At 35.6% G+C, this 72,089-nt stretch overlaps 1 protein-coding gene and 1 long non-coding RNA gene across 2 annotated transcripts; both read left to right on the top strand.

Annotated features, from left to right (window-relative positions):
- Positions 1-16,641: 16,641 nt before the first annotated feature.
- Positions 16,642-59,357, top strand: LOC135153106 (uncharacterized). The gene is made up of 14 exons (XM_064115413.1): positions 16,642-16,894; positions 25,187-25,244; positions 27,560-27,616; positions 28,323-28,388; positions 33,238-33,294; positions 34,404-34,563; positions 35,210-36,361; positions 37,034-37,171; positions 37,599-37,946; positions 41,480-41,724; positions 43,285-43,413; positions 47,020-47,212; positions 47,553-47,610; positions 58,931-59,357. Exons 2-14 carry the CDS (start codon positions 25,203-25,205, stop codon positions 59,193-59,195), a joined length of 2,910 nt encoding a protein of 969 aa, XP_063971483.1. The 5' UTR covers positions 16,642-16,894; positions 25,187-25,202; the 3' UTR covers positions 59,196-59,357.
- A 5,423-nt stretch (positions 59,358-64,780) lies between these two features.
- Positions 64,781-70,462, top strand: LOC135158113 (uncharacterized). Its single transcript, XR_010296896.1, has 3 exons — positions 64,781-64,985; positions 69,691-69,747; positions 70,419-70,462. It is a non-coding gene; the product is annotated as an uncharacterized LOC135158113 (long non-coding RNA).
- The last annotated feature ends 1,627 nt before the right edge of the window (positions 70,463-72,089 follow it).

The raw sequence follows: 72,089 nt of genomic DNA, 5'->3' as shown, positions 1-72,089 counted from the left end.
GGTATTGAGCATAACGAAAACAAGTTAAAGAGATAATTCCATTGTCCTCATATTCTTTTATTTATATGGTTGGAAATGTGATGAAATTTCAATTATAACAAATTTTGGATTGTGTTTATTCAACCGTGAAATTTAGCAAAAAATAATGTTGTGACGTCTTTTAGCAATTACCTTTTACATGCCGACTGAATATTTTTCAGGATGAGAATGTGGAATTTGTTCCGATATTCTGGAATGAGAATCATGACACTGGGCTTGTGATTTTAAAAAGTGACGATTTTGTTATCTCGCTGTGCTCACAGGAGCATGACATAAAACACATGTGCAACATTCACTCAGAGGGTAGCTTATACAATAACCCACACGCTCATGCAAAAAGGTCTTTAAGACTCCTACCTGCAAAGCTGGCGGATATATATATACACACACTTTTGTTTTACCTCGCAGGAGTAATGGTGGTTGATTTTTTGACATGATTGCTTAGAAAGCATGAATGCTTGTGAGGAGGAATTAGAGGGACGTAGTAATATGGATTAATGCGTTCCCAAAGGACACAAGTGCACCGAGTGGGAATCGAACCTGGGTCACCGGAATCCGAAATCCCAGCTCTACGGACTAAGCTATCCGAACTATTCTTGTATGATTAAATAGATATATAAGATTTGTATAGGATTATTAAGCTTAGGTTGCATGCTCTATACACACACTACACACATGTAAGGTATCACTTTGTCACTTTAACATTGCATCAGATGCAGAAGTCAAGGCGAGAATCCTTTTAAGAAATACAGGACTTCCAAACTGTATCATCGAGAGGGGTGTTCTAAGATTGCAGATAGATCACTTCTCCTGGATTTACATAAAATTCATCAAGAATTTGTTCTTCAGAGGGAAACAAATGTGTTGCTTGCCATTTGCAGAAAAGCCACTACCAGAAGAGAGAATGCCTATCATTGTGCGTGTACATCTCTTTGACGACATTACTGGGCGAAAAGAGGTATCAATTCTCAAGAACGTCAAAATTTCCAATAGCTCAATAATGATTTTGTTGCATGTTTGATAATCATATTGAAAAAAACAATTTTGACAACTGGAATGCATCTCACATATTTCTTTTCCAGTAGAAATTGAGTGCAATCACATTCCGGTTTAAGACATTATAAAGAATATACGTGTAATAATAGTACCTCCATAACAGTGTGGGGGTATTTGATTATGTTCTATGAAGAACACTGTAGAAGGTTAAGAGCCACCCAGAGACGCTTATAACTGTATAATAGATCCCACAAGTTCCTGATAAAATTGACCAACGCCTACTACAACTGTTTGAAGAGAAAATGTAATAAATGTGTTACAAGAATAATCTAATGAACTGTAAGTAGATCGCTTTCAGATAATAGCCAGTGCATGTTATAATCAGTGTTCTCTAAATGTCACTGAATTAACTTCTTTGAATTTTCCATATGTTGGTCCATTTGTTTATGTCCAGATGTCATATATTAAGAGATTTCAGAATGAATTATTTATTAACCGACATAATCGTGTAAGGGTTTCACGGTACGCCGTGCATTATTTTGTTGGCATGTATTGGTCTTCCAAAGGACCACCGTAAGTCGACATTTGGACAAGTGTGTTCAAGTCGTCTTAAGGAGAATGAGCAAAAGGTGTAAAAAGTTTTATCATACTCTGCCAAGCTTTATATGCCCACTCAATCCAGGTGAGGTGATGGGTACCCGGTAAAAAGAAATTCCTTGAATGCTTGAGCGCCTAGGCAGCTCAGCTAAAGCCGGTGTAATAATAATGGCAGGGCCCGCTGGTAGAACCGTTTTCGAAACTGAAGTGGCTAGACTGGGCAAATATACGTATATTATTATTATTATATCATTATTACATATGAATATTCTGCTTTTACAAAATTTACTCATTCTCCTATATACGACAAGAACACACTTGTCAAAACGTCGAGTGGGGGGGGGGGTCATTTTGAGGACCAACACATGGCCAAAAAAAAGAAAACATGATGTACCCTGAAACACTCTTTTTTTTCTTCGCCATGGGAACATTCATAAGTTACAGTCATGGTTCCTAATCTATTCATATTTATTTCTTTTGAAAGATGGTAATGCATGAAGAGCATGCATTAGGATTTGCCCATATTCACCCTTCTACAGAAGTTCCTATCAATGTGACAGAAGAGGACGTCACAATGACTTGTGTCATCGACGATGATCGTGTTGGAGAGGCAGTGAGTTTGAAAATTGGTTTTGGATCCAATATCCAAATTGAATAATTTAATCCATTCTTCATTTGCCATATTAAAAATATTAATATATAGATGAACACGAAGAGTATAATATTTTCCGCACTATAATTTTGATATTCTAATCACATCCCTACTCTGTAAATGCAAAGGAGCTAATCTGGTCCCTAATCACGCTCTGTACAATGAGCTAATCTGGTCCCTAATCACTCTCTGTAAATGCAAAGGAGCTAATCTTGTTCCTTATCACGCTCTGTAAATGCAAAGGAGCTAATCTGGTCCCTTATCACGCTCTGTAAATCCAAAGGAGCTAATCTGCTCCCTAATCACGCTCCTCTCAGAGTGAGATAAGGAACCAGTCCTGATTTAGTGAGATGTCCGTCTTTCAAGAGTAAATTTTTACCTCTTTTGGAGTGAAAGTGAAAAACAGATGGAAACTTTCACTCCTAAAAGGTGAACATTTACTCTTAAAAGACCGAAATCTCACTCCATCACGACTGGTCCCTCTTCTCAATCTTAGAGGAGCGTAATTAGGGACCAGATTGGCTCCTTTGCATTTACAGAGTAAATTTGACACATTCATCACTTGTTTCTCCATTATTAATTCGAATCACTCGAAGATCAAGCGAACTTAAGAAAATTTGCAAAATATCAATGAAACATTATTCCCCTATGTTAAACATTAAATAAACGTTATTATGATATGAAGCATATAATGTTTTGATGACCTGACATGAAAACATTTAAAAGACATTTTTAAAAAATGTTATTAAAACATCTTATCAAAATGTCCAATCTTGATGTTAAAATGACATGAAAGAAACATTCTTAGGAAAAAATTATATTTTTATAATGTTACATAATTAATGCAAAATAACATTTTAAAAACGTTCTTAAGATGTTATGACAATAAAATCTAATGTTATAAAAAGTCATGAAAATTATGTTGAAAAACGTTTTTCTGATGTTCCCAAAAAATGTTTCGAGAATGTATTAGAAACATAATAATTTTTACGTTTTTGTGATGTCATTTTAACATTTTAAGAGAGACACAATAGCATTTTACTGTCATCATTATAACGTTATATCTTGGATGCAAAAACTGAATTTTAAAATGAAAATAACAAAAAAAATGAAAAAATAGTTTTGTAATATTTTCCAAAGGTGCTAATGAAATGTACAACAAACATCCTTATTTGAAGTTTTTTCATGATATCATACATCAGAAACAAATTATGTTGTTATTATTACGATAGATAACATTAGATATAAAAAAAATACCATATAAAAACAGTAAAACCTAATGATAATAATAGCATGGAAGGTTGTAGAAGTTATTAAACTGTGTTATCAAAATATTTATGCTAAATAGTATTTATTTATTTTTGTTTTCCAAACAGGTTAATGACAAATATTTCTAAACACATTCTTCAAAACGTTTTGATAATAACGATTTTTAAGAAACAAAACATTTTTAAAATGCTATCAGACTATTACATGAATAACATTAAAAGGTCACGAGAAAGTATTTAAAATCGTAGAATAGCCTAAAAAACGGACGTACTGAAGCTTTTCGACATGCAATCATCGGAGTAAAATCGCATGAATGACTAAAACGCGAGAGCAAAACAGTATATAATAGAACCGTAACCAGACAATGGACGCTAAATGGCGAGCCGTGATTGGCTGTCAAGCAAACAAGTTAGGCTTGGTACCAGCTGTTTATTGAACCGAAGCAACTAAAATGACGCAAAGGTTCATACAAACTCCTTCTGGCGGCACGGTTACGGTTCTATTATATATTTTTTGCTTTAGCGTTTTAGTCATTCATGCGATTTTACTCCGATGAGTGCATGTCGAAAAGCTTCAGTATGTCCGTTTTTAGGCCTGTTTTGCGATTTTGCAGTACCAAACACTTGTTTATTCTAAAGATATTATATTCAACACCATTTTATTTTTTTAATGTTTTTCAAACCCCTATTTAATGTAGACAAGAGTTCATGTTAAACAAAACTATTTTCACATTTCTATGATTTATTTTACAGAAATCAAAGAAACATCTTAACAACACATTTCCAATGTTTAAAAAATTGCTTTCAATGTTATCAAAATGTAATGGCGTTAACAACAAACGTTCTAGAAAATTCATCACACAATAATTTTAGAAAATTTCAATTAAGCTTTTTATTTTGACATTTGTTTAGCTTTTTCAAAAATGTTAATAGAATTTATTGTGAGGTTTAATTGCTTTTGATGGAAAGAAAATGTTGTAAATTATTATGTCGAGGAAAACCATCTTTAATGTTTTTATGACATCATGATAACGTTCTTATGATAACAGCCTTAATAATTGTCATCCTTTTTATTTGTACATGACCCAACCTGCAGAAATATAGTTTCACGCGAATAATAAAACTAGTAATTGTGACGATGATACAACTTTGGAATCTAGTTTGTTCCTGGGTTGTTTGAAGAAAAAAAATACGTTATGCCAACGTTGGGAAAACATTATGCCAACTTGGGGAAAACATTACGCCAATGTTGGGAAAACATTATGCCAAAATTGGGAAAACGTTTGGTCATCTGGACATGATTTAGAAGTCATGAATATTCATGAAAACAGTGAATAACCAAAACCTCAACTTATATACAGTGCGTCCCAGAAAAAAAACGAAACCGAGATTTATCGATGATTTATCATAACTTATGTAAAGCTTATAATCTACTTTTTCATTTGAAACTATTTACATTTTTTTTCATTCACGTATGAATGAGCAAAAAAAAAATTCAAAAGGGGATACCAAAAAGTCACTTGGCGGGCTGTATCTGGGTTTCGAAAAGAAAACCACATTTTTTAAAAAGTTCAATATCTGCTCTTTTATTTGATACCTCAATTACAGAAAATTGTAAAGAAATAACAAAGTTCTGGTTACTTGAAATAAGGCTTGAATTTCAATGATTTAATAAATGAAGAGGTTTTACAGGCTAGCGTTCAAACTCACTCGACATTCCGTTTTGTTGACGATCAGCCATGCATTAAGTCTTTTGTTAACCGTGCGATAGCTCCTGTGGTAAACCGGTGAAAACACGTTTATTTAATGAAATTATGGAAATACAAGCATTGTTTCAAGGGAACAAAACTCTTTTACTTTTCGACCATTTTCTGTGAGTAAGGTATCAAATTAAAAAGCAGATATTGGGCCTTTTAGGCATGTGATTTTATTTTTGAAATTCAGATACCCCCGCCAAATGAGTTTTTGATTTCCTTTCTTCAAATTGTTTTTGCTCGCTCATGAGTGGATGAAAAATAATTTAAGTAATTTCAGATGGAAGAGGAGATTCTAAGCCTTACAATGGTAGGTCACTTGTCTATTGTATTTGTGATTAAGTTATGATAAATGATCGATGATAAATCTCGGTTTCGTTTTTTTCTTGGACGCACTGTAGATACAACAATTAAAGTGATCTTGTTTACATACTTTTTTCACCATCAAAAGTTTCACAAAAGTATATAGCATGATGACCATATCATTTTCATAAAAATAAATAATTCATAGGTGAAATTTTAAGGTTGAATATAGAAAATTAATATCAACCGTATTATGCCAAGTATTGAAAAGTCGTCACATAAATAGGAATCAATGGCAAGATTCTAGTGGATAGGTGTAGGATATAGAATGGCAGGTTTAAGAGTACGATAAGAATAGGATAGGATAAGATAATATGGGTTGTGGGATAGAGTTGTAAAGATGAACTTAACCTTGAAATCAAATAATATTTTGAAAACATTCACTTGAAAAATCAATAAGAAACCATATTTGCGACATTTCCTTAACATTATTAAAATAACATTATTTTAGAACTTTAAACGTAAACGGCACTAAAATGTTAAAAAAACCGCTTAAACATATCAAAATGTATGGTTTCAGAAATGATTAAAAAAGATTCAGAACATTTACTTGAAACATCAGAAAGATATCATTGTAATAATTTATTGATATTATTAAAATACATTAGGTAAATGTTTAAAATGTTTTGATGTTGCAGGAAAACGTTAGGAAACTGATTTATAGCAATGAGAAAACCATACATTTTTATATGATTTTAACATTTTCCAACATCATTTTCATGATGTTTGACCAAACATTTTTTTAATTATATTTTGTCTATGTTTTTGCGTTAGCTGGTATAGAATGGCCTTATCATTGGCGAATAAAAGATAGGTAAAAAATGTATTGTGTTTCTGTATCGTATAGATTGTCAAGTATGATGATTTATGGAGAGGCAAAGACAGGATGAGGTCCTTTAATTTGGACCTAATCAATCAACCTGATAGAGTGGTACTGAACCTACAAGTCGGCCAGGAAGGACAACATCTGGAAGAACTACTTTGTTTATTAAAGTTTACATATCAATGCAGATGGCTTCGCCCTATAATACCTCATGACCTAGGTATCAATTGCTTTGAAAGATAGCTAATATTTATGTTCCATCTATGTTCTAGACTTGATAAATGGCCACCAATGACAGTACGTTTAACTTAGTATCAGTGTGGAAGGTATTCTCATCGCAGAGCTCCACAACTAACGGGTGAATTACCATGGTTATCAACTCACTGTAGCAGGTACAAAGATGTATGTTGTAAAAAGTGTCAATTTTTTAATAGATACACGGAAAGAGAGTGTGTGAGAGAGAGGGGAGGGGTAAAGGGGAGGGTTGGGAAGGGATGACTTGTGTATAGAACGAGCTTCGTTGGCCCGGCTTTGGTATCTTTCAATATTTACAGGAAATTATAACTACAGTGCGTATCAAAAAAAGTTTACACTTAGAAAAAAATCCTTTAAAATTAATACATTTGTAATATCCTGACGATTTTCAACATTTTAACATTGGTACAGATCCATTTAAGCAAATGACGATATAACTGTCGAAAAAAATATGTCCGCTTGAGTGAGCACCACTTACTTTTGAAAAGTTAGTGAAAATTGATTTGCGCAGAACTTTGAAATAGTTATGCGAATAAAAGTAGGCCTTAATCATGAAGAACACCTGTAATTTAGCTAGTGAAATTGATTTGAAGATACCTGTTACCTTTTTAACTTGTTTTCTTGCCCAAAACACTTCGAAGAGTGCATTGCGCCCCACCCCACTCCCCCACACACCAAGGCCATCGTGACTATATTTGTTTTACACTGAGCTGTGATTTACATGAAATGGGTTAGGCTTGATTTTTATTTTGTTAATCATTGTCAAGCTTGGGAAAAGTGTGGAGAAACAAATATTAAATGAAAAAATGTAAACCCACGTTAAATGATAAAAACGAAAAAATGCTGATGTCTGAAATAAACATTTGTTCAGATTGAGTTATGTCCTCAGATCCAGCTGGCACAAAAAGGGTAAAGATTGTGCTTACTAAGTGTTAAAATTTCATTTTGTGTGGCAAAATTGTTACAAAATGCTTGAATGCATCCGATTTTATTTCAATTGACTAAAAGTGCAAGGGAAATGTATGAGATATGTTTAGCAGTGTAAGTTTGATTTCGCCCTTTCCCCTTGACACTGCGTGAAAACGATCATTTCAGCGCAAACAGATTTCTACGAGCTTTACAAAAAATGGACAGTGCTCACTCAAGTGTAGCATTCTATCATAACCTTTGCTTTCATTGGATAGATGAGAGCCAAACACAAGAATATATGTGACAAAAATTACCCACATGTATATTTTTTTAATTCCCATGGCTTTTTCAAAGTGTAAACCTTTTTGTTTTCATAAGCCCTGTAGAATTCCATTTAAATACAGTTAAACAATACTCCTTCATGGCTGCTTCCCTCTCGACTTGTTTTTGTAGAACAGCTAGAAGGTGCTGTTGATCAAACAACACATCAAGAAATCCCAGAGTAAGTTTTGATCTTTCATTTTTGCTATTATTATGCCATCGTACCACCTTTATAAGACAAAGACACGCTACATTGTAAAAAAAAAACCCTGATTTTACAGGGGAAAAGGAAAGATTTTGCAGAAAGCAATTACAGAATCATTCTCTAAATTCATAAAACATGATTTTTTCTTCAATTTAACAGAACAGGTCATCACACTCCATACATGCTCAATCACCATTACACCCACACATGCTCAATCATCATCACACCCACACATGCTCAATCATCATCACACCCACACATGATCAATCATCATCACACCCTCACACGCTCAATCATCATCACACCCTCACATGCTCAATCATCATCACACCCACACACGCTCAATCACCATCACACCCACACATGCTCAATCATCATCACACCCACACATGATCAATCATCCTCACACGCTCAATCATCATCACACCCACACACGCTCAATCATCATCACACCATCACACGCTCAATCATCATCACACCCACACACGCTCAATCATCATCACACCCACACATGGCCAATCATCATCACACCCTCACACGCCCAATCATCAAACCCACACATGCTCAATCATCATCACACCCTCACACGCTCAATCATCATCACACCCTCACATGCTCAATCATCATTACACCCCACACACTCTCAATCGTCATCACACCCACACGCGCCCAATCATCATCATCATCATCACACCGCACATGCTGAATCATCATCACACACACATATTGGTGAGCATCATCACACCCCACACTCGGCTCTACACAGGCTATATCAGCATCACACTCATACACACTCAATCATCATCGTACCCGCAAACGCGCTCAATTCATCATTCCACCATCACGCTCACACATGCTCAATCAGCATTACACCCCAGACTCACTCAATAAGCATCACTCCCACACACCATACATACTTCATCACACTAAATCACTCTCAATCATGTTACCCCATACACCGTCTTATTCCACCCACGGTCAATTATCACCACTGCTCATATCTGTTCCTTTGTCATTCCCTCCACACATACACATGATAACATCCCACAGACACTTTTCTGCCCCCTCCCCCAAAAAACTTCATAACTATTTCACTCCCCCCCCCAAAAAAAAAAAAATAGAATAAAATAAAATTATGCAAACAATAAACCCAGTTACGTTTATTTCTTTATCGTTAAGCAATTATTTGTATGGCCCCTCTTGTTTTGGTTTTGCCTTAAAGCAAATTAACGTATTGCTATCCTTTCTCATTAGTCATGACATCACTTGCGGGCAAGAATGCTCTGTACAATGCAGAGCTCGTAGCTTATGTGTTATTGAAAGTCCATAATTACTCGATGCGTTAAACATTTTAAAGTGAGGTAGACAAGTTGAACAAATATCATAATAATGATTAAATGAAATAAACTGATCTCTCTCCCTTTCATCTAAGGACAAAACGAAATCACAAATTTATGTTTTTTGATCGTTTTTTTTTTAAATCAAACCTGAACATAACATTTGATATTATATCTTACATTTGTAGAACAACCGGAAGAGTAGTTACGAATGGAGAGATCACAAAGTTATCTAGGCTTCTACCTGATGGAGAATACAGCGAGTTTTGCGAAGAGTTGGGCTTTGATTATAACTACACACAAAAGATAAAGACCAAACATTTGCAGGACTCGACTGCTGCTTTCAAAGAAGTATTGCAAGAATGGAAAAATAGAGGTGGATTAATGGTGAATCTTGATACAGCTCTAAAGAACTCAGACCTTGGAGGACTCATATGTGAATATAAGAAATGAAATTTTATAGGTCAAGTCCACCCCAGAAAATTGTTGATTTTAATGAATAGAAACAAAAATCACACAAAATTAACGCTGCAAATTTCATCGAAATCGGATTTAAAATAAGAAGGTTATGGCATTTTTTAATTTCGCTTATTTTTTTTTTTACAAAACAGTTAAATACCCAACTCAGCGATATGCAAATGACAGAGTCGATGATGTCCTTCAATCACTATTTCTTTTCTTTTTTTTTGAATTATACAATATTTCATTTTTTTTTTAAAGATTTGACAATAAGGACCGACTTCACTTAACCATAAACTGTTAAAATAATGGTAATTCCCACATGTTCAGGGAGTAATAACATTTTGTTTCACATGACAATGAGGAGAACATTTGATTTTTTTTTCATATTTCATATGATGAAATACAAAAGAAATAGTGAGTGGGTGACGTCATCAGTCTGCCAATTTGCATACCGACAAGGATGTGTATATAACTGTTTTTTCAAATTAAGCGAAACTTTTAAATATCATGACATTCTTGTTTTACATCCGATTTAGACAAAATTGTCAGTGTTTTGCCTTCTCGATTTTCTCCTTTTATTCAAATCAACTTTTTGGTGGGAAGGACTTGTCCTTTAATGGCATGCAAATATCATAGATAGTGTCAACTGAATACGAATATAATTGCATCTAGAGGGAAATCAAGCATCCGACTTTACATGCGAGTTTTCAATCCTGGCGTTATCATGACGTCAACTCGGAAAGTGAGATGATTTTTTCAGACGGATATCCATCAAAACATTATAAACATATCAATTTCAATGTTAACTCACTATCAAATAAATGGCAACTTATAGATTTGCACTATATGAATTATGACTGCTTGCATATGGTTTTGAATAATGAAAACTTCAAAGAATTCATAATCTTTTTTATTCCTTTAAATCGACGATGATATTATTTCTCTTGTTTTCTGATTACATCAAACATGAACTCGATTTTACAGACTAGAAGAGAGATTTGTGGAATAAGTTGCAATATTCCTTTCCTGTACACCTATACATGTATCATAATTGTTAAATGACCCTATTGATCATGTCCATTCTTTACTGGTGATACTCCAGTATGATTGACATTGCATCATTAATGTTCAATAATATTAACTGGCTGTCAGCTCTGGCATAGCTTCACTTTACCTTGTTTTAGCTTAGTAACCATGGTAACAATTGACTATTATATCACTCCAAGAAGGAAATTCTCGAGCTGATTTTGTAGAGGGTTGGGTTCAGCAAGTTAAAAACAATATTTTTAAAACGTTATCTCTATCACTCATTGGATTAGGTTAATGAGTTGTACCCGGCAAAAAAAATATATTTGAAAGTAAGAATTCTGGGTTGCAGAGGCCCTTTCGCCCACCATGTGTAATAGGTAATGCATGAAACGAAGATATTTAATATGCTTAAAGAGATAATTTAACATGAACAGTAGTTGTATGTATAATAGGTAGTGTATGAAACTAAGATATTTAATATGCTTAAAGAGATAATTTAACATGAGCAGTAGCTGTATCATAATAGCAATTCATATCATCTTAATATAACAATATCGATTGAAATTGGTGTTGATGTCACTGGACATGTATGTATTAATTTCATCTAATATTTTATTGGCATAATAGGATGTACATATCATATGTAGAAATTTATGACAATTATACTTCCCTACTTTGACAAAAGGCATCAAGTAAAGAACACGATAATTCCATTTAAAATAAGAAGATGTATTTGTCATTTATATAGACACCAACAATCATGATAGTCAACCATAAATACCTCAGTAGGCTACGGTCTACATGTATATAAAGAAATTTGGACTTTAAAAAATAAATTTGTGAAAGTATACACATCTAGAAATCAGTGAAGATCAATATTTAACTTGCTACCTTGTAGTCAAAGTATGATATCATACCGATATTCATTTATGATAATTTGTATTGGCTATTATGGTAATCACATGTGAAGTATAATAATTCGCGACCATTTGTTTTAGATATAACGAATACTGGTACTGGTATTTCTTAATCATGTTAGTTTGTGGTTGTACCCGCCGCGAACGGTGGTTACTTTTCATGTATATTACTACAATGTATGAATGTGAACGTCCCCGTTATGGAAACGGTGATATGAAAGGAAATTTATGATGTTTATATTTCGAAACATTTTTATTTCCTTTGAGGGAAAATCCATTTTAAAGCATGCAATTAACTGATAATTTAAAGGTCAAGTCAACCTCAGAAAAATATTGATTTGAACAAATAAGGAAAAATCGGATAAGCATAATGTTGAAAATTTCAACAAAATCAGATGAAAAATAAAAAAGTTATGACATTTTAAAGTTTTGCTAATTTTTCACAAAAAAAGTTATATGCTCAATTTAGTCACATGCAAATGAGAGAATCGATGATGTCCCTCACTCACTATTTCCTTTGTTTTTTATTGTTGGAATTATACAATATTTTAATTTTTACAGATTTGACAATAAGGACCAACTTGACTGAACCATAAAATGTTAAACAATAGTAGCTCCAAACGTTCAGGGCAAAATAAACTTTGTTTCACAGGACAATGAGGAGAAAATTAGAATATTTCATATTTCATATGATAAAATACAAAAGAAATAGTGAGTGAGAGATGTCATCACTTCCCTCATTTGCATACCGACTGGGATGTGCATTTAACTAATTTTTAATTCAGCGAAACTTTAGAAATGTTATAACTTTCTCATTTTATATTCGAATTTGATGAAATTTTCAGTATTGTGCTTGTCGGATTTTCTCTTTTTATTCAAATTAACCTTTTGTTGGGATGGACTTGTCCTTTGAGGGGATACTCTTTGTTTATTTCTTTACATGATTATGAAATCACAAATTTTGTAACATAACGGTTTAGAGCGGATTTTAAAACAGAAATAAAGTGGATGCGCTATATATTCAATTTTATTCAAGAATAAATAAATTAAAACGGGTTAATGTTGATTTTAATCTCCATGGCACCTTTTCAAGATGGGAATATCAGATGATACTACGATGTAAGTAATGGTATTTAATTTTTGCGTTAGAGGTTTAGAGAGACTTTAATCCTAATTAGACTCAATGATTTACATGATGGTACTACATCATCATAATTCCCTTTGTTACAATCACTTTTTGTATATTATACTTCCTGTAAATATTTATACTTTCTGTGAATTTACGAGCAGTTCATACAATGATTTAATATGGATATATTTTCACATTGATTTTCAAAATCATTTTATCTATTTCGTTTTCAATTTATTGATTAGTATTAATCAAGATTATAGCTGTTTGCGCAAATAATTGTCTAATACAATGTAAATGAATTAACAAATAGATTTCAATTGAATGAGTGCACAGGTTATTTGTTTCATCGCAGTTGAGCTGAAGGGTCACAATGTCATTTCACCAGGCTTTAAAGTCTTCCTTTTGTATTCATTGAACATAAATAGGGTCACTTAAGAAGTTAATGAAATAAACCCCTTTTGAAAGTTTGATTGGTTGAGATCGCACACGTTATGACATTTGTATTGCCTTGCCCGCAATATAACCTGTGAAACGACAAGGAAAATCACGAAGTCATTACTTTAGGATAATTACTGGCGATGGCTTAAGAAAGGCACATCAAGGCAATACACTTGATTATTTTTGTGTGTGTGTCAGGGTGTGTTTGTGAGTGGTAAACAAGGATTGGGAATGGTTAATGATAAATATATGGTAGCCTATTTTTTTTCTCTCTTATATTGATATTGTACACAGTTTATTTGTACCTATACTGATTATTTGTATGTGTTCCATGTAGGTATCATACATTTGTCTACATGTTCATTAATTACATATACGTCTACTTTTATTGCATCTTTGATGTGGTATTAATGCCAAAAGCTTGGTTGTGGGGTTGATTGGGTTATACACACTCATATTAATATGAGTTTAAATTGTAATTTATCATGTTTATACTATCAGGATGTATAACGTATTTCTACAACTGTTATACTGAGGAATGTTTAAGTTTATTGTACTAATGTATTTTGAACCTTCTTTCAAATATGGAAATAAACAGGATGAATGAATGCTGCTTGAAATATGTTGTGCTTGAAGCTTTGTGAATGTAAAAAAAAGAATAAATGATATGATGAATATGAATAAAGTCCAACTGAATATAACGGGAGAAGACGAGTGAAAGAGAGCTCCCAAGGGTAGTGGGCCTATTGAAACAAACAACTGGAGATATATGCAAGGTGGAGACAGGCAGGGAGGAGGAAAGAAGTGAGGGGTTTCAAAGAAAACAGTAAGAGATCTAAAAACAGAATAGAGAGAGGGATTAAAAATAAAAATAAAATTCTTCGACGTCACTTCCTCACAACATCATTTGTCTAAATAAATATTTTCTCTTTCGTTTTTTGACAAAAGAGAAATAAGTGTGGGACGGAGGGAGAGGGAAGAAGAAATATGACAGAGAGAGGGGGAAAGAGCTCATAGCGATGATAGGTGTGGGAAAAAAACAACAGAGATAAGGGTGAGACAGGCAGGGGAAAAAACAAAAAAGTGAGGGATTTAAACAAAGAAAAGAGTGAGAGATTTTGAAAATAAGCATTTTTCTGCAAATTTGATCCCTCACAAGCTTAATTCTTTTAAAAACAAATATATATATATTTTCTTTTTTCCTGGCAAGAGAACAAGGGTTTGAGGGAGAGAGAGAAGGAGGATGAGAGATAGAGAGGGTATGACCTCTATACAGTGCGTCCCAGAAAAAAACGAAACCGAGATTTATCGATGATTTATCATAACTTAATCACAAATACAATAGACAAATGACCTATCATTTTAAAGCTTAGAATCACTTAGTTTATTTCCCATTCACGCATGAGTAAGCAAAAACAATTTGAAAAGATGATACCAAAAAGTCACTTGGCGGGCCGTATCTGGGTTTTCAAAAGAAAACCACATTTTTAAAAATGTTCAATATCTGCTCTTTAATTTGATACCTCAATTACAGAAAATGGTCAAAAAATAACAAAGTTCTGGTTATTTGAAATAAGGCTTGAATTTCAATAATTTCATAAAATGAAGAGGTTTTAAAGGCAAGCGTCCAAATTCACTCGACACTCCGTTTTGTTGGACGACCAACCATGCATTATAAAGTCTTTTGTTACCGTGCGATAGCTTCTGTGGGAAACCGGTGAAAACACGTTTATTTAATGAAATTATTGAAAAACAAGCATTGTTTCGAGGGATCATAACTTTTTTACTTCTTGACCATTTTCTGTGATTAAGGTATCAAATAAAAGAGCAGATATTATACTTTTTAGTCATGTGATTTTCTATTTGAAATTCAGAAACCCCCGCCAAATGAGTTTTTGGCATCGTTTCTTCGAATTGTTTTTGCTCACTCATGCGTGAATGAGGAATAATCTAAGTAATACCAGATGAAAGAGGAGATTATAAGCTTTACATTGGTAGGTAATTTGTCTATTTTATTTATGATTAAGTTATGATAAATCATCGCTAAATCTCGGTTTCGTTTTTTTCTGGGACGTGCTGTATAGTACATCAAACTGGTGTCAGTTTTAACACCCCATCAGTTTTTACAGTGTATATTTTGACTGGTGTCCAACACAACTCACTGCAGTACGGTCTTTGTTGTAAAATGTTTCTCACTCACTGTACAGATGTATATTTACCTTGGAGCTGAGTTTCTTGGATAATACCTGACCAGGGTCTCTGTGTCAGTGCAATGTTGTATGATATTTTCAGTTTTCCCCTTCTTCAATAAGTGCAACAGTGCTTGTCATCTCTTTTCATATTTCCTTCTCACTGAGTGCAATACTAATTTATCATGAACCCGTACATGGGGCGGTGGCTGCGGATTGCACTAATTATGTTCTGGCTATTACCCAGAAATGCACCAAAAGTTACCGGCCGCTACTTTACCGAGCGCCATTTTGATGGCGAAGTGAAACATTAAATTGAATCGATGAGATTTAAGTCTGGTAAGACGCTTTTATAGTGACATTTCTTGACCTTGCCACTGTTCTGTTATGGTTACATTTCCGAGTGAAGACTGTATTAAATAGTTTTGCTGCCAATTAACTTGGGTAAGCTGACGGCATTCACTATATTGCGCTGACTTTTAACATATTTATAACACGGTAAATTGGTACCTGAGGTAAAAAAAAACTTTCACCCCCTCCATCTAAATTTCTGTTCCTTTTTATCTAGCCATGTTCCCTTTTGCTCCCCCCCCCCCCCTGCATGAAATCCCTCTCTCCCCCTCTGTTTCTTTATGAAACATGACTGAATGGACTCGCATAATGTACAAGAGTGTGCTCGTCCATTCGTTCATGTACAAATTGATGAAGCTATAGAACTATCGCCAAGTCCATGCGCCTGCGCACTTCATTTTCTTAGCTCAACTTATGAATAATTCATGTACCATAGCGTTTCCATGTACAAAAAAAAAATTCGCGGCCGGTACTGGTTAGGGTTCCGATGTCAGTGCGATGTTTATGACATTGTCATTTTTCTTTTTCAGTAAGTGCAGCAGTGCTTGTCATTTCTTTTCATATTTCCTTCTCACTGAGTGCAATTCTAATTTATCATAACCCCGTACATGGGGTACGTGGTGACTGCGGAGTGCACTTATCATGTTCTTGCTATATTACCTAGTAATGTACCAAAAGTTAGCGGCCGCTACTTTACCGAGCGCCATTTTGATCGCAAAGTGAAACATTAAAAGGAATTGATGAGGTTCATGTCTGGTAAGACGCTGTTATAGTGCCATTTCTTGGCCTTGCCACTGTTCTGCTATGGTTACATTTCCGAGTGAAGACTGTAATAGTTTTGCTGCCAATTAACTTAGGTAAGCTGACAGCATTCACTATATTGCGCTGACTTTTAACAGATATTTATAACACGGAAATGAATAAAATGCAAATCCCTCAAAGTTGTCTGTTCAAATTTAAGTTTTCAATTTTGATACATTTCAAGTTCAGTTCAGGAGAGTGGGGAAGGGCATTGAGCCGCAATTAAAACAATGCTTGCCTTTAAAAAGCACTGAAGATCATGATGATTTAGGTGTCCATAAATAAAGCGTAGTCCCAAGTATGTGGAAGAAAGCCAATGTTAGTGCAGTATTCAAGAAGGGAGATCGTAAACTCCTGTCAAATTACAGACCTATTAGTCTCACACACTTGTATAGTATGTAAAATCTTAGAGTCTATTCTAAGGGACGAAATATATGAGCATGTGAGAAGCAACAACCTTCTCAGTGTGAACCAATTTGGATTTGTATCTGGTCGATCCACTATGTTGCAGTTGCTCAATGTTTTAGATGATTGGACAATAATGTTGGAGGTCGGCGGTGCAGTTGACGTCATATACCTAGACTTCATGAAGGCCTTTGATATAATGATAAGGTCCCGCAACAGAGGCTTTTAGCCAAAGTAGAGGGATTTGGCATATCCAAGCCCATATGTGAGTGGTCAGATCTTTTTTGGTAGGGTAGGAAGCACCGTGTTTGTGTTAATGGTGTCTTCTCTGACTGGGCTGATGTTACTAGCGGAATTCCGCAAGGGAGTGTCATTGGACCCCTGCTTTTTGTCATGTACATTAATGATCTGCCGGATCAGATTTCATCAAGTAATATTTATTTATTTGCAGATTATACGAAGATATATAAACATGGAGAGAATGATAATGATGCTGAGTTTTTACAGGCAGACTTAGATCGTCTTGTTTCCTGGTCTGACAAGTGGCTGTTAAAGTTCCACCCAGATAAATTGTGTGTACTTACAATTGGAAAAAAGAATGATGGGTTTAATGACTACACAATGACACACGGAAATGCCACACATAATATATTACAAGTTAAAACAAGTAAATATTTAGGCGTGATCGTTGACACAAAGCTTAGTTTTGACCAACATTCTCAGGCAAAGATCAATAAAGCCAATACGTTAATGATTCTGATTAGACGAACATTTGTTTATTTACACAAGGAGCACGTTTTACTCCTATACAGTGCGTCCCACAAACAAACAAAACCGAGATTTATCGATGATTTATCATAACTTAATCACAAATACAATAGACAAATGACCTACCATTGTAAAGCTTAGAATCTTCCCTTTCATCTGAAATTACTTAGATTATTTCTCATTCCCGCATGAGTGAGCAAAAACCATTTGAAGAGGGGATACCAAAAAGTCATTTGGCGGGCTGTATCTGGGTTTCAAAAGGAAAACCACATTTTAAAAATTTCAATATCTGCCCTTTAATTTAATACCTCAATTACAGAAAATGGTCAAGAAATAACAAAGTTCTGTTTATTTGAAATAAGGCTTGAATTTTAATAATTTATAAAATTAAGAGGTCCTACAGGCTAGCGTTCGAACTAACTTGACACTCCGTTTTGTTGACGATCAGCCATGCATTAAGTATTTTATTAACCATACAATAGCTTCTGTTCAAACCGGTGAAAACATGTTTATTTAATGAAATTTTTAAAATACAAGCATTGTTTCGAGGGAACATAAATCTTTTACTTCTTGACCATTTTTTGTGATTGAGGTATGAAATAAAAGAGCAGATATTGAACTTTGTGGGCATGTGATTTTTTTTTTGAAATTCAGATACCCCCGCCAAATGAGTTTTTGGTATCCTTTTTTCAAATTGTTTTAGCTCACTTATGCATGAATGGGGAATAATCTAAGTAATATCAGATGATAAAGGAGATTCAAAGCTTTACATTGGTAGGTCTTTTGTCTATTGTATTTGTGATTAAGTTATGATAAATCATCGCTTAATCTCGGTTTCTTTTTTTTTCTGGGACGCACTGTATAAAGCTTTGATCAGACCACATTTAGAGTATGCAAGTATGCACATACCGTATGAAGTCCTTACTTGAAGATACATATTCATGCATTAGAAAATGTACAGAGAAGGGCCACTAAATTGGTACCTGAGGTAAAAAAAACTTCCATACAAATAAAGATTGATCCAACTGAAACTCCCTACATTGACATACCGCCGTGCGCGAGGGGATATGATCATTGAAGGCGGAAGCCAAAAAATTTAGGGGGGGGGGGACCACCAAAATTTTTTGACAGCCAGAAAAAGGTTATATATCAACCAAAATTTTAGGGGGGACTGACAAAAAAAATTAACAAGCCCCCCCCCCCAAAAAAAAGGTTATAACAGAAATGTATATATATATATTTTTTTTATTTATTATTATTATTATTATTTTTTTTGGGGGGGGGGTTCGTCCCCCACCTCAAATTTAGGGGGGGGGGACCTGTCCCCCCGTCCCCTCCGCTTCCGCCGCCTATGGATATGATGGAACCTTATTTCATAGATATGACCAGGAGGTAGTGCCAGATTTGGGTCAGCTTCTTGGGCCTACCAGAGGTCATGATAAAAAAAATGTTTATTCCAAGATCAGTCACTGAGAAACGTAATAATTTTTTTTTTTTACATGAGAATGAGAAAACCATGGAATAGTCTCAGTAATGAATAAGTTAATGCCCCCAGTGTCTACAGCTTCGAGAACGGACTGGACAAGTATTGGATAAGTGAACCAGTTAAGTTCAAGTTCGACGCTGACCCACCAGGACATGATCCGGCCTACCTTAAAGAGGAGAAAGAATTTGGAACTGAATACAGAGTCATATTGACTTCGTTCAGTATACTCCCTAAGTATCCCTAATTATAGGGGAAGTTTGCTATAATTTAAGAGACTATGTTTTATGAAAACTGTATTAAAAAAAAAAAAAGATGATTCAATGATTCAATCTTGATTCAATCTTGAAGATAAGTATAATGCAAGCGTTTGTTTAGCCTTGATTTTTTGCTCACCCCATACATACGGGCAGGGAACAACTCAATACCACATAAATCCGAAAGATTTAGATCAAAGTACAGATTTTCCACGATCATTGATCACGTTCGTGTTAGAAAGTGGGCATATGTACATGTATGTTACAACTCTGCATATGTACTTACAAACGTTTTCTTGTAGATAACGGCATTGTTTGGTATTAACAAGTTATAGCAATAGAACCTAATATCTAAAACCTGAAGAAAATAAATCATTAAAGCTCACAGAGATCTCTTTAAGAGATATTGTGAATAGGCCTTAGTGGTATACTTGTTTTTATACACATTTACGTAATTATATTTTCTTCAATTAATTGGAAATATATAGATAGTATTAATTGTTAAAACTTAATTGATATATTGTTGTTGTATATATATGATGTATTGTTATACACTCTAAGAACCCTGGGAAAAAAAATTACCCAATATTAGGTAAAAAGGGGACATGCATGTTTGATGGATATTGTTCTACCCCATATTGTGCTATTTTAACGCAACATTGCGTAAACTTTACAAAATATCTTTTTACCCAAGAAACTACATGTTCCCATTTTACCCAATATCGGGTAAGCCTTTTTTTAAAGGTGTAATTATTTGATGTTTTCATTGTATGTATCATAAAACAAAATATTCATGTCAAGTGAATGATTTTTATTACTTAATTCAAATTCACATTCATACAGTTCGGATCCAGGGGGGGGGGGACACAGCCGGCCCGTTCCCCCTTTTGAGAGGCACAATTAAAATTTGTAAAGTAAAAATGCCTTAAAAACAGAAGTGTGCCCCCTTTTTGTTGTGTTTTTTTGTTGTTGTTTTTTTGCTTGTCAATTTTTTTCGTGGACGAAATTCCCCTTTATTTTTGGTGAAAGTACACACCCAAAGAATGAAAAGTCATTTATAATGACTGTTTGTGGTCATCATTGTAAAGGGGAAGTATTACTAATCAGGTATATCACTTCACTTTTTAAAATATTGATTAGAGTTTGCAGAAATCAGCTCCTAAAATGACTTATTTTCATGGCATATTTCTGCCTTCAACGGTCCTCCGCCGAGCTCCAGTTCAGTGACGTCACACCAAGAGCAGTGAGCAGCTGAGATGACAGCAGCCCATTGAAGACTATCTTACCAATCAGCGTTTTTTGCTCTTAGAATTGTTTATTCCTCACAAGATTGGTCTTATTATAAAGATAAAAGTTTGAATTTTCTGAACAGTAAAATGAAATGCGCATTTAACATATTTTGGTAACCGATATTTAGCCTAGAAACAAATAATTTTTTTTTCAAGAAATATATGTGAATAAACAAAGCATATTTTCACTTAGAAATCACACTTGCGTCACATTGATATTATAAACAATAAAAAGCATAGACATTCTTCTTCACGACTGAACAAAAATTATGAAATTTCATTACGTAGCAAAGTCAAGTAATCACAAAAAACACGGCAATATCTATCACGAAATGATTGGAATTGCAGTTGAATTGCCGAAGCATTATGAGGCAACAGCGGCGAACGGACTTTGTTTGGTATATCATTAAAAACCCGGAAACGAGAGGCAAACGGTCTGCGGCCAAATCTGTAAAGCCATTTGCGGGGACCCTGGTTCGAACCTCTGATTCGGGGATTTTTATTTATTATTATATTCCTACCTAGCTCCTTTTTTCTCTTTTTATTTTCTTGTGAGATTCTATTCAGACCTGCATTTATTAAATCTTACTTGTTAATTACTGCTTTTGATTTTCAAGTTCTTGATTAGATTTTACACTTATTTGGGCAGGGATGGGAGGGATAGAGGATGAGTTAAAAGTCAAGTCCAAATCAACTAAAAATTATTTGAATAGAGTAATTTTCCTTTTTTTTTTTTTTTTTTTTTACTCAAAACAGTTATATACACAAGACAATAATATGCAAATTAGAGTTGATTATGTCACATCACATTCATTTCATTTTTTTGGCATTTTATTATTTAAATTTGAATCAGAGTTTTTATGAAATTTTCTGCAATATTTTATTATTTTTCTTGAAATTCAAATGAATTTTTGGTTGGGTGGATTTCTCATTTGCTCTTCACATGGAATGCATAGCAATATTTATCCAGAAGCAAAATTGTCTTAAAATATGCAAACCAGTAATTTGACACATGTTCACTTTCCTTTCATCCAGGCCACTTCCTCACATCCACCAGGCTTACCGTCTTATAACAAACATGATGAACCATCACACAACTGCAAACAACATTCACAGTGCTTCACAATAAATATTTCACTTTTGTTCATACATGCAATGAATATCATGGAAAACAAATAAAAGGCGTACCCATATTCAAATATCGTTTAAAAGGACACATATATTATACCTTTCGAGAAAAATTGTGACGATATATACACGACACTTAACTTTCAGCAATCAGCATGTTATAGAACTGATACTGATATAACTATGGGGCATTGCAAGAAACTTATGTTCAAAGCCTAGGTCTCAAATTCAAATTCAAGCGTAATAAGGTAGATTTGCACGTGCGATTCAACTAAATGTTTGTGTTTAATCAAAGGACTGACCCTTGATTTGAGACGTGTGATTGAGTAGAAAATTTCTCACAAAATGCCCTAGTTACATTAAAATTATTCTTTCGTTTTAAATTGTATGTTCTTAATTTTCACAAGCTGTATTCCTGATCAATTCAATATTATAGTCCTCTCTAAAACTGCTCTAAATTGATGTTTCCCAGATCAATAAAGATAAATTTCCTGTTGTATCATAATCAGTCCAATACTTGCAAACCGTAGCTCCAGGGAAGCAGAGTGAAGAAAAAATTGCCACATGTCCATATCAGAATCTCCCAGATTGAAGTGAACAGAGACCAGAGTCAGTAAGTGTGCAGATCTGTATGTAGAAGAGAGAAACAGAGAAAAAAGAGAAATAGTCTAAATAATCAAATCAAAGTATGAATTTTATTATGTTGATGATTAAGAAGGACTACAAGAAATACTGTCTGCAACAGCCACAATATTTCTGAACAAATTGGTTAATAAATGTACTACAGGCTACGGTAGGAAGTATGTACACTAGTAGTAAGCCTACCAGACATTTTTAGTTTGACTTTAATCAGTTTATATTCGAGTTTTAGTGCACAGATTATCATCATCATGTGATACAGGAATAAGTTGGTGCAGTGGCATGTATTTCCCGATCGACGACAAATAATAGTAGGTTTAGACTGTGAAAAATTCCACTCAGAGCACCAGTGCTCTACCTCAAGTGATGTTCGTGTAAGCTCCACTCCACTTCACTACCACTACACTACACGTACGCTACCCGGGTATAGGTGTAGCGTAGTGAAGCGGAGTGGAGCCTACACAAACATCACTTGAGCTGTGCTCTCTATGTCATTACAAAGAGTGCATGTATCTTCATTGTTGAAAGAAACACCAGACTCTTTCGGTCAGGAATCAGGGTAACCACTGCAGTGCTGAATTTTTGTCTGGCTTCATGACATCCTAATTCCAAGAAGAATAAAAATAGCTTAATTAACCCTCATTCTCCGGGGGGGGGGCATAATGCCCCCCCTCGACAATTTTCGCGATATATCTGCTGCGCGAAATTTTTTGACCTCGCCGCTCACTGACTTTTTACTTTCAAGTCTCGTGCAAATTTTGAGACCAAATTTGTGACGCCCGGGTACTCGGTTACGACATTACGCAACATTATATAAGTGCATGTCAGACCCAAAATTGCTCATAAACGTGATTTCATGTACAAATCCAATGCAAATCGTGTATTTAGCCAAAATTCATAAATGTATCATTATTTCAACTTTTACCCATTAAACTTAATTAATTTTGCCTTGTTTCTGATCAGAATTAAGTCTGGATCGATTTCCATTGAAAAAAACAATAAAAACAAAAAGTAAAAAAAACAAAGAAATACATAAGAAATTCATTAAAACAATAAAATACATAAGAAATTGATCTCCAAACCGAAGTTCTTTTTAATTGCAATTGTTAAGAATGCTACAAAGAATATATTTACCAAAAATTAGCATTCTAGGAGCTTTATTTAGTGAATTAGAGCAAAAAGTATGATTTGTGCATGAATTAGCATACTTAATTCATATAAAATAAAATCTCATTATTTTGGAAAATTTTACCATACAGCCTTGTAGATTACATCGCACACTACCAGCGTGCAAATTTTTGCGTCGCTCGCGCGATCGGTGGCCGAGATCTTAAGGGGGGGGGGCCATAATGCCCCCCCGGGAATTACAAGAATCAAAATACCCGGGAGATTTTTAGGGTTAAACATTCGTCTGAAACGGCAGATTTTTCAGTCTAACCAAGCCAAGCCATTCCCTGGCCAGTTTATTTTTGAAATCTGACTGAAGAAAAAATCTGCCGCAAAATCCTTTTTAAAAAAGACTTTACGTAGTCATGCCTCATGGATGGTAGTACAGCATGAAATAATGCATGATTCTAAAATTATATTAGATCTGTATCTGTCATCTGACCTGAATGCATCGTCAGTCAGACGCCAGAACAAATACAATTTACAAACATGCTTACATTGACTTTAAGGTATGACGCCTTTTGTGGATGGATCAAACAGCGGAACGTGCAGCATCGACTCCCCTGCAGTTCCCCAGTGGCAAGTCGTGAATGGCCCGCTACAGCTTGGAGTTTTTCAATAAACACTGACTCACTCACTCACTCAGTCACTGACTGAAGCAACACAACGACGCCTGTCCAGAGGACAAAATCGGTTCCCAATTCATTAAAAACTGGCAAAGTAACACAGTTCTTGTTCACTTTTGGTCTGAAGTTTTCGAAAACGGAAATCGGATACCTCATTACATGAAGAAAACGGTAAATTCGAAAGATATTGAACAGGTCAGTATAAAGGTGATGCACAGAGGGATGATGAGCTCGTTGATTGTGTGACGTCATTATTCTCGACTGTTTTCTACTGCGCGATTGTCGGTCTGGGGGCGGCTGGGGGCTGAATAGGGTCTCTAATAATTTCATTTCTTGCATTTCCACGACATCTAAAGACTTTTTAGTGACATATTTGTGTATAAAAAAGACAAGACCTTTCCATTCATAAATAATTTGTCTATAATCATCACTTTCGTGATCCTCTAAAATCCTTGTTTTATATCTGTCTTTTGGCCTGTCAAATTTTTCCTCGGGAAAATGTGCCCCGCCTTTCGCCCCTGGTCCAGGATATATATAAAATTAAGGCGATTAAAAAGCTGCAATTCTATTTCCATCTTTTATGCAGATCACCAATTGCAGAGATGGCTGATGATGTAACAGTGGATCCTTCATTGCGGAAAAAGGTATAAAATATAATGTCAATAAAACAATGACATGTAATCACTCATTTGCTTCAGTTCAAAGAAAGCAAATTTTGAGTTAAGGATACAAAGCCTCAAAATAATATTAATTATGAACCATATGAAGTAATCGAAAATGGGGGTTTAGATTTGGCTTCAAGGACAAATCCACCCCCAACAAATAGCTGATTTGAATAGAAAGAAAAAAAATCGAACAATCATAACACTGAAAATTTCATCCAAATCGGATCTAAAATATTAAGAAGTTATGACATTTTAAAGTTTCGCTTAATTTCACAAAACAGTTTTTCGTATATGCACATCCTGGTCGGCATGCACATGAGGGGACTGATGACATTACTCACTCACTATTTCTTTTGTATTTTATCATATGAAATATGAAATATAAAAATTTAGTCCTCATTGCCATGCTGAACAAAGTATTCCTCCCTGAACATGTGGAATTCCATTGTTTTAACATTTTGAACATTTTGTGGTTCCAACAAGAGGGTCCTTTTTGTCAAATCCGACTCTCTCATTGCATATCACATAATTGTGCACTAGCTGTTTTGTGAAAAATAAGCGAAACTTCAAAATGTAATAACTTTCTTATTTGACGTCCGATTTTAATGAAGTTTTCAGCATTATTCTTATTTGATTTTTCTCTATTTATTCAAATCAACTTTTTTTTCTGCACTCTTATTTCTTAGTAATCAAGCGGGGCAAAAATTTGACAAGCTGGCAGTAAAAATTTATCACGCCATTATGAAGATCACTTTATGACAATTGACAAAGTAGTTTGACAAATAAAAAATCGGGAAATACTAATTCACATCTCTACGTAACGAATGTAAATCCTGTTTTGACAAACTACTTTGGCGAATCGAACAAGCACGAATTGACAAATGGATATTGTCAGTCCGATTGCAGACGACGAATCTTATCAGACTTGATATATTGAGGGACGAATCTAGACATACAATACGAATTTTGGAATGAAAGTTTTTGACAAATTTAAAACGGGTTTCCTTATCTTAAGATTTGTCAAAATTCAGATCTATAACGTCATGCCTACCGGCATGTACAATTGACGTAAAACATAGGGTATGATTTTTAATTGTCACACAAATATTGACAGTTACAGAGCTGTATAGACCTAAATATAGACCTAATGTAGACTGTACTAGGCTGTAAGTTAGAACTCTATCGCCTGACCGCTTACGGTCTGTGTACATAGGCCGGCATAGGCCTACCGGTAGCCTCTAGCGTTAGCTGTTATGCCATAGCAATACACACACGGTTTTTTCGAATTGTAAATAGATCTCTAGATCTAGATTTAACGTTAGATCTATGCAAAGAAGTTTGATGTTCTGAGTCTGACCCCGTTCTAGCGTGGTCAGATGCCGTCGGACTAACAGTTAGGCCTAGTCTAGCTTCATCTTTTTCTATCTCAAGATCTAACGTTAGATTCCTATCTAACGTTAGATTTATCATTCATTCATTAAGTGTGATCCACATCCACTTCACAATTTTACTACACATTGCTTAAAATAGTGTTTGAATTGGCTTTTTTTCATGCTTATACAAATGTATTCAGAATGCCCAGATTCTAGGTCTAAATCTTAAACATGCGCGATAGCCTGAATGTTCTTTTTTTTAAATGTGCTTAAATTTTCCACTTTCAGATCAGAATATCAATAATTGTCTGCTCACGCTTCACGATCGCATAATTAGTGATACCCAATTATCCTATTCATGATTTACGAAATATGAATAGAGTGTCCCGCTTTTATGTCTAAAATCTAACTTTTTTTCCTTCGCATCATTTGTCAAGTTACATACCTATCTCATTTGTGATTACAAAACGTGCTTAGAATGACAATTTTTGTAGGTCATCAAAAATGCTAACTCGCGTTCTCATTATTGAAAGATATACCGTCTTTGTGGGTAACTGTAAACAGTCCTTAACAGGTACCTATTCAATCATGCTAGAACAGTTATTAAAAATTTCTTCTCGCGCTTGGCGTTTGCAGTAATTATCTAGTTACATACGCATCATGTTCAGGATCACAAATTACATTGCTCAGAATATTACATTTTGAGGACAAAATACATGAAAGTAAAAAAAAATTCGCTTGCACACACAGAAAAAAAGTTGCCCCCCCCCCTGAAAAAAGTAAGGACCCCCCAGTGCCCCCCCAGGAAAAAAATCCTAGCTACGCCACTGGCCACTGCAGATTTTATTTTGTCCGTCCTTGCTGTCATGTTGGAGTGTGATGTGGAAAAGATATGTCTTAATTTCTTATATCTATTTTCAGTTGGAAGATATAAAGATATCCGACGAGCCATCGACGGTAATGGCCGGTTCATCAAAGGTATGTGTTAATATTTAATATGTCAACCATACATTCTTTGCAATCCAGGATAAAAATGGACGTGGATAGGGCAAAACCATCATGACCATTCATGGAGCTATAAAGCACATGCAAAGCTCCATGGGCGAAACCATGGAAAGTTTGTTTTCCAGTTTGTTGATGGAATCTCAATTATGCTAATGCAGGTATATTTTGATAGGCAAAGAGTGCATGATTATTTTATGAGATATATTAACCCATTATGTTATTCATACTCTTCATTTGTATCTGTAGTCTATTATGGCAGCAATCATTTATCATTTATCGTGCTTAAATTTAAAAGATTACATGATAATATGGTTTTTGTGAATACCAATTTAGTTTCATCATGGCCATTGCAACTAAAGATTTCGAAATATTTAATCATATTTCTAATAAGCGAGATAGGAGACAATACTATCTGCCTAAAAATATGTTCACACTGATTAATGGCAGTGACACATACAATAGACCACGCGTAGACACCAAATCAATTACATAGGAACTATTGTAGGGTTCCATCCCACGGTAACTACCATGGCAACTAACAGTATACATTATCCAATCAAAATCGAGCATCAAATTGAAGTTATTGGATGGAGGTACTGTAGTAACTTTTTATTGAAGGGGCCAAGGTATTGTAAGTGCACCATTCACATCAATGATATGTCAAATATTTTATTTTCAGGTTAAAGAGCCGATGGGACTTAAGACATCACTCCATCCACAGAAAGAGATGTCTGGTTCATCCCAGGTTTGTGTTTGTTAAATATTTCATATAATTTTAATCATAGATATATTAAGTGTATATTCTTTGACATCAATAAAGACCTATGATGATATGACATACACTTATACGGGTTGGGTTAGAACTTATACATGTGGTTGGATCACCAGCACCATACATGCAGGAGCTGTAAACCAGACTATACATTTAAATAAGGAGAATATGATCACAGTATAAGTACAATATTTGATTAATTGATATTGAAATACTAAATATAAAGAAACCATACACGTAATACCAGAAACAGAATGAAATCTTCGCAATGAGGTAAAGAGTAGGGGAAGGCGGGGTAAGTTGAGCGACCACCCCCAGGCCAATAATGAATGAGTCAGACATTGTGGTGGTGTCATGTATTGGTGACCCATTACATAACCCTTAACTCCACCACATTGTTTTCGACTTTGAAACTAAAAGTATTTTTTTAGAGGGAAAAATACAAATTTCAGCCAAAAAAGTAAAAAAGGGTGTAAAATAGATAGTTCTTATTACCCACACACGTCTTTTAATATAATAAAGAAATAAGAACAATATTGTTAGTCCGGGTATGGATCTTCATTCTTGTCATAGTCTTTTACATGATGGATGCATAAGAAATGTGTGGATGTGAAAATATCGCATTAAGTTCGGACTGGGGTACTTTGAGCCAGCCAACATCACTCCTAGTACCAATGAGGTCCAACATTACATGTATGGACCTCATAGGCGACATCAGTAGTATTTTTGGTTAGAAATCTCTGAGAACAGGATATTTATATATTATATCACAAGTACAAGCTATATTCCTTTCTCTTATTTAAATTATAATTTTATAGTGTAAATGCATCGTTAGCAACAAAAAAAAAATGAAAGAAATGAAGGGGAACTTACATTTTCACGGCTTTTTCCTGATTTTCTGGGCAGCTGCTCTTCTCTTCTGACTCGCGATCGAAGCTGATATGAAGATCACGTGATTCGCGTTCTCGTCAGCTGATCGGTTGGTTATTCTTTTCGTCAGACGTTAATAATATATATTTTATAATGCTAGCATTCATCGCTAATTTAGGTGAAAGAGATTGAAGTTAAACAGCGCCAGGTCGGAATCATAATTATTTTGGAAGAGTGTATTTATACACTCGATCTCATACCTGACGTAGACGGCGCTATTTAACAAATGCACAATCTTCAATATAAAAAATAAAACAGAAAGAACGCCTTGAACACAGGCCAAAATGCCTAACGATTTCTCCGCGGCATTAACAACTATCGTAAAGGGCGCTCCATTTATCAATAAAGATGGATGCTAAGCTGTCTATGGCGACAAAATTTGCCGCAAATATTTACGAAGAATTGTGAGAAATGGTCTGAAAATGCAACAAAAGAACCGGTGAGTACCGATTAAACATTATCAATTTATTTAATAGAACATATTTAATGACTACAATGTAACAATTTCTAGATAATATTGCTTAGTTCTAAGCTAGGGCGGCCAAAATGCGCGTGAGTGGAGTCCCAGTTTATTAGCACGGGTAAGTATTGGGGTGTTGCCTAGAGTGGCCAACATGTGGCAAGTTGAGCCATGGTAATTTGTATGGTAATGTACAGTGCGTATAAAAAAAAGGACAGATTTGAAAAGTCTATACAATTTTAGTTTCAAATTATGATGTCTATATTTTGGTGTCAATAGGTGATACGAACTCTTATCCTTCAAATGCCATTAAAATAATTTAGTTTCGTTCATGGTTGAGCGAACACGAACTGTTTTTGTCTGGGGTTGAAAAGGAGGCTTGCGCCAAAATGGCATAAAATGATAATATGACTGTTGGACTTCTTGCTAATCAGCAGACTTCCTCTTAACCTTTTCATTATCTTTGCCATAATTTTCGAATTATGCGGACAAAATTCATTTCCAAATATACTTATTTGCTTGAAGTGTTCTGTTTTTCCTTTTTAATATGTTCTCTTTTATCTTTGAATATTCCTTCTTTAGGCAAGAACAATTTTTTAAACCGAAGTATGGGAGAGCGTGTTTTTTTCCTACAAATCCTTTGATTGTATGCTAGAAAGGTTACGGTTCCTTTGAACAGTGGCATACTGATGGGTGGGGGCTTGGGGTGCTCCCCCCGAAAAATAAACTTTCAAAAAATCATGACCAAGAAAAAAAAAGGGGAAAGGAAAATAACAGAAAACATAGAAAGCAAAATATATTATCATTTTCTGAATATTATGTCAAAATCACAAAATTTTATACGTTGATAAAAAAGTGGAAACTTTTGCTTGATGGCTCCACAATAATTTAATACATTTTACCCCATCTGCCCTATCCTGCTCCTTCAAAATTGACTCAATACACCATTGCCGTTGAAAGACATGAATCCTTCCTGTTTGTCCTGTCAAGCACATAAACTTGGTGAAGGATTCCATAACCCCTTAAAAATAGGATTCATGTCTTTTATAGGTACCATAACATAATTTGTTTCACATAACAAAAGGATTTGAATAATTACACATTCTCCCAGTTAATAATGCAAATCTTCTTACTTGGGTTGACAAAAAGTCTTCTTTTCTTACTTATGAAGGAAAATTCAAAGGTCAAAGAAGTTTAAATGAAAAACAAAATAATTCAGTTAAATAGTTAAATTGGTAAATTAAATTTGACAGCATAATTCGAAAATTATGGCAAAGGCAATGAAAAGATTAAGAGGACGTCTGCTGATTAGCCAAAAGTCTAATCATCAAATTTCTCATTTCTGCTATTTTGGCGCAAGCCTCTTTTTGAACCCCCAACAAAAACGTTCCATGTTCGCTCAAGCATGAACAAAAATTTTCTTTTTTAAATGGCATTTCAAAGATAACATCTCAGAGCATCTATTAACATCAAAATATAGATATACTAATTTGAAACAAAATTTTGTATAGAATTTTCAAAACTGTCCCGTTTTTTATACACACTGTATAATAAAAAAGAAACAAACCAAAAGCCATTGATATGCAGGCAGAAAGGTGCAAATTCACATGACAGTTCTTTTACTTTTAGAGGATGTTAGTATTTATAGAGAATTAGCAAAATGAAAAGACTTGAAATAAGAAATTAACATGCTGGTTCTTCCGCATACATTTTGTACATAGTTTCTGTGGCTCAACTTACCCCACAGATAGGGCAAGTTAAGCCATTTGACATCAATTTTTTTCAAAAGTGACAGTGACTTTCAGTGTGGGGGTAGAAAGTTATACATGTATATAGGTGAAAATATTTCAGAAGAATTAAATTTTAAGGCATGGTACTTATTTCTTCAAGATCATTAATCATATCAATTTTAACATGCTAAATGCAAAAAAAGTGTCACGACTTACCCCACCTTCCCCTACTTTCTTTCAGATGCCATACTATGTAAATGTTGAATCCCCTGGCAATATATAAAATTTAATAATATTAATGAATCTATTTAAAGGAAAGTTGACACATGTAATCAACAATGTGTTGTGGTTTCATGTATAAGATTCTAACAACATTCACACTGTTTTGTTTGTTTTATCCATAATCATGATGAATAACATTTTTTCTTAATTAACCAGTTTCATTTTCTTATGAATTTCCCATGCCTAATATGCAATCATGGTTGCTGACCAAATTACTAATGCTTTCAAACAGCAACGATTATCATTTCATTTTCCGTACTTTGTCATTAAAGGAATAAGTGATTTTTTTTTCACAAATCACACGCATTCACGTTAATTTTACTACTATGGAAAGAATGAAATGTATTTGAACTAGAAATTGAATAAAATTAGCAAGTCGACGCATTTGAAAAAAAAATCACGATACTTCATGTGCTCATAATCAGTATAATCTCTGTGACACACCGTAAAACTATCTTCCCCGTTATCTAAGGTATAATGTTTATTCCTTGTTTGGTTTATTCTTACGTCATTCATCATTATCCCATAACACCATTACCTCTTCAACCACAATTGATCTATATAAATAACACCCCATTATAATGTGTAACCACGGTGAAAATCCTAAGAATTACAATTCAAACTGATTTAAAGTGGAATGCTCATGTAACCAAAATTATGAAAAAAAGCAACAGAAAATCATATATGCTAAAAGGATTGGAAGCTTGCAGTCTACCAGAATGTGAGTTGTTAATAGTGTATGTAAGACCAGTCCGAGAGGTTTGTGTACCTCTTTTCGCTGCTTCTCTAACTTTGAAACAGATATACGTTATTGAAACTGTCCAGAAAAGGGCATGCAATAAAATATTAGGAACCAAATATGTTTCATATGACATGGCTCTAAATACCTTAAATTTGACATCACTTTAAAGTCGAAGAGAATAACTTACCACAGATTTCGCTATAAAATTAAAAATCAATAAATTGTACAAAAAAATTGTTACCTCCACTGAAAAGAAACGCTTTTAATTTACGACATATACATAAATATAAGATTATTCCATTTAAACCCCCCCCCCAAAAAAAAAAAATAAGAACAGCGTTCTTCCAAGTCTGACAAGGTTATTGAACAAATACCATGGTAAATAAGTCTGCATTTTGTGTGATAATTGTGCGATATTGTGTTATTTATCATTTTTTAAATCCATTTTAACTATTTCTAATTGCACATAAGTAATTCTAATTAGATATTTATTGTTAATCTTTATTATAAATTTATTTATATATTAGCATTGTGTAAACTTGTACAATTCAGTCTATGACTGTCAGTTATGTTTTTGTTAATAAACCTGAATTGAATATATTTATTTTTATTATTATGTACTTGATCAGGAATTCCAAATAATTTACACTTAGAACATATTTGAAATTTAATTTTCAGGTCAAAGAGCTAACAGAAGGAAACCTTAGAGGACAGTCACCTATACAAGTCAAATTGGTACGTCATATATTAATGATACTTAATTACATTTCTCTTTTTTCAAACCATGAAAATACAATTAACGCCATCGGGGGTAAAAATATCTAAAGGATATTGGGTGAGTTATCAAATGATAAATGTGTAGATTGTATCATTGTTGACAGCGATTTATAAATCTCATATTTAACATACAAAACTATGGGGAAAGTAGTCTGTTACCTGAACAGGACACAGTGGGCATCAGGACACGTTGCTGGAGCGCCCACTTCACCGACAAAACAAAATGCTTACTATTTGCAAAATATCCATATAAAATCACAATGCATATCTGCATGAAAACATCACTGCTGGATCTGTTCATTCCCACGGGAGACCAGTAATTTGTCCCTGGTGGATTTTATGCGAACTTTATTAGTGGCACAGGAAACCCAGTGAGCACTGTAAATGCAATGTAACCAAGTTTGCCGGTAGTCTGAGTTTCAGCCCTTGTAGCGCGAAAAAATGCAGAAAAACATCATGTCACATTATTTGAAGCATATTGGGTGAGGTACCAAATGATAAAGGTTCGGATGGTTTCATTATTTTGGTATTTTATTTCCAAATCTCGTTTTAACACGCAAGTCAATGGGGAATAGTCAATGGGGATTAGTTAGTAGTTTGTACGTGGCCTGAACCGGACACCGTCGGCATGAGGGCACAATACAAGGCTAAAGCGCCTATTTCATCGATGAAGCAAGTACACGAGGCAGTGGGTTTAATCTTTAACTGAATGATACCAAAATGGAATGATACCTTGACTTTTTAAGCTTGGCGCTCAGAATTTTAAGTTCAATGGTAGAACAGTTTTGTCAATTAGGTGGCTACCAATGTAAAACCTAATGTCCTTATTAAGTTAAAATTAATTTTCGAAGTCAGATAACTTGGTGTATGGGCTGCTTGTCTGTGAGCTTTGCCTATCAAGGGCGTTCTGTTCAATATTGCCTTTTGTGTTAGATAGAAACATGGAGGGAGGATTTTGTTCCTTGTTTAAGAATCCTGTAGGGCCTATATTTCGTAAAGGTAGGATATTATTTAAAGAGTAAGATTTTGTGTGAGTGATTTAAACTTTATATTATCTATTTCAACAGCCAAGCGAGTTGAATGACGCCCTTTCCGACACACGGAGACTACATGTTTTTGATCTTTCTGGATGGTCTGTGTACAAGACTCGACACGGAAGCATCGTTGGCTACCTAACGCTTAAAAATAAAACTAGTAATAGTGGATTACTATCGGACTGGACTCAAGGTACAAAAAAGAAGTTCATATAAAGTATCATAATTATACAGCCCAACCATGTATGTTTTTTTATGAAAGTAATTCATTGTGCAAATCAATAATTCTTTACGGAAAACACAAGGTCATATGGTAATAAGTAAGCATTAGCTTCATTATGAAAATCCTCCCATGGGTTGCGATTTTCAGTCAAGCCCTGGAAATTGAATCCGGTGGAAAATGAAAATACCATTCCACTATTTAGTGGAACAGTCGACAGTGACATTGTATTTTGATCGTGCGGATCGAAAATAAAGTACAAACAACATATTAAGAGGTACTTTCAGGAGATATGAAATTTGGATCGTTTGTTGAATTATGTAACCCTTTGCAGCTGACTTAGCACATAAGAACAAAAAAAATACACAACTTACGAACTCCTTAATGAAACATTCTGCTACCGGAAGAAAGTGAAAATTAGTTTTTGAGCAGAGCTTTTATATTCCATTGAAACATGTTTCAGTCTATTTTATAGTACCCTGTTTACCCGTCTGTGTGATGATATCAATACCAGAAACTAACGCATTATCATATTTCTTAATTCATATCACTTAAATCATTTCGTCCTAGCTCAAATGAGATACTCCTGATAAATCCTATTTCATGAATTTCTTTTCAGGCGAGGTCTCTGTTATTAGATATGAAATTGAATATCATAGGCAAATATCTTGGACTATCGATGACGACGGAGCTTGGATAGTATTTGAAAGCGATTTACCACTAAATCTCCTAGAAATTATCCCTGCACTGGTCCCATTGTGTCAAAAAGTGGAACATATTACCACTTCAGGCTTTGACAAGGATCTGGAAAGTGATACGCATGGATCACAACCTATCGTTCCAATGAGATCTGTCCTCGCCGTTTGCCTTCACGCAATTGTTGCATCACTCCATGACTCATTACAGATCGTCAGTAGGTGTTTTCCAAATGCAAAGAGTCTTGTGCTGGATTGCGAATTCGCATTATTTGAATCCGCTTCCAGACACCACTCTGGCATCCCGCTGTCTTCACTGAGAAGATTGGAATTACGTATCCGACGTTACTGCGGTACTCTTGACAACCTCTTTCTCTTGCTTTCTTCTTTCTGTCAAAACATTGAATTCCTCACCGTCACAAGTTATAGAACTCTCAAATGGGAGAAGTCAAGGACAGCCATTACAGAATGTAAATTACCTAATCTGACTGATATCCATCTTGAATCTCGTTGGTATGACGAGCACTATGCACTCCAAATGATAACAGACTTACTACACTTAGGTCGTACGATGAGTCCTAGTTTGAAATTTGTCAAAGTAAAAAATGTAGAGCTAGGAGATGTAGTAATGAAGAGTGTTGAATGGTCCCGTACATCATCAGATTGTGGGTTGCAGATTCAAGGTGCATCACTACTCCCAGAAGAGTTGGTTTTTAGATACGCATTGCGAAAGTCAGCGGCTGTACCCATAACCGAGTTAATCGATATTACAACCAGTGAATTTAAAGAGGTTACTGTCCTTACACTTGTCAGTTGCAATATTGATATTGGGCAGTCTGAACGTAAGTCCCCTCAAAGCCCGAAGGAACTTGGTACACTGCGGGAAATCAGGTTCGTTGGTTCAGAAAACCCACTTTCCGAATCTGACAGGAACAAACTTTCGGAGTTGTATCCTAATGTCAAAGTGACTGAAAAACAGGAGAGTCAGGAATCATCTGAAGAATCTCAGGAGGGTGCAGGGATACCTTCCAAGTTGGACAAAGCCTCCTCTCAATCACTAAAAACATCTGCCATAGGTAGGTTGATATTGATTGTTCTTCATCATGATCACCAGATAAATAGTGATTTATTCAAATTTACCTTCATGGAAATCATTAATAATTACAAGGTTTTATAATATGTATAGAAAAGAGTTAAATCTTACAATAGGCATAATGGGGTTATTGGGAATTTACTTCTGCAGACATGGAATTTTTGGCAAGAATTTCCTCATGCAAATTACGCATATTTATTGAGATAGGCTAAATTATCTCCCGTGCACAATCTGATATTTCCTCATAAATACCATGATTCCGATGTTTCGTTAATATCTTCCCTTGTCTAAATAGATGATTCATTATTGAAAGACAGGTAGACATAATGATCTATTACGGGCACCTATACACTCTAAAAACACTGAGTAAAATTTTACCCAATATCGGGTAAAAAGGGAACATGCATGTTTGCTGGGTATTTTGTTTACCCCATATTGGGCCAAATGCATGTTTTAAGGGTAAATTCCAACGCAACTGCGTAAAATTTACCAAATATTTGGTATCTTTTTACCCAACCAACATGCATGTTCCCATTTTACCCAATATTGGGTACACCTTTTTTAGAGTGTAACGCATATCGGAAATAAACGAAATTCATGATCCAAATTCTAAAGAAAGTAATATTCCTTTAAAAAAACATTGTTTTATATACAGATGAACTTGTTGAGGAAAAGGTCAAATTTCATGTAGATACAGCGTCACAGAACCTTAAAGGTGGAGAAGAAGAAATCTCATGGCAAAAAAAAGGAGAGGAATTTGACGTCAACAAAGGAAGCCTGTCAAATGAATCAGGTTCTGTAGGAGTAGTAATCAGGAAATAAATTTCTTGCGGTACACAACAAGGATTTGTTTGGTATTGAAACATGCTTACTAGTTTGCATGTTATTGAGGATTTCCGGACAAACATAATTTTGTAATGTTTACAGCACGAAAAATAAAGAGGGAAGATAGTAGATAATTGTGGAGTTTTTCCTTGAAATGCTAGCATGTTACTCAACTAGAGCTTTTTTTATATAATTTGATAAAAAAAACACATTGAACCAATGTGGAAATAGATGTTTAAAAAATTGCCAAAGTTGGAAAAAAAATATTTTTCAAATTCTATATTCCTCTTATTATTTACAATCGATATTTCAGAATGTCCCCCAGTCATGACGGTGTTAAGCGACAATGATTTTGAAGTAAAAGTTTTGCAATAAAATACTGTTGATAATTTCAGCACCCGATGAAGGAAATATTGAACCAATCAAGAAGGAATGCTGCAAGACAGTTGGAGCTGATGGGGGCAAACTTCAGCTAGAATCCTTTGGGATTGAACTTGAGATACCTCCTGGTGCAATCGACAGTAAAGAGCCACAAGAAATCTCTCTTCGTGTCCTGACCGATACTCCTAACCTTGGTGACACAAAAGACGAGATGTCAGTCTGCTTTGGTGTACAGTGCTTAGCTCCTGATGACTTAGTCCTGAGATCACCGGTGACTTACACAATACCTCATTGCGCTGTTGCAACACTGTACTCCAGATTAGAGGCAGTCCTTTACACAGGAGAGGGAGAATATATACCGGGTAGGTTGGGCTAAATATTACTTAACCGCCTTTTGCCAAGACATGCGAGAAAATATGTAAGGTTTGGTGTAATTAAGCAAGATGTATGTTCTTCCCCGTAGTTTTGATAAGAAAGATGATGTAAAGTTCAACATTCAAAGTTTATTTTACACATTTCAATAAAACCAACAAACGAAAAAATTGCAAATCGAAGAAATACCTACCTACAGAAATGGATGTAATCACGTGAATGTATTATGAAATGTGGTTGGGAAGAAATAAGTCCAATAATAAAAATGTAAAATGTACCATATTTCTATCAAAGTTTTTGTGACAGAGACCAATGAAATACATTTAAAAAATCAATAAATTGAACAAATAACAAATAACCCCACCCCCTCATTATTAAATAAATGATTATCCATATTTAGGGAATTTCTTACGAAGTCTGGTTCATATTTAAAAGAATATAGTGATCTGCACTGTCTAAGTTAGCGCTGGAGAGATTCTCACATAAATGTATATACAACACAAAATAAGCACCACTTAAATCAAAATGTAACTTTTGAAAGCAACAATTCTGTGATATAAACTTTGGTAGGTGGTTTTCTGCACTCATTAATCAACTTCTGTAAAGATGAGATGAATCGGTTGAGTCATGCATGAGTCATCAAAGGTTTATATGACCACTTTTGAAAGTCATAAGAATATATATTTTTTGAGATTGTGTATATTCAAAGTAGGGCAAAGGTTGTTTCTGGTGAATTTCATACTGCTAATGATGTTTTCTATCCATCATTTAGCCACTCCACACAAAATTGTGATAACGTGGATCATAGTTGAGGTGGCACGCGCGTAAAACATTCCCCGTAGACGTGTGTGTTAAAATGGCACTTTTGAAAAATTCGTAAAAAATAAATGTGAAATTAGGGAGTGGAATGTTTACTTCCATTGGATAGGATATATATTTGGCATTATAAATCTGACCAGGAAAGGGTACCGTAGCCAGCTCATTTAAAAAATAACTCGCCATTTATGAAGATTACTATGAATGGATCAAATTCATCAACTGAAACAGTAAAATAGCCCTAATTAGTCCGCCAGTCAAGAAATAGTTCCAAGTCACTTATTTATCTTCCCAATTTGGGCAAAGGAAGTTAAGTAGTTACCATTTCTAAAATCAGTGTTAGATTTTGAATCATATTCATACATTTTTGTCAATCAGCAACATCAAATTGAAAAAGTTCGAATGGGTTGGGTCGAATGAATATCTTTAGCCCTCCTAATGTAATTAGGCTCGTTGCACCTTGAGTGAGCACAATTATTTTGTAACGTATCATGATAGGGATTTATGACAGTATCCTCTGTATAAATTAAAAACACATGTTAAAATGTGAAGATGATAGTGGCTCCCCTCCCCCAATTTTTCGATCCCCTCCCTATTTTCAAATTCTGAATCGACTTATCCTGAGAAATTGTGAGGAAAAGAATAAAATGTGTTTATGGAATATAAAGATTATTCATTATTAAGTTTTCTTTCTTAAAATTGCTCTATCAAGTCTCAACCAATTTAGTCTGAATATTTAGACAGAATGTGTGGCGATAAATATGATAGATGACAAAAACAACAACAATTCACTCATATTTGAGACAGAATTTGCCCCCATTTTTCATTTTATACATTTTATAACCACTCAAAATGAGTCTGACTTTGAAAATGCCACCTCCCTCTTGATGTGTGCTCACTCATCCATAAATAAATCAATTAGATTTCGCACAGAATTCCACCCATAGGTTGATATATATTACTGCCAAATGATATTGCTAAATACATTAAAAAAGAAATCTTATTCTTCAATATAATTATGCTCACATAGGGTACACAATATCTATGAGAGGGAAGTCAAAATTTAACAAAAAGTAAATGAGGGTGTGGTTCATGAAAGATGTTTGTCACTTCTGCAAATATATATTTTTTTTCATGAAACTTTGCATACGGCTTCAGAGTGACACTATCCAAGAAGGCTCGCCAACCAAAATAACCATTCGATGTCGCATCGAGTGGAGCCAAGGGCCTTGATCTTTCTTCTCATTTACATAATTTTCGAATATTGGATGCTCACTGAATCATTAGACATCGGGATTTTCATAAAAGTAAAATCAAATGAACTATGCCAGAAGGTTCGCATTCAAGCGTGAATGTTTAATTAAACGCCTTTGAATCATCAAAGAACGTTAAGTGGTCCTGAACATAACGAAAACAAGTTCATGAGATATTTTCAGTTCCCAAAATAAACAATACTTGCCTAAGATATTTGAAAATTGCGTTTTTTTGTTATCATTAAATGTTCATTGAACCTTGAAATAAATATTTTTGAAGATATTCTTCCCCCCCCCAAAAAAAAAAACGTCATCGTATTCTTTTATTTATATGGTAGGAAATGTGATGAAATTCCAATTATAACAAATTTTGGATTGTGTTTATTCAGCCGTGAAATTTAGCAATTACCTTTTACATGCCGACTGAATATTTTTCATGATGAGAATGTGGAATTCGTTCCGATATTCTGGAATGAGAATCATGACACTGGGCTTGTCATTTTAAAAAGTGACGATTTTGCTATCGCGCTGTGCCCACAGGAGCATGACATAAAACACAACATTCACTCAGAGGGTAGCTTATACAATAACCCACACGCTCATGCAAAAAAAGGTCTTTAAGACTCCTACCTGCAAAGCTGGCGGATAAATTTATATATATATATATATATATATTGTAAAGAAATGGATGAAGAGAACAAAGGCAGGCGTAGCTTAAATCAAGGTTCCCCAGAGCTATCTACCCTTTGGAAAAATTGGTGGTGCCGAAAAAATGTCTCTGCCGGGAATCGAACCCGGGCCCCCTGTTTATCTGACGGTCAATCGGATCGGGGACGCCCTAGCCACTAACCCGTCTCTGTGGTCTAGTGGTTAAGGCACCGGCGTTCAAAGCTGGGGGCCCGGGTTCGATTCCTGGCAGAGACATTTTTTCGGCACTACCAATTTTTCCAAAGGGTAGATAGCTCTGGGGAACCTTGATTTAAGCTACGCCTGCCTTTGTTCTCTTCATCCATTTCTTTACAATATATAAATAAAAAAGAGTTGCCAAAAGCTGTTGTGCATGTATAACTTTACACACACATATATATATATATATATATACACTTTTGTTTTACCTCGCAGGAGTAATGGTGGTTGATTTTTTTACATGATTGCTTAGAAAGCATGAATGCTTGTGAGGAGGAATTAGAGAGCCGACGGCCTAAGCTCCTCTCTGAGGGACGTAGTAATATGGATTAATGCGTTCCCAAAGGACACTACTGCACCGAGTGGGAATCGAACCTGGGTCACCGGAATCCGAAATCCAAGTTCTACGGACTAAGCTATCCGAACTATTCTTGTATGATGAAATAGATATATAAGATTTGTATAGGATTATTAAGTTTAGGCTGCATGCTCTATACACACACTACACACATGTAAGGTACCACTTTGTCACTTTAACATTGCTTTAGATGCAGAAGTCAAGGCGAGAATCCTTTTAAGAAATACAGGACTTCCAAACTGTATCATCGAGAGGGGTGTTCTAAGATTGCAGATAGATCACTTCTCCTGGATTTACATCAAATTCATCAAGAATTTGTTCTTCAGAGGGAAACAAATGTGTTGCTTGCCATTTGCAGAAAAGCCACTACCAGAAGAGAGAATGTCGGTCATCATGCGTGTACATCTCTTTGACGACCTTACGGGGGGAAAAAAGGTATCAGTTCCCAAGAACGTCAAAATTTCAAATAGCTAAAACATGATTTTGTTGCATGTTGGTTAATCATATTGAAAAAGCAATTATTACAACTGTAATGCATCTCATATTTTTCTTTTCCAGTTGAAATTGAGTGCAATCACATTCCGGTTTCAGATATTATAAAGATGTACGTCTAATTATAGTACCTCCATACCATCTATAACAGTGTGGGGGTATTTGTGTTATATGAAGAACACTGCAGAAGGCTTAGAGCCACCATAAGACGCTTATAATAGATAATCCAAATTCCTGATAAAATTGACCAACGCCTACTAAATCTTTTCCCAAATTTTCTATTGCTTTAAGAGAGAAAATGCAATGCACGTGTTAGGAGAAGAATCTGTTGAACTTTTAGTAGATCGCTTTCAGGTAATAGCCAGTGCATGTTGATATGAGTGGTCAATATATAGATGTCAATGAATAACTTCTTCATGTTCTTCCATATTTCGATCCAGTTGTTTATCAGATAGCTTCAGAGATTTCAAAGAGAATTTTTATAAACAGACACATTAGAGTGTAGGGGGTTTTACGGTACGCCATGTATTCTTTTGTTGGTAAGTGCTTGTAGTCCCTAAGATATGCGAAAAAGATGCTCGAATCTGGCAGAAAGTGTGGAATTTGGCATGCAGGGGTATTTCAGGGCGCTGATTAAAAAAATTGCCGGCCCCAAGCGATTTGACCATCGGGTCGGCCGCCATCTTGATATCCAAGATGGCCGCCATGAAAAACATTAATAATCATTTTCTTGAATTTTAAATATGTGCTCTGAACTTTGGCAAATAGAGACCTGTTTTGGGGAGCTGATTTAAAAAAATGCCGACCACAAGTGATTTGACGATTAGTTCAGCGGCAAGATGGCTGTAATGAAAAACCATATATATCAAAATAGTTTTCTTGGATTTTACATTATATCTGACACCAAAATTTGGCATACAGAAGTACGTGGCACCCAGATACCCATATACTTCAAGTTTCAGTGCCACATAATATGTAAAATTTCAGAAAATGAGTTTCAATGTTTCACGGCAGCCATCCTGAATTTCAAAATGGCTGCCGACCAGATGGTCAAATCGCTTGGAGCCGGCAATATTAATTGAAATCAGTGCCCCAAATTGAGCCTATATGCCAAATTTCAATACCGCAATTTCATATATATAAAACTCGAGGAAATGATTGCAATAGTATATCATGGCGGCCATCTTGGATTTCAGGATGGTGGCCGTTTTGCCGCTGGCCAAATGGTCAACTTGCTGGGGGCCGGTAATATTTGAAATCAGTGCCTCAAAATACCCCTATATGCCAAATTTTTGTGTCACGTGTCATGGAAAACTTAAGAAAATGACATTTAATGATTTTTAATGGCGGCCATATTGGATTTCGAAATGGCGGCCGACCCGATGGTCAAATCGCTTGGGGCCGGCAATATTTGAAATTAGCGCCCAAAATTAATTAATCAAGTTACAAACATATTTACCATGTTTACCTATTTTATTCATAACGATTTATTTCCTTTGAAAGATGGTAGTGCAGGAAGAAGAGGACATAGGATTTGCTCGTATTCACCCTGCTACAGAAATCCCAATCAATGTGACAGAAGAGGATGTCACAATGACTTGTTTCCTTGAGAACGATCGTGTTGGAGAGGCAGTAAGTTTGAAAATTAGTCTTCGATGAAGTTTGCATCCAAATGAAGTATTCAATATTTTTTTTCAATTTTCAAGTTCACAACAAGATTGTTACGATATTGAATACCGAACAAATAACAAAGAAACTTTTCATTAGATTATTTTTGCTTTTTAATCATTTACATAGAATAAACAAAACAAATAATACATCTCACGTATCTTGAAGAGTCGGGAATGATATGTATATATATCCAAATTGGATGGCAAAGGTCCCTTAAATTAAAGTCCACAATGCTGGCGATGATGAAATTGATATTGAAACACGATGAATAGTAAAAGTCACTGCCACGAATTTAAATGTCCGTAAAGGCGAATTTGATGAAGATAAACAGTCAATTTCGGCAATCCATGGGTTGACAAATTTTCTTTAGAATTGGTTGGTGATCTCGATGAGAACTGAGAATTCCTCTCTTAAAATATCTGCAAACAGTTCATTGATGGTGTGCAAATAATTCCACAGATGATAGATGTTGTATCCCATTTGGAAATAAATTATGCTATGACATTAAGTCTGGACCGAAAATCTGAGTTCTGATCTGATATGATGATAAAACTGTCAGCTTATGCACATATATCTAAATTTTCCACTATTCTGGAAGCTTCTAGAATTGTACTTAAAAAGAACACTCTTGTCCTTTCTAAAGAGCAATCCTAACTCTAGAAGACTCTTGAATTACCTCAGTGAAATTAACAATGTAAACAAAACAGCCAATCCTATTGTCCTATTCCACAACCGCTATTGTTTGTCAAGAATCATCGTAAAATACACAAATACCAATCATTACTCTGCCTAATGCCTACATACCGAAGCTTAACTAAGACATATTGGAATGTTCTCATTATGCAATGAACTAAACTAAAACTAGAATTTCAAGAGTGCTACTGCTAACAGTGGCGTACCGTGGGTCACGGCATAGGGGGGGGGGGGCACCAGCAAAATTTTTGAGTCATTCAGTGGGCGCGCAAAGCGCGCTCAATTGCCAGGTATACTGACCTAATAGAGACATTTTAAGGACTGTGCCATTAAACGGATATGTATCTTAGTGATCAAATAATGCGAGCGCGAGCTGAAAATGTTTGATATTCAGTCCTTAAAATGGACATTATAAGCAAAGTTTTGTAATTATGATATGTACCTGTCTCACAAAACAATGCAAGCGCGAAGCGCGAGCTGAAATTTTTAGGATATAACTTGACCCTAAACAGGGACATTTTAAGGACTATCTTTTGGAATTCATGAAGTGCGTACGTCATAGTCATCTAATGCGAGCGCCAAGCGCTTGCTGATATTGTTAGAATTACACCTAAGCATATGAAGCCCTTTTTGTGGTCATTGTAATCATGAACATGATACGTATTTCACTAATGAAATATTGCGGGCGAGGAGCGCGACCTGACAATTTTTGAAATTCAGACCTGAAGAGGGGCATTCTATGGCTTGTTAGGAATTTACTATTTCACTAATCAAGTGATGCAAGCGTGAAGCGCGAGCTGAAAATTTGTTATAATTAGATCAGAAAAAGGAATATTTTAAGGACTGTCTTTAGGAATTTGTGCACTGCAAAAACGCTGGCGTTGATTTAACACCAGCCTGGTATCTATACCGGTCCACACCAATGCGAACGTAAGCACAGACTGGAAATGTTTTATATTAAGGACTTAAAAGGGGGCAATCACTTTAAGTTATAGTCATGAAAAAAGCATATGTCACTACATTAAACAATAATAACTTGAAGTGCGAGGAGATAATTTGGTGCATAATCTTTATGGACTTAAATTACAACAGGACTATATATCTCATTAGTCAGACAATGCGAGCACCAGGAATGATGAACACATACCTGCCTATATAGGTCCTAAGCAAATTATGTTTCATAAGGTTATGGAAATAACATAAAATATTTCTTATGTAATATGATATATAATATAATATAACATACAATAATATAGAATAATATAACATACAATAATTTCTTCTTCCCCGTTATTTTTTTTTTAGGGGGGGGGAGCCAGCCGATGGGGCGGGGGCATTTGCCCCCATGCCCCCACCCCCGTAGTTACGCCACTGACTGCTAACATGTATCTCTTTCAGCCATAAAAATGTTACAGAAATTATTGAAGTTACCTTTATCTTGTATGTTATTCTATATCATATTTAACGTTTTGGTTTTGATGACCAAGTTGTTAGCAAGTGATTTAAGTCGGCAGTATCTGTAAGGTCCTTTTCACAGTTCAGGAGTAGCAGGTTGTCCAGTCGTCGGTCTCCCATGGTTGATATATAAAAGTTCTTAATAAACTTCATATGGCTGAAGGTGCGTTCATCCTTTGCAACACTTATTGGTGTTGTAATAGGAAGCTTGTAAGCATTCCAAGTGAGAGGAAGAATAGACTTCTTGTCAAATGCCAAAGTGGCTGCGTCAGCAACACTTTGCAGATCTCTTGCCACTGCAATGTAATGGAATCATTCTTAGTTCCACTTTCAATGCCTCGTTATCTACTTCTTTTGGAAAGAGTTTACAAAAGTCAACAACATCTGCCATAGTTGAAGTTGCTGGCGTTGGAGGCAAGCAAACGTGACATTGGCTTCACTTTGTCAGGTTTTGGCTGCATTTTCTCCTTGAATGGCAGTATTGACTGCAACCCAAACCTGCCCCCACTCCCACCCATCCCCACCCAAGCACATTCTGACACCATGAATTAAAAAAAAATCTCCGGCGACAGAATTTAGTAAAGATAACTTTGAAAATTTTTGTGTTTTTTGCCAACTGCAAACTTGTAGACAAGTCTACAAGTTGTAGACTTGTCTTCGTTAATTTGCCAACTGCAGAGTTACCATTTTTTTAAGTTTTGTGTTCTGTTCTTTTCAGATCTGAAACGGGGCAGTACTTGTACATCACTTTGCTGACTGGTAGAGCGTATAGTGTTCTGCCACTTTGATAGGCCCACATTATAATTTGCCAACTATACTTTGGCTTTGATTATTCAACTTAAACCTTGGAAATTCGTCCCACCTCATATTTATTTACCTAGTCTTGCCTCTAATTTTACAAAACTAATGTGTTTGTTAAATCGTCAATAATTGTGGTATAATTTGCAAACTCACAAGCTTGTTTATATGGGAGGAGGACCGGGGGCTTACTTTGTGTGTTATTATAGCTCCATCTGTTTTGTCCTTTGTATTTTGCTGACTAGTAGGGCTCTAAGCCTGGCTACATGGACTTGGATTTGCCAACTGGTTGTCTTTACTCTATAAGTCTTAACCTTTTTCGAAGATTGTACCCCTATTTTTCTTTCCTTTTTCTTTCTTTCTTTCTTTCTTTCTCCTTCTTTCTTTTTTCTCTTCCTATGTTACCAACTAATTTCAATGTTCGAGTCACATCCATATTCCTAACACTTTCATCTATCATGACTATAGTTTTCCAATATTTATCCTCATTTTCTTTCAGATGACAAGTGGACCTATTAGATGTAGTACTTCTTCTCGTAGTTCTTGATGTCATGGCTGTATGATCAGCATATCCCAAACAGAAAATATATATTATCTGTTGTGTCTATCTGTATTTTATAGATTGTCGAATACGACGACTTATGGAGAGGTAAAGATAGGATGGCTTCTTTCAAGTTGGACCTAACCAATCAACCCGATAGAGTTATTGTGGACCTGAAAGTGGGTCAGAATGGACAACGGCAGAGAGACCTAACTTGCGTATTAAAGTTTGCATCACACTGCAGATCCTCTAGCTTTCAGCCCCACGACATAGGTATCAACTGCTTCGTTAGCCTTAATTCTAATCTATAATCTTTGCTTGATAAAACGATGTCCATTGGAAGACTTATCACTGCAGTAGGCATTCTCATCGCATCGGTTAATTGCTCTAGAAGTAATCGCCTAACTGTAGCAAGTATAAATACATATGTTGTGAAAAGTGCCCATTTTAGAATAGATATACGAAAAGAGGGGGTGAGTGGGTGGGGAAGGACTCCGAAGGAGGACTACTTTGGTATGTACAATATCATATCTCTCAATATAAAGGGGAAATAAACCCCAAATTCCATTTAGATGTTAAGTGATAAACCACTTTTCTCTGTTTTTTTTTGTAGGACAACTAGAAGGTGCTACAGGTCAAACGCCACTTCAACAAACAGAAGCAACTCCAGAGTAAGTTGTGATCGTTTATTTCCATTATGATAGTACCATCATAACTATACTTTTTTCATTTTTTAAATAAACATCGATACGCTCACATAAAAAACCCAAACAAGAGGGAATGAAACCACTTAAAATGATAATTTACAAGCTCGGTCAGTATAACAACAACACATGCTCATTTGGCATTATATCCCATTCACAATCAATCGCCACCACACCCTACACACAATACGACAATAGCACAGCTAACACGCACAGTCATCATAACACACCCCACACACTCCATCAGCACTACATTTCCACGCAATGTCAATCATCATCACATCCCACACACACTCAATCATCATCACACCCTACACACACTCAATCATCATCACACCCTACACACGCTCAATCATCATCACACCCACACATGCTCAATCATCATCACACCCTCACACTCTCAATCATCATCACACCCACACATGCTCAATCATCATCACACCCTCACACGCTCAATCATCATAACACCCACATATGCTCAATCATCATCACACCCTCAATCATCATCACACCCTCACATGCTCAATCATCATCACACCCTCACATGCTCAATCATCATCACACCCTCACATGCTCAATCATCATCACACCCTCACATGCTCAAATCATCATCACACCCTCACATGCTCAATCATCATCACACCCTCACACGCTCAATCATCATCACACCCTCACACGCTCAATCATCATCACACCCTCACATGCTCAATCATCATCACACCCTCACATGCTCAATCATCATCACACCCTTACATGCTCAATCATCATCACACCCTCACATGCTCAATCACCATCACACCCTCACATGCTCAATCATCATCACACCCTCACATGCTCAATCATCACCACACCCTCACACGCTCAATCATCATCACACCCTCACACGCTCAATCATCATCACACCCTCACATGCTCAATCATCATCACACTCTCTCACGCTCAATCATCATCACACCCTCACATGGTCAATCATCATCACACCCTCACATGCTCAATCATCATCACACCCTCACACGCTCAATCATCATCACACCCTCACATGCTCAATCATCATCACACTCTCTCACGCTCAATCATCATTACACCCTCACATGGTCAATCATCATCACACCCTCACATGCTCAATCATCATCACACCCTCACATGCTCAATCATCATCACACCCACACATGCTCAATCATCACATCCACACACATTCTCAATCAATCAGGGTACTAATGGATAATTCGTTTTTCATTCCCGATCATCGCCGAGCAAAAACGGAAGTCAACCTCATGTTTCGGTCTTTGAAAACACAAAAACGAAATCACAACGAGAAAAACCTGTTGTGATTTCGTTTTTGGAGATCAAAAACAGCAAGAATGAAATCAGAAATACTTTTGGGCTCGGCTCTTTCTGATACCTCATTCTATACTTGTGTTTGTTATATATCAAAACAAAATCAGAACACGCTTTCTACCCCCTGATTCTGTTTGGAAAAACGCAGACAGCGAAAACGAAATCGGGTACTCGCTTTCCACTTCCTACTCTGTGATTTTGTCTTTCGCACAGCCAACAGCCATACAGTGCGTCCCAGAAAAAACGAAACCGAGATTTAGCGATGATTTATCATAACTTAATCACTATCAAAATAGACAAATGACCTACCAATGTAAAGCTTAGAATCTTTTCTTTCATATGATATTACTTAGATTATTTTGCCTTCACGCATGAGTGAGCAAAAACAGTTTGAAGAAAGGATACCAAAAACTCATTTGGCGGGGGGTATCTGAATTTCAAAAAGAAAATCACATGTCCTAAAAGTTCAATATCCGCTCTTCAATTTGATACCTCAATTACAGAAAATGGTCAAGAAATAACAAAGTTCTGGTTATTTGAAATAAGGCTTGAATTTCCATAATTTCATTAAATAAACTGTTATCACCGGTTTCCCACAGAAGCTATCGCATGGTTAACAGAAAACTTACTGCATGGCTGATCGTAAACAAAACGGTGTCGAGTGAGTTTGAACGCTAGCCTGTAAAACCTCTTCATTTTGTGACATAATTGAAATTCAAGCCTTATTTCAAATAACCAGAACTTTGTTATTTCTCGACCATTTTCTGTAATTCCGGTATCAAATTAAAGAGCAGATATTGAACTTTTAAAAAATGTGGTTTTCCTTTTGAAAGCCAGATACAACCCGCCAAATGACTTTTTGCTATCCCCTCTTCAAATTGTTTTTGCTCACTCATGCGTGAAGGAGAAATAATCTAAGTAATATCAGATGAAAGAGGAGATTCTAAGCTTTACATTGGTAGTCCATTTGTCTATTTTATTTGTGATTAAGTTATGATAAATCATCGCTAAATCTCGGTTTCGTTTTTTCTGGGACGCACTGTATATCGAAATACACCGGCAGGAAGTTGGTTGGATGTTCGATATTCGATATTCAAACTGTGAAGTTGGTTTGATATTCAGGTTCGATATTCAAACACGTGTGAAGTTGGACCAATATTCGATATTCGATATTAAAAAATTATGGGTCTTGAAAGCTAACTAGCGGGTTAAACAGGTACAGCACGTCTCGGGCATCCATAACAACACTTGCCTGCCCTAGTAGGAGGACATTTAGGGGACAAACGTCAGTGAATAAAAGGGCAGAAATTTTTTTTTTTTTTCTTTTCGAGGGGCCCCCAGGGATATCCCGACGGCCTACCCAGGGCAACCATGAATCCTATCTTGCAGAACTCGACTTGGGCAATCAGATAAACACTAGCTTGACCCGGCGCATGCACATTTAGGGGGCTCAAATTAACAAAATTAAAGGGAATAAAGGGCTATTTATCGCATTTTTAAAATTAAAATAAAGTATTTTTTCAAAGGGCCCCCAGGGATATCCCGACGGCCTAGCCAGGGTAACCACATATCCTAACTTGTAGAACTCGACTCTGGCAACCAGATAAACACTGATTTGACCCGGCGCATGCACATTTAGGGGGCTCAAATTAACAAAATTAAAGGGAATAAAGGGATATTTATCGCATTTTTTGAATTAAAATAAAGTATTTTTCAAGGGCCCCCCCAGGGAGATTCCGACGGCCTAGCCAGGGTAACCACGTATCCTAACTTGTAGAACTTGACTCGGGCAACCAGATAGACACTAGCTTGACCCGGCGCATGCACATTTAGGGGGCTCAAATTAACAAAATTAAAGGGAATAAAGGGCTATTTATCGCATTTTTTAAAACTAAAAAAGTATTTTTTCAAGGGGCCCCCAGGAATATCTCGACGGCCTAGCCAGGGTAACCACGTATCCTAACTTGTAGAACTTCACTCCTCGGGCAACCAGATAAACACTAGTTTGACCCGGCGCATGCACATTCAGGGGGCTCAAATTAACAAAATTAAAGGGAATAAAGGGCAATTTATCGCATTTTTAAAATTAAATAAAGTATTTTTTCAAGGGGCTCCCAGGGATATCCCGACGGCCTAGCCAGGGTAACCACGTATCCTAACTTGTAGAACTCGACTCGGGCAACCAGATACACACTAGCTTGACCCGTTGCATGCAGTGGCGTGACATGGGTCGGTGGCCGGGGGGGGGGGGGCCAAGAACCGATAATTTCCCGGTCACATCATAAAGCAGGCAATGGAGTCATAAGGCAAAAATTTTGAGGGGGCGATATTATGGAGTATCGGACAAAAATATATACATGCGAGCGAGCGGAGCGATCGAGCAAAAGTTTTGACATTTTAATGGCAAAAATCCAATTTTGTGATAGATTTGACATAGTGTTAAAAAGATAATATGATATCTTTTGTACGCCACGGTGAAAAGGATTTTTGTTATGATTGTGCCCAATAGGGCGAAGCCCTATTTGCTCGAGGGTGCCCAGTATGGCGCTTATGGCAAGAAGTAGCTTAATATAAGTCCGGAGCGAGCGAAGCGAGCGAGATAGAAAAAAAAATCCTTTTCAAGAGGATCTAACATGAAGATAGATTTTGACGTCATATTCAGAAAAATATTAAACACTTTTCCTTTGCTTTTCTTTCTTTCCTCTTTTTTTGTTTGGTTGTAGAACTTCTGGGGGCCAGGGTCCAAACTCATACAACAATGCTCTATGAGTGGGGTCCGGGGTGGAGCCCTGGAACCTCTTGATATTAAAGCCATTTAAAACCTTACAGATGGCCACTAATTTTAATCAAATTGCGTGTATATTTATATAGCTTTCACACTACACATAAATTCAGTGCTGCAGTTGTGTACCGTAATCATCCAAATATTTTTAGGGGGCATACCATAGCAAATGTGGGGAAATTTGTAAAAAGTCGCCAGCGAACGAAGCGAGCCAGAAGAAAAATGGCCTTTTGAAATAAAATTCAATTGTGTGATAGATTTTTACATCATAGCAAATATCATGTCTTATATTTTTTTATTTCATTCATCTCATTTCGCTGCCTCCTTCATATTCTTTTATTTCCCCTTGGCTGTGGAACCAATCACCCCCCCCGTACGCCAGTGCTTCAACGCAAAGGTTAATGCAGGAAGGGTCCATATAGGGGGCCGTTATAGAGCCCTTTAAAAGTTACAGGTTAAGGGCCTCCACTGCACGGGGTCTTGACTCTTGGACAGAGCCCCCGGTAGCTTTGGATATTTAGCAAGTTTATAATAGACTTTCATACGAAATTATGCTATATACCATCCATCTTTTTTTCCCGCTCGTTATCCTCAATCCTCAGCAGCCCGGTAGTAATATCTTGTCCCTTTTTTTATTTTCCAATTTAGATTTTGCCTCATTCCATTCTACCTTCACTCGCTTTTGTTTGCCTTTTTGTCATCTTTAATTTATTTCCCTGTCTTTTAAAATGATTTTGAAATCAAATTCTAATTATGTGATAGTCGCTTTGGAAATTTAGTCGATCAATCAATCAATCAATCAATCAATCAATCAATGCAGTTGTGTACCGTAATCATCTAAATATTTTGAGGGGGCACACCATAGCAAATGTGGGAAAATTTGTAAAAAAAAAAAAGTCGCCAGCCAGCGAAGCGAGCCAGAAGGAAAACGGCATTTTGAAATAAAATTATAATTATGTGATAGATTTTTACATCATAGCAAATATCATGTCTTGTATATTTTTTTAAATATTTTATTCATCTCATTTCGCTGCCTCCTTCATTTTCTTTTATTTCCCCTTGCCCCCCCCCCCCCGGGAAAAAAAATCCTAGCTACGCCACTGTCTGTGAAGGTCCGAAAACGCTGGAAAAAGCCACACGTGAATTTATGTTGCATGTGGTCGTATCATGCATGCACTGTACTGCGTGCACGTGTGTATAATGTATTTCGATATATGGCTGTTGGCTGTGCGAAAGACAAAATCAGAGAGCAAGAAGTGGAAAGCGAGTACCCGATTACGTTTTCGCTGTCTGCGTTTTTCCAAACAGAATCACGGGGTAGAAAGCGTGTTCTGATTTTGTTTTTGATATATAACAAACACAAGTATAGAATGAGGTATCAGAAAGAGCCCAAAAGTATTTCTGATTTCATTCTTCTGTTTTTGATCTCCAAAAACGAAATCACAACAGGTTTTTCTCGTTGCGATTTCGTTTTTGTGTTTTCAGAGACCAAACCATGAGGTTGATTTCCGTTTTTGCTCTGCGATGATCGGGAATAATAATAATAATAATAATAATAATGGTGGCTACTTATATAGCGCACAGGTCCACCTTTCGGTGCTCATGGCGCTTCAAGGAAAATAAACACAAAACACAACAACTATAGAAAACAAACAAGAATGGAATTTGAATTCTCCTGAATAAACACAATATTAAACTGTTAATGGGAGATTAAGTAAGTTTTCAACTGGGACTTGAACGTTTCTGTTGATGAAATTTGGCGAAATTGGATAGGCAGTTGATTCCATAGTTTTGGTCCTATAACAGAGAATGCATGGTCCCCCCATTTGTGTTTTGTTCTGGGTGTCTGGAGCAATAGAGTATCAGATGATGAGCGAAGACTACGCGAAGGCTGATATTTTGAGATAGACCTGCTGAGATATGTGGGGAAGAGAGAATAAATTGAATGATGTATTAGTAAAAGAATTTTGAAAGTGATTCTTTTACCAACAGGCAGCCAATGTAAGGACTGGAGGATTGGCGAGATGGAGTCATACTTTTTAGTGTAGGTTAGGAGACGGGCAGCAGAGTTTTGTAGACGTTGAAGTTTCGTCAAATCTTTTTGTGGGAGGTTACAGAACAATGAGTTTGAAAAATCTAAACGGGAGGAAATTAAAGCATGGATAAGTATCTCGGCTGCAGGTTTAGACAGTGACTTTCTGATGAAACTTAAATTACGTAGTTGATATCTGACATTTTGTTGGACTTGAGTGATATGGTTGCGAAAAGTCATTTCCTGATCAAATATAACCCCAAGATTACGGGCTGTTTTAGACGAAGTGATACAAGAGCTACCAAGATGGATATGACATGACTGAAAGTCAATTTTACCAAGCATAAACTTTGATCCAAGTATTAAGAATTCTGATTTATCATCATTCAGTTTCAGACAATTAGATACAAGCCATGTCTTAAGGTCTTGTAGACATGCTTCAAGTTTTGTGATAGCAGAGTTCAGTGATGACATTGAGGGTTGAAAAGACAAATAGAGTTGTATGTCGTCGGCATAACAATGGTATTTTATGCCATGTTTACGAAATATCTTGCTGATTGGTTGCATATAGAGGGAATAGAGCAGTGGACCTCCAACAGAGCCCTGGGGTACCCCAAACTTCAGAGTAGTTAAACCTGATATAGAACTACCGATTCTAACATATTGAGATCGTTCTGATAGATAGGATTTGAACCAAGCAAGGGCAGTTCCCTTGATACCTAATGAGTTCAGCCTTTCAATTAGGATAGTGTGATCTACTGTGTCAAATGCTGAACTCATATCAAGCATAATGAGTGCCGTAATTTTGCCATTATCCATCTCTCTATAAATAGTATCTGTTAAGTTAACTAGTAGTGTTTCTACACTATGACCAGGCTTGTACGCGGATTGATGTGGGTCAAGTAACTCATTATCTTGTAAATATGATGTTAGTTGTGAGAAAACAACTCTTTCCAGTAGTTTACCTAAGAAAGACAGGTTTGATACCGGGCGGTAATTTTTCAAACACTCTTGATCTAAGCCTGATTTTTTCAGCGTCGGATGGATGACAGCTTTTTTACAGACCTGTGGCACAACTCCCGAACTAAGACTTGTATTTACTATTCTAGTAATGACGGGCAACAGAACTGTGGAACATTTCTTAACCAAATCTGTTGGGATTGGGTCAAGTTCACATGATTTGTTTGGAGAATTTTTTATAAATACTTCCATTTCACTGATAGTGACAGGTCGAAATTCCCTCAAATCTGACTTAATTTCGCTAACAGTGTCATTTGAGTGTAAGGCAGGAGTTAAAAGGCACTGTCGGATTGTTAGAATCTTATCTACAAAATACTGATCGAAGCAATTTGCTAGCTTAGCCTGATCACCATGAGTGAGATGTTCTGGTAAAGGAGATTTTTGTTTCCTGTTAAGCAAATCATTGGCAACTTTGTACAATTTTTTTGTGTCTTTCACACAATCCTCAATCTTTTTCGAATGGTATTGTAACTTAGCATTCTTTATCAAAGTATTGACACGTTGCTTTTGGTCACGATATATCTGCTTGTGAATCTCCAACCCTGTGGACCTAAATCGTCTTTCAAACTGTCTTCGAATCAATTTTTCTTGAGTAATTTCTGGGGTGTACCAATCAGTATTAGGGTGAATTGTAACCTTCAGCTGCTTCTCAGGTGCCAACTTATCAAGAGCAGAGCTGAGTAAAGTATTATACATATCCACTTCTTCATCGACACCATTAACATTTAAACAACCTGATATAAGAGACTTAACATGGGTGTCATCTGCAAACTCTTTCGGGTCAACAGATTTCAGATTTCGTGTTGTTACTATTTTCTTCTGGTTGGTTTGTTTTGGAAGGCCTAAATCGCACATCAGTGCTGAATGGTCAGATATGCCTTCTACAACACAAATATTACATAGGTTAACAGTATTCTCATTGTTGGTCATGAGCAAATCTAGAACATGGCCACGGTTATGGGTTGGCTCATTAATATGTTGAACCATGTTGTAGGCTGTTAACAACTCAGAAAATGATTTAGAAGTAGGAGTTGACAAGTCCATTGGTATGTTGAAATCCCCTGCAATCAGCAAGTCAGAAGAACACAGGAGCTGCCCATCAAGAACATTGGAGAATTCCTCCAAGAAAGTCTGAAACTGTGTTGGAGTAGGTGGACGATACACATTTATCAGATGCAAGACTTTCTGTTTGTGATTGAGTGACATTTGGATCATTTCAAATGATGTTATATTCGGAGAGTCCAGGATTCTGACATCTAGTTGACTCTTGAACAGCACAGCTACCCCTCCTCCTCGTTTACCGGCTCTGGGAATGTGCTTGAAGGTAAAGCCGCATGGTGTCAGCTGACCAATCACAGCAGCATCGTTCGGTGTGAGCCAGGTTTCACAGAGAGCAACAATGTCCAACTCATGGTCAAGAATGTAGTCGACAAGTTCAGCAGTTTTGTTCTTCACCGATCTTGCATTTAACATAGCGAATTTGATGTTTTTACTTGAAAAGTCTGTATTCAAGTGAGTACTTTTTAATTTCATGGAGAGTTTCTCTACTTTATCCCTATGCTGTCTTCCTGCCCTCTTTCCTCTGTGTGTCTTCTTAACTCTGTTAATCCGCTGTGCAGTAATTTGCTGCCAAGTCTCATCATCAATCCGAAGGGTCTTGCGAGGCAGACTTATGTTGACATTGTAGGGGTTAAGTTGTAAAAGTTCTGTAACACTATACTTGTACATACATTTTGTATTGTTATCAATCATACATGTATGATCCTTAGATACATTAGGAGAAGGGCCAGGGTTAATTTCAATATCCCCACTGGTAAGTAGTGTTAGTTGAAAAGTGGGGCTTGCATTCTTATAATACAAGATACATGCTTTTGAGTAACCTATTACCCTAAAAGACATATCACTACAATTCTTCACATTAGGATATGCATTATAAGTGCACGGGGCTGTATAAATGTGACAGGCAGCCCTACCTGTACATGGAAGAAGAGTCAGAATTAGACTCATAATAAACAAACACCTCATTCCTTCCATTGTATTTACCTTTAGTATCACTTAGTTGTGAATAGAATCTGAGCTTAAGATACTTAGTAGCTCTTTCAGATACAATAGGGAAAAGGCCTATTCATAGTGGTGCAGTTGAGTGCACAAACATATACTGTACATGAACATGAAAGCTGTAGTTTGGCTACTGTACGATCAAGAAGTACTCAGAGAGTGTACAAACCTCAAATCCAAATTACTGATTTTCGTCCAAATTTCTTAAATACATGACACCAAAATTGTCCAGGAGATTCACAAAGCATATACAATACAGGTAACACACAATTATAAGAATGATATTCCAGAATAACTCAAGAAAATGACAAAACTAAGAGAGCACAGAGTGAAAGGCAGCCACGCAGGGCGCTCACTCATAAAAAAAAAAAAATAAAAAAAAAAAAAAAAAAAAAAATGAGAAACGAATTATCCATTAGTACCCTGATTTCAATCATCATCACACCCTCACACGCTCAATCACATCCACACACGCGCTCAATCATCATCACATCTACAATTATTACACACCCATACCCACTCTCCATCACCATTAAATCCCTCACACATGTTCCATCATCATCATCACACCCCAGACAGGCTATATCAACATCACACGTACACACAAACGAATAATCAGCATTGCATCCTACACACTGTCAGTAATCATCACACCAATACACGCTCAATCATCATTACATCCACACATGCTCAATCATCACACCTACGCACACACGCTTAATCATCACACCAACATACCCTCAATAATCACACCCAGCACATGCTCAATTATCACCACACACCTCATACGCTCATCAGTCATCATTACACCCACACACGCCCAATCATCACCATCACACTCACACATGCTCAATCAGCATCACATCCCAAACTCACTCAATAAGCATCACTCCCACACACCATACATACTTCATCACACTCACTCACTCTCAATCATATTACCCCATACACCGTCTTATCCCACTCACGGTCAATCATCATCATACCCCATATCTGCTCCTTTGTCATTCCCTCCACACATGATAACATCCCACACACACTCAGGTTTTTTCTGCCCAAAATAAACTTAAAGGTCAAGTCCACCCCAGGAAAATGCCGACTTGAATAAATAGATAAAAATCTAACTAGCATAGTGCTGAAAATTTCATCAAAATCGGATCTAAAATAAGAAAGTTATGACATTATAAAATTTCGCTTATTTTCAACAAAACAGTGATATGCACAACTAGGTGAGTCAGTCGATGATGTCCGGCACTCACTATTTCTTTTGTTTTTTATTGTTTGAATTATACAATATTTCATTGTTTATCTACATGACAATAAAGACCAACTTGACTGAACCATATAGTATTAAACAATTCTAATTCTACATGTTCAGGGAGGAATCAATCGTTGTATCACTTGACAATGAGGAGAAAATTAGAATATTTCATGTTTCATATAATAAAATACAAAATAAATCGTGAGTGGATGACGTCATGGTCTCCTCATTTGCATACCAGCCAGGATATGCATTTAACTGTATTGTTAAAATTAAGCGAAACTTTAAAATGTCATAGCTTTCTTATTTTACATCCGATTTTGATAAAATTTCCAGTGTTTTGCTTGCTGGATTTTTGTCTTTTTATTCGAATCAAATTTTTGTTGGGGTGGACTTGTCCTTTAATAACCATTTCACTCGCGATTCGCGTTGCAGCTGCAAAAAAAAACCATCAAGTTTATTTCTTTATCGTTAAACCATTATTTGTATGGTCCCTCTTGTTTTGGCTTTTTCCTTAAACCAAACTTACTTATCGCTATCCTTTCTCATTATTCATGACATCACTTGCGGCAAGAATACTCTGTACAAGGCAGAGCTCGTAGCTTATGTGTTATTGAATGTCCAATATTGCTCGATGCGTTAAAGCGAGGTAAATAAGATAGAAACATTATAATGATCAAAGAAACACTTTGATCTCTCTCCCTTTCATTTTAATTAAAAACAGAATAATAAAAATCATTAGTTTTCATATCAAACCTAAAATATATCATTTTAGGATTATATCTTATACTTGCAGATTACCTGAAAGAGAAGTGATAGATCGTGACATCTCCAGGCTAGCCAGACTCCTCCCTCACGAAAAATACAGTGAGCTATGCCAGCAATTGGGATTCGAATACAACTACACACAAAAAATATTGGTCAGAAATTCACAGGACTTTAAGGCTGCTTTCGAAGATGTGTTACATGAATGGAAGGACAAAGATGGATCCATGGTAGATCTGGATAGAGCACTAAGGAACTCATACCTCGGAGGACTCATATGTAAATATAAGAAATGAAATGCCAGTAAGCAGTCAGGGACATATGGGAATGGGACAGACATGTGTCAAATGGATAGAAATTCGGTTCCATCGGCAAGGAGCTCTAGCATGTCTGGGGCGGGAAGCCGACTTTCCATATCTAGCAAAGGGGGAATCCATCCTGATGACAATTTAGAAAGTAGAAAGAAAAATCAAACAAAATCAAATAGACTTATCAGGTTTAAAAAATCAAGGTAACAACCAGGCAACTCAGTTATACATGTACATGTATATGATGTAATATTCAGTTTTTGTTTATAATTCGCAACGAATGAAAAACGTATTTAACTGTCATGATTGTAATACATGCACAGCACTGGATGATTCAAAGGGCACCCTATACACTTGGCATTCGGTTTATAATATGTATCATGACACCTTGCCTGACTTTCAATTATAAAAAACATTGAACAAAACTTTGGTTGATTTTTATCAAACCGTCCCTGATATATTTGTTTTTCTGATATCGTTAATTTGATACCACTGTGCTCTTGAACCACCTCAATAATAATTTCATATACGTAAGTCGATGTACGCATGACAAGACGCTTTACCATCTGATTATATTTCTTGATTTGATTCTTGATATCGAAGATACATTTCTAAAATAAAGACCTCTTTTTTTTAAATGCGCATTCTTCATGATTGTTAATTGAATTCTTGACATCAGTAAACATGATTACATGACAGGAATGTTTTTCATACGTACGTCAGCATTTCACTGACCAAAACGTTCCGGGAGTGTCAACCCCTTTGTGACTACATGCAATGAATAAAATCATTCATTCTGATTGGCTAACGGTACATTTGTTATATTAGGCCGACAATGAATAACAAACTTATGGCATTTTAAAAGATTTGCATTATTCCAGTGAAACAGTTTAGGCATGTCTTCATGAATGTTCAATGAACGAACTGATAATGTAATATCCCCACTTATTCTTTTTTTATTTCAATGTAATTAGGATTATTCAAATCCTTACCTTTAAGAACTAACAAAAGGGGAATGACAACTTATTCAGTGCATTAGATATTCATTGCTGCAACTTATTTTATTACAAGGGATATATATATTCACATATTGCTGATATGGTTTGCGGTACACCATCTGGAGTGTTATAGAAACAGTGGATAGAAGGAGAAAAAGGAATTGGATAGGCGAGAAAGTGGAGATTTGAGAGTAGAGTATTCTTTTCTTGAATGTAGTCCTGAAAAGGACTGTAAACCAGAAGAGGTTGATGAGTTGAAAACAGCTTGAGTAGTAGGGTTAATGAGGAGATGCTGGCTTGAGTCGGCGAGTAGAGATGATGAGTAGAAGCAGTAGAGAGACTCGACGTTTCGGGCAGGTTGACTGTCCGTCTTCAGGAGTTGAAAGAATACTCTACTCTCAAATCTCCACTTCTTCGCCTATCCAATTCCTTTTTCTCCTTCTATCCACTGTTTCTATAACACTCCACATGGTGTACCGTAAACCACATCATTCAGTGATTGTACATGCCACCATGCAAACCTTCAAACAATATCTGATATTCACATCATATGTATATATGAAAAAATGAAACAATTATGATTTTAAATAATAACAAACGAAAAGGGAAAGTGGGGATGTGACATCAGCCCACCTAATGAATATTCATGACGACGTGTTTATAACTTTCCATAATACATTACTAAACTTCATTATTTGTTTGCACATTTTGATAAAATTGTCAGCATTTTCATCAGTGAATTTTAGTATTTGAATATTGCTCAGTGAATTTATTTAGATATAAATATTTTCACCCCGGAGTAACCCATTTAACTTCCTGTCAGCTCTAGTGAGTGTTTCATAAAAGGATTAGTCGGGTGCTTTATCTGACAAATACCATTTTATCCAACCCGACAGTTGGCATAGGAACAGTGCCTCTCAGCCAATCAGAATCAAGGAAAGATGTCATTTCTTACAACTTGTCGGACATAAAATGTTGATGAAACGCTACCTAGGCATAGCTTTACTTTCTCTTACGTTAGCTTAATATCAATTGACTATGATGTCCCTCTAGGAAGAAGATCTTGAGTTGTTTTTGTTCAGGGTTGGGACTCAGCAAGTTAAAAAACACTTAAAACCTACTTAAAGATCTATATCACATATTGGAATGTGGATGTGAGTTTTGGGTGGAAGATGCCCTTTCATCCACCATGATATGTAATGTTTGAAACAAGAACATTATATTTAAAGAGATATATTCAAAATGAAAATTAGCTGCATCGTGATAATAATTCAAATCAGTTTTAGTTTCACAATACCGATTGAAATAAGAACATCTATTTGTCATTTACTTAGACACCAACTATCAAGATAGTTGACCAGCCCTACAAAGTAGGTTACGGTGTATATAATGAAATGTTTACTCAAAGAAGATATAAATTTGTAAACTGGAAACCCAATGTAGATTAACATATCACGTGTTACCTTTGTCAAATTATGACGTTATATAGCGATATTCATTGATAATAATTTTTATTGGCTATGATGATTATCACATTTGTAGTATAATGACCCATGACAAATTCTGCACATCTGGTACCCTGTAAAAGCATCTCTTAAATTCTGCCCCCCCCCCCCGTAAGCGTTGGTAACTTTTCAAGTACGTTACTACAATGTATGGATATGAACGTCCCCGTTATGATCACATGATCATACTTATTTTCAAAATCATTTATTCATTTTGTTTGTAATGTATTGATCTGTCTTAATCAAGATTATAGCTATTCGCGCAAATACATCTATAATACAAGAGTCTCACCGACAAAATGCTTATTCTACAAAAGAAGGTCATAAGGATTATACATATTAATGCTCCTTTTCGATGTCATACTGATGATTTGTTCTACAAGTCGAATCTCCTCAAATTTCCGGATTTATTTCTTTTTCATACAGGACAATTCATGTACAAACTCAACACAAATGAACTACCAAACATTTTGATGATCATGTGTACAAAAAACAACGCTATTCACAATTATCCTACCCGACAATCCCGACGCTTCCACCTTCCCCGTACCCGTACTCTCTTCGCACAAAAAACAATTACCTTCTATGGCCCGAAATACTGGAACTCACTCAGCAATGACATCATAAATGCTGCCAGTTTGAACTCTTTTAAGATTAAACTGAAGAAACAAATTCTTGAATCATATAAAGCAAATTCCAATTGAACAGTCGGTAACCGATCCCCTGTACCCTCCTCTTTCTCTCTCCCCCTACCTGACCGTCTCTCTACCTCGCTCTCGTCCGCTCATTCTCCTTCATCGGTCTTATCCCCTTCACTCTTTTGCTTTTTTTGTTACTCCTTAATTCTTCTCTTCCTCTTTCAACCACACATGTGCACCACCTTATCCTCTTCTTCCATTATCTCGATATTTCTTCATCAACCATCACATCAACCTTATTATTTTTTTTCTCTCATTCTCATTTTCGTTTTATACCTGTACCTACAAATCTTTGATCCATTCTTTGAAAGGTCCACACTTAACAAGCCCTGCTTTTTAGTGGATCCTTCCATTTACTCAACTCTATTTATTAAAAAGAAGGGAGTTATAAATGTAGCCTTGCAAATTGTTTTATTGAAAATGGTTTACATTTTGTTCTATTTCCATTGCATATATTGTTATTGGTTAATATGATTATAACGTTATTTAGTGTTTTCCATAAACATTTTACTTTTCTTGTATAGTGATATTGCTTGCAATGTATATTCATTTGTATTGATTTGTATGGTTATCATTTTATATCTGTGTAATTATTTCTTATGTTGTATTGAGTTGAGAAATGAAATAAACTTGAAACTTGAAAAAGATACAATGTAAATGAATTAACAAATATATTTGAATTGAATGAGTGCACACGATACATGTTTCATCGCAGTTGAGGTGGAGGGTTACAATGTCATTTCATCAGGCTTTAAAGTCTTTCTTTTTTTATTCATTGAACAGAAATGGGGACAAATAAAGTAATGAAATAAACCCTTTATCAAAGTATGATTGATAGAGAGCGCACAGGTGATTAGATTTATATTGCCTTACGTGCAGTATAACCTGTGAAACTTCTGAAGGAAAATCACGAAGACATTACTACCGGTGGCTTTGAAAAAGCACATCAAGGAAATACACCTTATTATTATCATTTTGTGTGTCAGGGTGTGTTTGTGAGTAGGGAACAAGGATTGGGAACGGTTAATGATAGATATACGGTAGCCTTAACGTTATTTCTTTTCTTATGAGTGATATTGTACATAGTTTATTTGTAGGTGTTTCGTGTAAATATCATATATTTGTCTACATGATCACATATACGTCTACTTGTATTGCATCTTTGATGTGGTATTAATGCCAAAAGCTTGGTTGTGGGGTTGATTGGGTTATTCACACTCATATTAATATGAGTTTAAATTGTAATTTATCATGTTTATACTATCTGGATGTATAACGTATTTCTACAACTGTTATACTGAGGAATGTTCAAGTTTATTGGACTAATGTATTTTGAACCTTCTTTCAAATATGGAAATAAACAGGGTGAATGAATGCTGCATGAAATATGTTGTGCTTCAAGCTTTGTGAGTGTAAAAAAAGAATAAATAATGATAATTTATATGAATAAAGTCCGACTGAAGAGAACGGGAGAAGACGAGTGAAAGAGAGCTTCCAATGGTAGTAGGCCTATTGAAACAAAACAACTGGAGATATATGCAAGGTGGAGACAGGCAGGGAGGAAGAAAGAAGTGAGGGGTTTCAAAGAAAACAGTAAGAGATCTAAAAAGAGAATAGAGAGAGGGATGAAAAAAAAAATCTTCGACGACACTTCCTCACAACATCATTTGTCTAAATAAATATTTTCTGTTTCGTTTTTTGACAAAAGAGAAATAAGTGTGGGAGGGAGAGAGAGGGAAGAAGAAATATGACAGAGAGAGGGGGAAAGAGCTCATAGCGATGATAGGTATGGGAACAAAACAACAGAGATAAAGGTGAGACAGGCAGGGGAAAAGACAAAAAGTGAGGGATTTAAATAAAGAAAAGAGTGAGAAATTTTGATAATAAGCATTTTTCTGCGAATTTGCTCCCTCACAAGCTTAATTCTTTTAAAAACAAATATATATATTTTTTTCTTTTTTCTGGCAAGAGAACAAGGGGTTGGGGGGGGGGGGAGAGAAGGAGGATGAGAGAGAGGGTATGGACTCTATATAGTACATCAAACTGGTGTCAGTTTTAACACCCCATCATTTTTAACAGTGTGTATATTTTGACTGGTGTCCAACACAACCCACTGCAGTACGGTCTCTGTTGTAAAATGTTTCACCCTCATTCACTGTAACAATATAGATTGAACTTGGAGCTCAGTTTCTTGGATAAATACCTAGCCAGGATTCCTTTGTCAGTGCGATGTTTATTTTCATTTTTCTTTTTCAATAAGTGCAGCAGTGCATGTCATCTCTTTTCATATTTCCTTCTCACCGAGTGCAATACTAATTTATCATGAACCCGTAAATGGGGCGGTGGCTGCGGAGTGCACTAATTATGTTCTTACTATTACCCAGTAATGCACCAAAGGTTAGCGGCCGCTACTTTACCGAGCGCCATTTTGATTGCGAAGTGAAACATTAGATTGAATTGATGAGGTTTAAGTCTGGTAAGACGCTTTTATAGTGCCATTTCTTGGCATTGCCACTGTTCTGCTATGGTTACATTTCCGAGTGAAGACTGTAATAGTTTTGCTGCCAATCAACTTGGGTAAGAGGACAACATTTACTATATATTGCCGCTGACTTTTAACAGATTTATATAACACAGAAATCAATAAAATGCACATGTCCCAAAGTTGCCTATTCATATTAAACTGTCAGTTTTCATACATTTCAGTTTTGCAGAGTGGGGCAGGCCATTAAGCTGCAATTTAAACATTGCTTTCCTTTAGAAAGCAAAGAAGATCATGGTGATATAGGTGTCCATAATTGAGGGATGTTTGACATATAATAATTCAAAAGACTCAATGTTTTATGAAAACTTTGTATGATTTAATGATTCAATCTTGAAGATATGAATAGTGCAAGGGTTAGCTAATGCTACGGTCACATTTCCCCCTACGGCGAATCGAAAACAGCCGTTTTATTCATTTTCATTCAAACTCTCTATGGCAGAGCAAAAACCTACAATGATGAGACCAAAACAACTTGTCTGTCTTGTCACGGATACTGTTCCAGGACTTCCTGTAAAATGACAAAATCTGATATGCGAGAGGTCAGAGAATAACATACATGAAAATGAACAATGACTGAGAAGTATTGTATTTACTCTAGAAGCGGAGCTGCTGCGGCTGCTCTTAGAGAGAACTCAGAGGTCTTGCCTCTTCGATTCCTACGCTTCAAGTGACAACTATCAATTCTTACTAGGGTTCCTCCCATATAAGAATTCCAATTTAAACCAAATCTACTTAAATGTTGCATTCACCTGCTTATAACAAAACCCTTACAAGAAAACTTTTTTAACCATCCTAGCATTGAATAGGGGTAAGAATTAAGAATTTGCAAGAGAGCCTAAGCTGCCTAACACCAAGTAATGCAAGGTATGAAACATGCACACAAATAAAAACGTGCTAATATCCAACTGCACTGCATAACTCTGGACAAAAGGTCACTGGCATAATTAGACATGACTTGTAACACAAATCACTTAAGGTACAAAAATGTTGGAATGGCTGTTTTCGCCTCGCCGTACGGCCGCCGTACAGCAAATTTGACCGAGGTATTAGCCTTAAATTGTTGTGTTCACTCTAAACTTACAGTCAGACCGCAGGTCCCTATGCTAATGAGCAAAAAGGCCAGATTCATCCAAATCATCTCGTGGCTGAATCCTCCTCCTTGCAAAATCTCGTAATTCGTGAGATTTTCTTTCTCTAAGAATTTACCTGTTTTAACCTCAAGGTAAATGAAATATTATTACACGATCAGATAGAGTAAAAGTTACTCTTTCATATTGGTAATTTACTTTGTATACAATATTTTGTTAAATAAGTAAATTTTTGGCCTGAAAATGTGCCTAAAAACTGAATTTTCTTCCTCTGTTTTCTTTTGCAAATTGTGCAAAACTTTTTATTTTGAGCCTCAATGATATCTATATCACCATAAAGCTAAACTTCTGTACTTTCTCACAATGCCACTTTTGATATGCGGCACCTTTTAATCGGGTCAAGATCACACTTTTCCCACCAAGGTACAAGACGAGATTTCTGAAATGTTGTACTTGCATGAAATCCAGAGTTCTGATTGGCTGGATAAGGTTCACAGAACAACAGGCGCGGGGTATTTGAGGAGATTACCACATGGGAAGTGTGACCTTCCCACGAACCCAGTCACTGAAACCGTTGGAATTTGCCATTGTGTGGTCTCTTTGACCAATCAGAGTGCAGTATTCTTGTTTTCAAGCTGCTTTATGTACTCGGCAAATGAAAAGTGTGATCTTGACCCGATTAAACCAATTATTATTTTGAAACCTATATCATTTCAGAGCATACATATTCAGCTTTATCATGATATAAAAATCATTTGGGCTCAAACAAAAATAAAGTGTGAAATTAGCAGCTTTTGTCAGGTGAAAATATTTATTTTGTAGCATATTTTAGATCAAAATTTTAACCTATATTACAAAATCTTTGAATAAATCCAAACACATGACCTAAAAGAATGATTCTCCTTCTTTACGATGGTACCAAATTCATGAAATTCGATGCACAATTAGAACAGCAATGACCAAATGAAAAGAGGTGTTTTGGTCCGCATCAAGCTCATTAAATATGCAAAACATCTCAAGTCATGAATATCACTTGGATGAAAGAAGCCACTTTCTTGGGACCTGCAGTCTGACTGGTAAGGACATGGAACACCCCAACACCACATAAATCGAAAAGAATTAGATCGAAGTACAGTTCATAGATCATAGATCACTTTGCTGTTGGTAATTCGTCATAATTATGTTAAAGGTAAATTCCAGTTCTGGTAACGATCTCAAAATGACTTTTTACAGAATCTAATATAATGACCACCCAAGTGTCTGTTTGTATGAATAAAAAATATGTGCCAAAGGATTCTGGAAGAAATTGTGTAATTGCTGAGAAATAAGCAAAATAAGCGCAGATTCGGTCACTTCCGTCGGGTCTTTATTCCAGCAATAATAATACACTGTCCCACGTGTGCCTATCTGTGTTGGCGATCTTCGGTGTGATCGTATTTCAGCTTAGATTTTATGATTTCACAAAGTTCAGTTTATTTAACTGTACCAGATCTAGATCTACGATGATATAGTCATACTTAATCTTGGTTTTACAGACTTTCTCACGAAATTAGTGTTTTACTGCAACTACTGTAATTTAGCTTCAACTCTGCCTAGGGACATCGTAAAAATTCCTTTCCTCTTTAAAGTTGAAGACATGTTCTTGTAGATAACCACATATATTTGGTATGATATTAGAACCTCGTATCTCAAATTTGAAGAAAAAAAAATAAAGCTCACAAACTTCTGTTTTAGAGTTCTAAAGATAGTTGCCTTAGTGGTATACTTCTTTTTATATACATTTATATACTTATATATCTTTGTAATCAATTGAAAATCTGTGAAAACTGAGTGGTAATAGTTTATTGATATATTGCTTCTACACAAAGTGAAAAACTGTCAAAAGGTTCTTGCTTCGTAGTCTGCTGACGGAAGGATTTTCGCCTTGCTCCCAGCCAGTGGCGGAAAAACAATAAAGCGTCTCATCACACATGAAGGAGACTTGGACAATGTTTGATCAGTTTGAAAATGAACTCAGTTGTACTTTGTTATGTATGAAACATTGTACTCTTTGAACTTTGATTAATCAAATTTGAAATGTACCCAACAATTGCAAAAATTACAAAATAGAGCTTGCAAAATAATACTAAAAATTAATCCGTATAAATATATATCAAACCATACTGTTCATCAACTCTTAAACTGGGAGTCATTAAAATCAAGGCGTATAAAGCATACTCTTTCAATGGTGTATAAGAGTCTGAATAGTCTTAGTGCGCCTTACTTGAATAATATATTACAGTTTTCTACTCATAGATATTCTCTACGTTCTAATAAATATCTTTCCCTAAACCACGGACTGAATACTGTATAAGAATGTTTTCATACAGGGGTACGACATATTTTAATGAATTGCCACGTGATGCTAAATGTTCTGTTTCTTATAGTTCATTTAAAAACGTAGTTAATAACCACATCTTAAATTGGGTCTGAGTGTACATTATTCTCTGTTACTCAATTCCTATGCATTGAAATGTAGGGTGTGTTAACGTAAGAAGGGGGGGTGGGGCTAGATGTTATGACCGATTAGTTTTATTTCTTACTGTTTTGGTATGTTATTTTTATATTGTGTATTATTTATTTTTGTGTAATTTTCTTTTATGCTATATGAGGACCCATCGGTAGACCAGCAGCACCATTATTGATGCTGCTGAGTAGGGCCATCCTCCCGTTTTCTATTGATCAATTCATATGTATCATTTTATATGTATTGTTATCTGTTTTTAATGGAAATAAATTCAATTCAATTCAATTATGATACATTGTTATAGACTTTAAAAACGCTGAGTAAAGCTTTACTCAATATTGGGTAGAAAGAGAAGAAGCATGTTTGATGGGTATTTCTTTTTATTTTACCCCATATTGTGCTATTTTAACGCAACATTAGGTAAAATTTACTAAATATATTTTTACGCAACCAACATGCATTTTTCCATTTTACCCAATACTGGGTAAACCATTTTTTTAGAGTGTAATTATTTGATGTTATCATTGTATATATTACGTATAAAAAATGTTAATGTCAAGTGAAAAAATTGAATTACTGAATTCAAATCCACATTTGTACAGTCATGTACATGAAGTAGGAGACCGCCTCAAACTAAATAATGTTTCGACAACAATTTCTGAGCCCTTTCAACATACATCAAAAAGATGTCCAGGATGTAAAATTAAGGGAATTAAAACAAAAATCATACACTACACTTCTATTTCCATTTTTTATGCAGAACACTAATTGCATAGCAGAGATGGCCGACGATCGAACAGAGGATCTTACGTTGCTATATAAGGCATAAAGATAGTAATATTACTGCAATATCGTGTATCAACCCCCTTGGTTCAAACAAAGAACATTTTGACTTTAGGATACAAAGCGTCAAAATAATATCAATAAAAAACGTATGAAGTAATCGAATTTGGGGGTTATGGATTTAGCTTGTGTTCAGACTGATATTTTTACTGTCCCCGCATGTGGAGGATAACAGTACAAATGTAAATAAAGATGTTTAGCGCTTCGATAAGTCATTACATATTTTCGTTAGCCCTTCCTTGCTGCGTAAGATATATAACGCATATCTTAATTTCTTATATTATTTTAATTCATTTTCAGTTGGAAGGGGTAACGATATTCGACAAGCCATCGAGTCAAGTGATAGGTCCATCAAAGGTATGTGTGTAAATACAATTTCAACCATGTAATATTTGCCATCAAGAAAAAATAAAGATGTGGGTAGGACGAATCCCTCAGAGTAAAAATCCAGTTTATGCTAATGCAGGTGTATCTTAATAGGCAAATAGTGCATGATTATGAACCAAAAATTAGTTTTATTAACTCATTATGTTATACATAATATTCATTTGTATCTGTAGTTTATTATGACAACAATCATTTATCATGTATCGTGCTTGAATGAAAAGATTACATGATAATATGGTTTTTGTAAATACCAATTTGGTTTCATCATGGCCATAGCAACTAGAAATTTTGAAATATTTAATTATGTAACAAAATAAACAACACAGGATGTTCTGCATATACATTTGACAATTATAAGTGAGATATGAGACAATCATGCTTATGTTCAGACTGATTAATGGTAGTAATATACTGTATAGGCCACGCCTAGACACCAAGATAAATTGCATAGGAACTAGTGTAGGGTTCCAATCAACGGTAACTACCATGGCAACTAACAGTATACATTATCCAATCAAAATCCAGCATCACATTAAAGTTATGGGATGTAACATATCGTAGTAGTAACTTTTTATGCAGGGGCCCAAGGTATTGTTAGTACTTCATTAACATCAATGATATGTAAAATATTTTATTTTCAGGTTAAAGAGACGATGGGACAAAGGAAATCAGTTCATCAACAGGTTTGTGTTTGTTAATTTCTTTATATCATTTCAATCACAGAATGTGTGTATTCTTTCATATATACCTGTGATGACATGACATGTCACAGGTTGGGTTAGAACTTGCATATGGTTGGATCACCAGCACCATTCATGCAGGAGCTGTAAACCAGACTATACATTTAAATAAGGAAAATATATGATTTATGATTTTATTCATTTTCCGTTCACAAAGAACAACAAAATCAAACTAACAATACATAGTCATATTTAAAGTACAATATCAATCGGAATAAAGCATTAGAATTAGAAGGTATAAACAATGAGAACTAATGCGAACTAAAGTAACTTTGACTAATAACTATACAAATCAAAACGGAGGGGCTTGCCAAGAAAAGCAAAGCTTGTATGGGAGGCAAGCCCCTGAAAGTTAGTTTCAATACATAAAGGCAACATTACAAAACTATAGTATAAAATAGTGACGGAAGACAGTTTAAAAGGAGGCTATACAAAATATCGAAGGTAACAACGAAATAGTGACACAAATTAGAATAAATGATCATAGTAATAATAGAACAAAAAAAAAGAATATGGTTACAATAATTGTGATAATGAGTGAGAAACAGAGAGGCAAATGAAGGGAGAAGGGAGGGGTGCAGGTACAATTGGAGGTGCGGAGAGGAGCATGACAGGATGCGGTAATAGGTCGGTAGGCAAGTTGTATTCTGGGAGTTTTAGTTATATGGTAGATTGACTTGTTTGTGTAAAGTATTGGCAAATTAGCATCTTTTTTAAGGTTATGTTTAAAAATAGTGATGTTTTGGCCTTTGGGGATTCCTTTAAGTCGAAGCACACTATTTGATTAATTTATATTGAAGTACTAAATATAAAGAAAGCATACACGTTCTACCAGATACAGAATGAAATCTTCATATGAGGTATTTCTTGATTTGATTCTTGATATCGAAGATACATTTCTAAAATAAAGACCTCTTTTTTGAATGCGCATTCTTCATAATTATTAAAATAATTTTCGACATCAGTAAACATGATTACATGACATGAATGTTTTTTATACCTACATCAGTATTTCATTGACTAAAACGTACCGGGTGTGACAACCCCTTTATGACTAGATGCAATGAATAAAATCATTCATTCTGATTGGTTAACAGTAAATTTCTTAAATAAATTGTGCATTTGTTATTAATGTAAGTCTTTATGAATTGGGAACCATAATATAGTTATGTGACAAAGTGTGCAATATTGCTTTCCTGTACATCTATTTCATAGTTCTTAAAGGGCCCCATTTTTCATTTCCATTCTTTACTGATGATGCTGCCGTTTGACAGTGCACCGTGTATGTTAAGGCTATCAAAGGGATGCTCTGGTCTGAAATTAATATGATTGGAAACGATAAAAAAAATAAGACAAACAAAACACTGTAAATTTTAGCAAAATCCGATAATGTATAACAAAGTTATGGCATTTTAAAAGATTTGTATTTTTGTGAAACAGTCTTAGGCATGTCTTCATGAATGTTCAATGAACGAACTAATAACGTAATATCCCCACTTATTCTTTTTGTATAAATTTTCATTGTAATTAGGCTTATTCAAATTCTTACCTTCAAGAACTAACAAAATTGGA

The sequence above is a fragment of the Lytechinus pictus genome, unplaced genomic scaffold (genome assembly GCF_037042905.1).
Source record: "Lytechinus pictus isolate F3 Inbred unplaced genomic scaffold, Lp3.0 scaffold_37, whole genome shotgun sequence".
In the NCBI taxonomy this organism is placed as follows: domain Eukaryota; kingdom Metazoa; phylum Echinodermata; class Echinoidea; order Temnopleuroida; family Toxopneustidae; genus Lytechinus; species Lytechinus pictus.
The sequence above is the reverse complement of the archived record's forward strand: the minus strand, read 5'-3'. Positions and strand labels throughout refer to the sequence as shown.

Coding starts and splice junctions, on each gene's coding strand:
- LOC135153106 (XM_064115413.1), top strand. CDS start 25,203: ATGGCTGATGATGTAACAGTGGATCCTTCATTGCGGAAAAAG. Junction 27,617..28,322: donor TAATGGCCGGTTCATCAAAG/GTATGTGTTAAT, acceptor TTTTATTTTCAG/GTTAAAGAGCCGATGGGACT. Junction 28,389..33,237: donor AGATGTCTGGTTCATCCCAG/GTTTGTGTTTGT, acceptor TTTAATTTTCAG/GTCAAAGAGCTAACAGAAGG.